The sequence below is a fragment of the Prunus dulcis genome, chromosome 8 (genome assembly GCF_902201215.1).
Source record: "Prunus dulcis chromosome 8, ALMONDv2, whole genome shotgun sequence".
In the NCBI taxonomy this organism is placed as follows: domain Eukaryota; kingdom Viridiplantae; phylum Streptophyta; class Magnoliopsida; order Rosales; family Rosaceae; genus Prunus; species Prunus dulcis.
The window spans coordinates 5044001-5116089 of NC_047657.1; the positions used below are offsets into that span (position 1 = coordinate 5044001).

The 72089-nt window shown below is 40.5% G+C and overlaps 4 protein-coding genes and 1 long non-coding RNA gene across 5 annotated transcripts; 3 read left to right on the forward strand and 2 right to left on the reverse strand.

The window, feature by feature from the left end:
* Positions 1-13210: 13210 nt before the first annotated feature.
* On the reverse strand, positions 13211-14056 carry LOC117638012. Its single transcript, XR_004587255.1, has 2 exons — positions 13544-14056; positions 13211-13382 (listed from the first exon to the last, which is right to left on the reverse strand). It is a non-coding gene; the product is annotated as an uncharacterized LOC117638012 (long non-coding RNA).
* A 4720-nt stretch (positions 14057-18776) lies between these two features.
* Positions 18777-25360, reverse strand: LOC117637992 (probable aspartyl protease At4g16563). Its single transcript, XM_034373074.1, has 3 exons — positions 25264-25360; positions 19501-20411; positions 18777-19302 (listed from the first exon to the last, which is right to left on the reverse strand). The coding sequence occupies exons 1-3, from the start codon at positions 25271-25273 to the stop codon at positions 19243-19245; spliced, it is 981 nt and encodes a 326-aa protein (XP_034228965.1). The 5' UTR covers positions 25274-25360; the 3' UTR covers positions 18777-19242.
* Positions 25361-37322: 11962 nt separating this feature from the next.
* On the forward strand, positions 37323-44568 carry LOC117636429 (leucine-rich repeat receptor protein kinase EMS1-like). The gene is made up of 2 exons (XM_034370913.1): positions 37323-38308; positions 43405-44568. The coding sequence occupies exons 1-2, from the start codon at positions 37346-37348 to the stop codon at positions 44500-44502; spliced, it is 2061 nt and encodes a 686-aa protein (XP_034226804.1). The 5' UTR covers positions 37323-37345; the 3' UTR covers positions 44503-44568.
* A 4284-nt stretch (positions 44569-48852) lies between these two features.
* Positions 48853-52329, forward strand: LOC117638195 (GDSL esterase/lipase At4g16230-like). The gene is made up of 5 exons (XM_034373325.1): positions 48853-49260; positions 49689-49922; positions 50635-50881; positions 51304-51354; positions 52131-52329. Exons 1-5 carry the CDS (start codon positions 48853-48855, stop codon positions 52310-52312), a joined length of 1122 nt encoding a protein of 373 aa, XP_034229216.1. The 3' UTR covers positions 52313-52329.
* A 5644-nt stretch (positions 52330-57973) lies between these two features.
* On the forward strand, positions 57974-60848 carry LOC117638115 (G-type lectin S-receptor-like serine/threonine-protein kinase At1g34300). The gene has a single exon (XM_034373211.1). The coding sequence runs from the start codon at positions 58126-58128 to the stop codon at positions 60652-60654; it is 2529 nt and encodes an 842-aa protein (XP_034229102.1). The 5' UTR covers positions 57974-58125; the 3' UTR covers positions 60655-60848.
* Positions 60849-72089: the final 11241 nt, after the last annotated feature.

Below are 72089 nucleotides of genomic sequence, written 5' to 3' on the forward strand. Positions count from 1 at the left end.
TACTGCCGTTGAACCATTTTGCATATGCCTAGGTGCCCTTATAGCCTCTTGGAAAGCACAAGGCGTGGTTCTTTCATCTGCACTTTCATGTTTGTCGGCTTGCATCACTTCTCCTCCGTACTCAAGGCTTTCCCGTAAAACATGGTTGGGCCCCTAAACCCTTCATAGGCAATACACCGTACGTCCGTCAGGTAAAGTAAACTTCAATCATTAGGGTTGGGCGTAGGCATGGTTGTTGACCTATGAGTGCCTCTTCCTTTCTCGATCAACAATTGTTATGAGTTCCGCATTGCTAAGGTCATGAATTTTGATCCAGGAAGGTAGATATGCTCCAAAGGTCTTAGATGGGTTACTTCCAGCACCTGTGCATTCGGTGTAGAGTTCTGCCTCCGAATAATGGGCCTCGTTTTGATTGAAAGACACTTGATTTCCTGGTATACGAATTGGCCTCAGCCCAATCCTTCCTTTCACTTATTGGTGGTAGGTGGAGACTACAAGCTTGTGCTTGTTAAGCATGGAAGGCTACGTCTACATCTACCACGTAGAATTTAGTAAGCGACCGGGTTGGCCCCACTTTCAAGTTTATCTGGATGTGGCCGACTGTAACCTTGCTCTTATTCTCGAAACCGCTTATGCTTGTTTGAGACTGCACTATCTTAGATAACGGGATGCTAGCTGCCGTGAGTACAGATAAAGGCAATATGTTGACAGAAGAGCCTATGTACACCAAAGCTCTCCTTTATTTTACCCTCCCAACAAAGTGACCTTCTGTGATCTGGATACGAAACTTCTATATCTTCGTCAGTGAAGACAATAACTTATCATTTTCCAACAACGACCTTTGTGGTTGAGCCGTGAAGCAATGAGGACCAGACTCTACTGAGATGTTCATAAGGGCTACAGTAGCTCATACTCTTGCTTGTGGTCCAAAGCCATGTTGATCAAAGAGTGACTTGAACTTTGGATTCCTTTGGAGGACCTGCGAGGCAGTAGGCCCTTGTTTCAAACCTAGGTAACGCTTCATCACAATCATTTCGTCTTCTAAGAGATTATGAAATGTTACAACAACTATTTCTTGCTGGCCAAACGAAGTCCCCAAGTGACGTTCTTCCAGCATGTCTAACGCGAATACTTCTTTGTTTGAACCATCCTCCCATCCATCGGCAAGTGGCCACGAGGTGTTATAGCTTGAAGATTTTGAATATTTACACCAGTAGGCCTTCTCCATGTTTTTGCAAAGTTCCCAAATAGCCTATGGCAGCTTCTGGTCATTCTTCCATAGGTGACACAATTCATCATCGTCAAGCAAGTTATCAGGGCATGTGATAACAGTGGCTATCTCTTTTCCCCTTCGCTTTGGAAAAGGGTCCTCATCAATAGCTTGCTTCCTGGAAGGCCGCTTAAGAATTCCTTCATGTATCTTGGCATGCAAGATTCTCCTCCAAGTTTAACAAGCAGTGGTTGGATGCCCCATAAACTGATGATAACAATAGTACCTAGAATCACCCTTTTGCTCTATGGTAGGGACTTTGAAAGGCCTAAGAGGTTTGATTGCGCCATCAGCAAACATTGTGTCAAGAATGGTGTGAAACTCTTCGTCTTTACACGATAGTAGAGGATACATTTCCCTGTCCTTCCGTTTGCGTGAATTATAATCACCAGATGGCTTGTCATCCACAATTAACTCTTGGTGTGCTTCCTTCTTCTCACTCCTCCATGTTCTCTGTCACGTTGGTTTGACTAACATGCTTGTCTTCCTTATTGCTTCTAGCAGCCGAAAAAATTGGTTAAGACCAATATTTTCCAGATGGACTCTGTAGTCTACCACAATGTTACTTATGCAGATCTCTACAAGCACTTCCTCATCTTTCTCATCTTAATAGTCTGGAGCCAGGTCTCGGAATCAGCGCACGAAGTCCACAGGTTCCTCCCCGTGCTTTTGGCAGGTGTTGTTGAGCTGAGTCGTAGTGACTCTTTCCTCATACTGGAAATACTTCTTAGGGCACTTCCACCCCAAAAGGCAAGAGCAAGGCAAAGACAAGGCAATGTTTGATACTATTCATGTGAATAGTGGCAGCCTTGCCTTTTTTGATTCCATCGGAAAGGGCAAGGGGAAGGGCAAACACTATTCACTTTACTTTATTATTATTATTTTTTTATACTTAACCATTAATTTTGATAATCTTTTCAGATAATATTTTCGGTTTCCACGTGTCACTATTTATTATAAAATTCTCACCTAAAATTTCAGATAAAATTCTAAATCCCTTTATAAAACTGCACCCTCAACTCTTACCTCTCACACCATATCTTCTCTATTCTTTCATTTCTCAGATTTTACAAAACATATTCTACTCTTAATGTCTCACCTGAGGAGGGTGTTGGAGAGGCAAGAGCAAGAAGAGGAAGAAATCAGGTGCAGATGTGCTGAAGAAGATCGTGAGGTCAATGAAGAGGAGGAAGAAATGGTTGTAGCAGTGTGTATTCCCAATGAATCAAGGAAACACCACCATCGTCGTGCCCTGAATGTGGATAGACATAGACAGCCTCGGGGTAAGAATCTCTTGGAAGATTACTTTATCCCAAATTCATTATATACTGTTTCTTATTTTCAAGAGAGATATAGAATGCAGTGTTAATTGTTCCAAAAAATTATGCATGATATTTGTAATTACGACACATACTTCATTCAGAAGTATGATGCTGTTGGGGTTTTGGGTCTTCTTCCGGAGCAAAAATTTACAATTGCTTTGCAAATGCTTGCTTATGGGGCATCTGCAAAGCAGATGGATGAGATATTGCGGATGAGAAAATCAACTTTATAGAGTGCTTGGTGAGATTCTGTGATGCAGTAGAAAATCTCTACAATATGGAGTACCTTCGCAAACCTACGGCTACGGACCTCCGAAGGCTTGTGCAAAAAGCTGAGGCTCAAGGTTTCCCAGGATTGATTGGAAGCATCGATTGCATGCACTAGCAGTGGAAGCATTGCCCAACTACTTGGCAATGAGATTATGGGAATCGAAAGGGCCAAGAAAATATAATTCTGGAGGCCGTTGCTTTATTCGACACTTGGGTTTGGCATGCCTTCTTCTGAGTTGCAGGATCTCAGAATGACCTCAATGTGCTTGGTCAATCCCTGATGTTCAACGATGTATTGCGAGGTCATTCCCGATAGATCACATACCGAATCAACAATACCGTATACTCGGGTGCGTACTACGTCACCGATGGAATTTATCTTAGGTGGACCACATTTGTGAAAACAATTCCGAATCCCCAATCTGAGAAGGAAAAAAGCTTTGTTGACTATCAAGAAGGTTATAGGAAAGACGTGGAAATGTGTTTCAGTATCTTACATGCTCATTGGGCAATTATTAGGGGTATTGCTCGGATGCTTGATGAGGAGGTACTGCAGAGGATTATGATGACTTGCATCATCCTTCATAACATGATTGTGGAGGATGAGTATGATTATGACGCTCTAGAGGTGTTCGAACCCGATCCCATGAACACAGCGTTGACAAGAATTTATGAAAGGCCGATGGGACCAAATGGACAACCAATGGAGCATGAACCGTTAATTCAAGATGGTCGATACAACAATCCCATGATTGATCGTTATTAGGAAATGCAATCTTCCTATGTTCACGAGAGACGTCAAGTTGACTTGATCGAGCACTTGTGGGAGATGAAAGGCAATCACATTGGATGAAGTCAAGATTAGTGTTTTGTTTGGAATTATGCTTTATTTTGTATGTGGTGTGTTTGGAAGTATATTTTGTTTTAAGTTATGCTTTGTTTTGTGTGTTGTTTGCAATAAATTAAGGATTATTTTTAATTAAACTTTGTTTTGATGTGCAAATGTTTTTAATAAATAGTCATATTATTTAATGCTTTCTTTATTGAATAAAAGGGAAACAATACAACAAATTAATACATATGGCACATCTTTCAATACAAGCTAATAGTTTTGATCATTTAACCAATCCGTATTGCTAGGTCCGTCGTTATGGAAAAGTTTTCTTCTCATCACTTCCCTTAGTTTTAGCTTCCAATAACACTTTGTTTCAGGACACTTATGGCTTGTATCCATGGCCATGATTTGCATCTCTCTATCCTCCATGTCTTGTTCTTGTGCCTGCTGCCTTTGAATTGCAAATGCTTCATGTCGTGCCTTGTCTGCTTCTTCTCTTTTCAAGTCTCTCTCAATTCTCAGTGCGCCGTTCTTAGCAATTTGATCCAAAAATTGTGCACATTAACTGTTCGAAGTGCTCCCTCTCTTAGCCTTCGCCACCTTTCTCCCAATAGGTCTTAGCACACGTGGAAGTGGTGAGTCTTGATCCATTGGGGAGTCCAATGGTGAATCGGTTGCTGGCGAATCGTGGAGCAGCGTCTCATTCAACACAACCGGCGGACCAGTGGAAATAATTTTGAATCTCGAACAATTCTTCACAACTTCCCAATATTGGTCACTCAGGAAACTTTTTTTGCCTTGCCCCGTGGCACCGAACCACATTTGTGCTTGTAGGATCTATTAAAAATAAATAATTGGAAATGCAAGGAAAAAAAAATTGAATATGCAAGAAAATATGAACAAATTGGAAATGCAAGGAAAAAAATGAATATGGAAGAAAATAAAAACAATTTAGAAATGCAAGAAAAAAAATGATTATACAAGAAAATAAAAACAAATTGGAAATGCAAGAAAAAAAATGAATATGGAAGAAAATATAAACAATTTGGAAATGTCGGAAAAAAAAAAAGATTATACAACAAAATATAAATAAATTGGAAATGCAAGAAAAAAAAATTGAATATGCAAGAAAAAAAAAAGTTACATTAAATTGAATAATAAATTATAAATATTTTACCACATCGACAAGATTTTGACCACTTCGAATAGTGTCCCTCACTTTTGCCAAGGCATCTCTCCATTTCCCTAACTCTTTATTCAAAATTTTCCACCGACTAGCCAAGGCCATTTCCGTCCGAGGAGAACCCGATCTTTCAGCAAATTCTCCATGAATTTTTCTACATATGACAGAACTTCATCTCATTCCCCCTTGACTGAGCAATGACTAAGGGCTCGTTTGGGAGTCCTTTTGGAGCAGCGAAAAGCGCTTCTAAATGGGTGAAAGCGCTTGTCTTTTAAAAATGGTGTTTGACAAAAATTGCAAAAGCACTTTGGGTGAGATCCAAAAGCACTTGGAGTGGTTTTGGAAGAAGCACTTGAGAGGTGCTTCTTCTTAAAAGCGCTGCAGGACAAAAACACGGGAAGCATTTGGCTCCCTTTAATGAAACTTTTAAAATGCCAAAAATACCCGTATTTAATTTTTTTGAAATGCCAAAATACCCTTTCTTTCTTTCTTTCTTTCTTTTTTTTTTTTTCATTTTTTTTTTTCAGATTTGGATGAGCATTGCTTGATCAGCTACCCGTCTTCCAAATTCCAATATATATTATCCCCTCCTCTTTTCTCAAACCTCCTCTTCCTTTAAATCCTTGCCCACCATCGGAGATTCAACTATGAACCCGATTAGCATTGAATGCCTTGTTATAAATGGGAAGAGGTACCAATTAGTTACAAGTGCTACTCGTGCGACCCACCTCTCTTACCTTGTCGACATCAACAACTTCAGGCTAAAGCCCAATCAAGAATTGCCCTTGGGCTTGCCAGGGCTAGTAGGCCCCAGGGCTTGCCCGGGCTTCAGGCTCCAAGCTGGAGGGGGGAACCTGAGCTTGAGGGGCCTACTGCAAGGGTTTGGGTCTAGCGGTGGAGGTGCTCTTACAAAACCTGCCTACCAAATCCTCCCAGGAGCAAATAGAGTCTGGTGTCAGTGTCGTGTACCACGTATAAGCACGATCAGTGAGGCTTTTCGAAAACTCCCATAGACAGAGGTTATGATAATTGGCATGTGGTCCTAAAGCGTCAATGAAGCAGTTGATATGCTCTTTCGGGGTTCCTTTCTTTTTGTCGAATAGGACAAAGCCTGGGGCCTAATATCCTTTAGGGCATGGTTGCTGAAGTAGGCTTGACGGATATGGTGGCTGAGGGACATACTTCCAATCTTCCTGGTTTCAGCTTAGTTCTTTTCCCAGCATGGCAATGACATCTTCATGAGTGACAAAAGATGACCCCTTTTGTTCAGAGCCCTTTCCGGCTGCAACAGACTCCTTTTAGGGAGGTCTTTCGTGTTCTTCGCTTGGCTTGGAGACCGAACTTTTCAATTCCTTGATTGTGTCCACTATCTCCCTCTGGGTTTCCCCTATAGCATAGATGGCTGCAATGAGGTATATGAGGGTGAAAGCTCCCACACTTGCTTGTTCTTCCTCTCTATGATAGGCATTTTGCCTTGATTCCGAGTCTCCATGGTCCGGCCCGTCTTGGGAAGCTATGGTATTGCTTCTGGTCTTTTTTCTTGGAGGCATTGGTGAAGATAGCAGCCTGGTCCCCAATGAAGTCGCCAATTTATATAGGGGTCTTTTTGTTCCAGCAGCTGACGAATGGGCTTGGGTCACCCGAGTTTGGGAACCATGCCCCAAAAGTGTTTTGAAAGGTTCATGGAGCTTTAGAAAACACTTTGGATTCCTTTCACCAATAAATCAAAAGATTGTGATAGATTAGCAATATGGCTTGGCTTGAGAAGCTTGTGGCATGAGAGCTAAGCTTTTATGAGTTTAGCAGTAGAGAGAAAGAGATTGAATTTCTTATGGAAACGAAGGTTCAGAGCAAGGGGAGAGAGAGATTTAGGGGGGATTTTGACCAAGGAAGAGAGGGAGAGATGGAAATAGGGAATAGGGTGTCTTGAGTAAATTTCCAATTGCTTGACAAAAGCTTGGTTGCACTCCTGTATCGTGTGTTTGCTTGGTTGAAGGTGCCTCCTTTTATAGGCACTGGAACCCTTAATTTTATCAAGTCTCCCTCTCCCCTTTTCCTTCATTTTCTTCCATTCGACCTTATTTGGTGAAACTTTCCTAGCCCGAGCTCATAGGCACGAAGCTTTTTGGAGTTCCAAGATCTTCACAAAGTTGGACTTCTTCATGCGGGTGAGGCGCCAACCACATTTCTTCCTAGTTTTCCTATTTGATCTTGCAAAAGAAATAAAAATGGGCAGGGTCGTCAATCTGATGGGTATTCCTCCTACGCATGTGAATTTCCTTTGGTTTTTGCAGTGGCTTACCATTTCACTTGGTTCTGAGACTTTTGACAATAATGCTAAATATGATACTAGATATCCTATAAGGTGTTGGGCTGGGCTTTTTCCTAAGGTATTGGGTCATGGGAATTTTATTTCCAGTGGCCTACGAGCTTGCTTTAGTTTCATCAAGCTGCTGGAAGTAGCTTATTTGCTTTGTTTTTTGATAAGGTGTTGGATGTCTTAGCTGATGTGGGACTTTTCTAAGTGTTGCATACCATTGGATATTCTCCTAAGGCATTGTGCCACTTTTCTCTCTCTCTTGCTTACCCATGTGTTTGGGCTTCAAGAAACGGGCTTGAGTTTTGGTGCTCCCAAGAAGCCCAAAACTTCCATCCCTTGAACCCTCAATAGGCCTCGTGAATACTCGTAACCATCCATACGACAACCTGCTCAGCAAGGCCCAGGCTTCCGGGTGGCTTGGGCCCACTTAAGTTTGTAGCATTGCTTGGTGTCAAAATAGCGGTGTTTCGCTTGGCGTTGCATGCTTATGCTTGAGTTCTACTGCGTTATAATAGGCTATGGTTGGGCCAGATGGCACTTAACAGGTCAATAAGTATGGGTTCACAAAGCCAGGACGTTTTACGGGCTCGTTTTGACCTTTTTGCGTGGCAAGTTGCGTGTGCACTTGGCCTGGCATGTAACGACCCGGTCCTAAATTAATAATTAAATACTAAATTATTAAAGAAAGACAATGTTACCCCGGAATATTTTAATAGGTTTACATGTTGACTTGTTAACCGGGGAGACTTTGGTGAAATTGTTTCATCGCGGCCCGAAAAAAAAGTGTTAAAATATTTAAAGTAAGAGAGAATAAATTTAGAAGAGGAAATAAATTGAAATAAACATTAAAATAAAATGATTTGAATTAATTAAGGTTTTTGAGAAATTAAACTATTTTTTAATATTATAAGGGGTAAAAAGGTCATTTTAAGTTTGGGAAGGAATTTGGAGATTCCGATTGTACCATTGCATAGAGCACGTCGAAACGAGTCCGTAGACATGTAGTGGACTCGAATCGGGATTGTAATGAAGAAATGACGATCAAAAAAGTTCAATGGCATAATCGTAAATAATTCGAAGTTCAGTTTTTTTAAAATCCAAATTTTCTGCAGTTTGGCAGCTCGACCTGCTGACTTCCAAAGGTGATATCTCTCAACTCCAGCCACCTATCGAAGGAAGACCAGTCCCGTTCGAACCACCATATTTCCCTGTTCCAGTCCCAGCCCATCTCAGTCTCGATCCGCCGTCGTGGTCATCGGAAATCGCCACGAAACAGGGCGGTTTGGACAATTTTTGACCAAATTTTGTGGAGCTCGTTTAGACACCTCTGGCCACCATTTTCTTCGAATTTGGTATGTTTTTCCATCCTTGCAATGTGTTCTAGCTGATGGTTGGGTAGGATTTGATCAATTTCTAGTGTAGGCAACTCGATTTGTAACCCAAAATTTGGCTGGATTTCGGGATGAGATTCCGGCAACTTTCGTTCATTTTTCGAGGTAGGTCCAAGAACAAAAGTGATTCCAAATAAGGTGTTATACCTAGGATAGGAGTTTGGGCTGGCGATTTGGAGTATTTCCGATCGTAGGAATTTGATCAAGCTACCCACGCGCTGCTGGTGCGTGGGAAGCCTGGTGAGGTCACTCTCAGTCCTAATATAATACTCGTGTTGTCACGAGCGTGTATGAATTCGCGGATCTCAATTCGGACAACGTTTGAGCCCCGATTGAATCTTGCATATTGTGCGATTTTCGGGTTTGATTCGTTTGAACCGTTGGATCGTAGTTGTTCTTGTATATGTCGATCTAGATAATTCCAGAATAGTGTAAAAATTGACGGATCATGAATCGGAGTCCCGGATACTCCGAAAAGGCCAACCCTAAGGCTAGGTTTGTAGAAACCCCGATTGTGCAATCGTGATTAATCCGACCGTCCGATCGAGACCAGACTTTCGAGACATGTGTCCAAGGTATACTAGAACCTTAAGGGACTTTTGGATTAGAATTTTGAGGTCGCAAACCCTACGGGGTCCCAGGTTGACTTTTTGGGACTTTATTACTTTTATGTTCCGAGGCACTATTAGACCGCTCTAAACTTTGGGAAAAGCTACTGTGAGCTTAGAAGTGATCTTAAAGCTAGTGCACGTACTTCCAGAAACCCAAGGCTAGGGTTTCGGATAAATCAATGTTGATGAGCTCTATTGTTTGTGTATAAATTTTTAGGAAGTTTATGTATGTGCAAGTATTCTTTTGGTTTATTTATTTATGGTATTAATTTCATGGTTTTTGTGATTTCGAGATGAATATTTAATTATCTGTTTATTTATCACCAGTTTATATATGTTCATATGGTTAATTGTGTGGTAAGAGTATAAATATAATATTGGAATGGTATGCTAAGCAGAGATCGAGATAGTTAACAAACTAGCCAAATATTTAGTGTATATATATATATATATATTTTAAGTTTAGTTGAGAACTAATTTATTGAAAGTTTATATAAATGACGAGTTATGGTTTTCAAACCGACCGCGAGGGTACCCCCCAGTTGCCTTGAGACAGTTTGTTATTTTGATGATGCCCCACGAGTTTCGGGGACGTCTGAACCGTGTGGTGCGAGAATTGCGGCTCAAATTGAAGTGTTATCTCTGAGACCTGCAAGGATTGCAGCTCAGATTAAAGTGTTATCTCTGAGACCTGCGAGGAATGAAGCTCAGTTAACTTTATGTTTCCGAGACCTGTAAGGATGGAATTGACGGATTAACATTGGAATTGACAGATATATGGAATTGATGGCATATATGGAACTGACGGTATTAAAGGAATTGACTGATCAGAAATGGGGGTATACTTAGGTAGAGAGAATTTAAGTTCTGAGATGCTTTTAAACTAAATTGAGGATTTTACACAGTTACTATTATTTTCTTAAGCATCACATTTGTTTTACAAGCGATAGATGGAAATATGTGTATATATATATATATATTCTAATCAAGTTATTGATATATTTATATATATATTTATGAACTTTACATGAGTTCAATACAAGGGTGTTCGGAACTTATAATCTTTAACTTATGTTATTTTATTTTATTTTATTATGTTCATTTATCTTTCTCTTGCATTATTTTATATAGTATTAAATATCTTGAGTTTTTAGCATATTTTGCCCTACGAGTCTTAGAGTTATGCGGACCGTGGGAGCGAGGATTGCGGACTAGGTTAACCAGATGTCTCCTGAGTCCAGCGAGGATTACAGGTCAGGACGTGTCACCATTGGTGTCACGAGGAATTGATGGTTATGGCTTTCCAAGCATGATTACTTGATATAAATACTTTTATTTCTTCATTTGATTATATATTTCTATGTGAGAAATGCCAGGAAGTTTGAAATAGAAAGCTGAGATGCAATATGAGAACTAGAGTGGTTTTGCAATTAGAGAACTACGTGTGGCTTGATCCCTCAGTAAGGGTACGTAGGCAGCCTATAGTTATAAGGTGCAGCTACGAGTTAGAATGCTTGAGATTACCAATGCAATAGTGTTGTTTTGAATGTGGAGATGAACTTTATTAGCAGATTGGTTCATTTGATTTATGGCAACCTGAGACCAGAATAGTTTGATGCTTAATTTGTTTAGTTATAATTGAATGCATGATGAACGATTGAGTTATATAAATGTTTGATGACAGGTGAAAATTTTGGGGAATGAGTAAACTACAGGGGAAACTCTGCTGAATTTTTCGGCAGAAGATAATATTATTTTAAAAGTGGATTTTTAGTTAGAAGGGCAGTTTGGTCTTTGTGCTTGGCATTAGCTAGGTGTCAGATACTCACAGGGTTCAGCTCGGATTCCAAAGTGGAATTTGGGTCAGGTTCTGTCATGGCATGTGGCCCACCACTTGTGCAAGTGCGTACGACAAGTTCTTGCATATCCCTGTTGGGCTTCTTCCCCGATTAAGTGTTGTGCTGAGCTAGAAATATGTTTATTCCCGCCTTGAATTTTTTAGGGCTCAATAATTATTAATAACTAAAGTATATGTCTAACCTAAACATATATCGAATATTTGAATAAAAGACATATATGAAATATTTACTATTTTTCTGCACATTTCTAAGGTTGGTAAATTAACTTCTCAAAATAAATATAAAACCAAGGAATCCGAGCGATGTAAGTATGTTTTTATCTCTCGAATCTGTTGTGGTTCATAACGCCCTTAGGTTTTAACAGCAAGAACAAAAGATTATCAATAAAATTTAAAATGATCGTATAGCAGGAACACCTAAAACTACTAAACCTAGGAGCTCTCTCATCACACCCCAATACCAGAACACGTGATAGTAGCACATACCTTGAGGATCCCGAAAATATAACTTCCATATCCCTGGAGTTATACTCCCAAGATTCCAACAATACATTAAGCCCTTTATTTAATTATAATGGATTGGATCATAGTCTTTTAATAGTAGAGGTAAATGAAAATATTAAACAAACTTTATTAAAGATGGAGGTGGTGAATAGTGCCAGAAACCTCAAAAGTTATTTTACAAATCAGAAATTAAGATACACGTCAACCTATCCTTTATTTATAGACAGAAAGGACATGAACCGCAAGCACAGTCTGCTCCAATGAGAGGAAATCAGGACCTGTCAAAAATGGACAAGGAACAAGAATAAACTGTTGACAGGTCCGGAAATAGCAACAAGGTGACGCTAAAGGATTTTGATCTATAAGTACAAGTAGGGGTGAGCATCACATACGTTCATCTGCTTCAGTAGGGAGTTCCCGGCCAGGTTTGAAAATAGATAGTGAAAATAATATAATACTGTTTAAGAAAAATAGTGAAAAGAATATACACAACACAAACCATTTCCATATAATTATAAGATCCAAAAACAGTTGGCATGCTCACACAACTTTTGCAAACGTTTTTCGGGTACCCATAATTTGCTTGTTTGAAGATCGATTCCTGTAAGCCAACTATCCCTGCCAGAAATAAAAATATAACCAACTTACCTGGTATGGGAGCGAGAGTGTCTTTCAAGTTCCATCCCCAGTCCAAAAATGGTTAGTTCACGATACGGCAAGGTTAACGAAGTGCCTGGTATTGTAGCGGGTACTGTACATAGATAAAAAGGCAATAAGAAATCGGCGTGCGCGTGATGAGCAAAAGAAGTGGCGGCAGCTGCGGGAATTAAAGAAAACCCACTTGAATCTGCAGCAACAAGGACTGAAAAGCAATGGACAATTGGTTTAAAGAATTAGGCGTGGGAATGCACACCAGAAGCCATGGGGTGTGAGGAATTAAGAGCTTCAGCAAAGGACTTCAGCCTTTATAAATAGAGAGCAACGCAAAGGGAGAAAGACTGCAATTCTTGGGCACCAAATAAAGTAGGTATAGACCAGTAGAGAAAAGACCCTGGGGAGCCGAGAGGCAAGGATCCAGGGGCACTTTCCATTTTAGTTTTTCTTCTTTTAGTTTTCATGTTGTCATTAGTTTTATCTAGTTTGTAGAGAGAGGAAAAATGGCAATATAATTGGAGAGAACCTTGGGAGCCGTGAGGCAAGGAACTAAGGGGTTGATGATGCAATTTTTCATTCTCCTCTTTATTTTTCGTTCTTATCTTTTATTTAGTTTGCTATTTTATTTATGTCTAGTTAAATTATGTTGAGGAGGAAACACCATTATGAAATAAAGTTCTAGTTTTTATCTTTCAATTCTCAACTATTATATTCTTCAATAGGGGTGGGCACGGTCCGGTTTGGACTGGTTTTCTCATAAAATTAGAACCTAAACTGGAAATGAAGACCGGTTCGGTCCGGTCCGGTTTTGACAAAAATCCACAAGTAAGCCCGAACCAATCCAAACCTACCCGGTTCTGGTTCGGTTCCCGGTTCTCACGGTTTTGGGCTTGTTGTAAAGCCCATTTAATTTTCTTGGGTATTTAAGCTTTAAGACCATCTGATTTTTAATATTTTTGGGCTTCAGCATCACAATTGGCCCAATTCCCATATTGAAACAACCACTATTCTTTGTCAAAAATAATAAAACAATCCAATATTCAATTTAAAATTACAACCCAACAAAAAAATACATAATAAAACAAAATAAATTACAATCAAATTTAAAATTACAACTCCATTCTTTTGCTCTTTTGTTGCTGCATCTCCGAACACAAAGTGAACCTACCAGATCCATGTATTGCCATCAATAATCTAAATTTGTGGAAAATAAAAACATAACTCCGGAAACCCAGAAGTGAAAATGGATCAAGAAATGCAACAGCAAAAGAAAATTATCAGAAAACTAGACCATTTTCATGATCAAAGACAGCCAAATGAGTTACCTGCTTGCCCATTTTGATAACAACATACACTGCTTCTCATGTCTCTAACATGTTCTCAGAATACCCAGAATACCCATCATGTTCTCTATTGGATCCAGATTTATGTTTGTTTTTTCTTCACAGATTGAGACAACCACATGCACATATTCAGACAACCACAACCCAATCCAATTTGATATATATTTGATATACTGGAACTTCAATTTGATATAGTTTCAATCTGCCTTATTTCAATTCATTTCTTCTTTTGACAGCATAATATCAAGATAGGCATATAAAATACTTTTCATATCACCAAGAAGTGCTAATCAATTTGATAAAATACAAGCAGTTGGCATTTGGAGGTTTTTTGGCGCATCACAGTGACATACCTGAGAGAGAGAGAGAGAGAGAGAGAGAGAGAGAGAGAGAGGATAAGATGAAGAGGTGGATTGCTGGATCTGCGAACTGCTGGTGCTGGATCTGCAAATTGTTGGAGGACAGAGGAAGCTGCGAATTGCAGACAGAGAGAGTTGGTCAGAGAATCGAAGGGGGAAAAGGAAAAAAAAGGAAAAAAATATAGAGAATCTAACCTGTATGACGACGGCGACTATGAAAGGTGGCGACAGAGAGGAGCAGCGGCTGAGAGAGGTGTGGTTGAGAGAGAGGTTTGGCTGAGAGTGAGGTTTGCCTGAGAGAGAGGAGGATGGCTGAGAGAGAGCTTCGGCGGCGCGACGGCTGAAGGATAAAGAGGATGGCTGAGAGAGAGGAAGGCTGAGAGAGAGGTTTGGGTGAGAGAGAGGTTTGGCGCAGACAGAGGTTTCGGCGGCTGAAGGAGAGAGGAAACGAAATGGGAGGATGAAGGAAGAAAGAAAACCCTAATCGCGTTATAATTTTTGTGATGAATGTGTGTGCGCGCGCCTACTGTAACATCATACACAACCAATAAAAAATGGCCACATGTTAAAAAAAAAAAATATAATATAAATATATATAATATAAAAATATATAAAATAATTATATTGGACCGGTTCGGATTGGACCGGTTCTGTGTGGTGGAAAATCGAAATCGGAACCGGTTTGAACCGGTTCGGTTTGGATTTGTCTCGGTTTTTGACTTTTTTGGTCAATACGGTTTTTTTTGGCTTTTTTCGGTTCGATTTGGTTCGGTTTTGCGGTTTTGCGGTTCCAATGCCCACCCCTATTCTTCAATATATATAATTTCCACTTCACATGATTAATAGGTTAATTTTATTTTCACCACTTCTATAATGTATTTGTGGTAGTTAAGAATTTAAGTTAATCTATTAATGCATTCTTCGTTTTGTATTACTAGTATACAAATTTCTTTGATCCTTTGTAGTTAAATAATCTTTTTCACGTATGATGCTTAGAATTTGTACGTAGGAAGGGAAGGGGAATTTACATAAGATTCATTAAAATGCATGCTTAATTTATATATCTTGAAAAAGCAGTGGATGTATTTCTATATTGCTACTCATTGATTATATGTTAATCAATGAGCATTAAGCTCGTTAATATTTTATGGAAATGTTATCAATTTGAATCAGCAACTCTGAGACTTTGAGGAGGTGACATTACCAGAGCTAGAAGCTAAGCTCGGGTGCAAAAGCTTTCAATCACTTCTAAGCTACTTTTGTGTTGTTGGAGTTGGTGGGAATGATTGAAATCCTACCTCCAATTTGGCCTTAATGGCGGAACCACTTGACGGATGTTTAGACAATCCCGTGTGCTCTGTCGCTCTCCCAGTTTTGAGAGTCGGTGGCAATTTTCCACCCATAGTGGGTGTTTCTCTGAGCTCTATCTCAATAGTGCAGGGCTTTATGCCATTTTATTTATGTTGTTTTTGTTTTCTCCTTCCTCTCCAACCTCTTTTAGCCCTGGATTTCACAGAAATCTCCAACCTTTAGGCCCCGTTTGGTTCACGGAATGGATTTGAGGGGAAATCAATTCCCATGTCATTTCCTAAGAAATGGGAATGAAAGATTCCTTTCCTACGTTTGATAATGTCGGGAAAGTAACCGGGAGATTTCATTTTGTTTTTTTTCCCATGTTTGTTTTGAGTAGGAATGGAAAACAAATTTTGTATAATTTTCCAATTATACCCATATTAAATCAAATAAAAAAAGAATGCATTTAATGATACATTGTAATTCTAAATTGTTGATGGGGACAAAATAGTCATGAAAATTGTGCATTGAATGTTGGCTCATTTTCCCAAACTTTCCCATGAGGAGGAAAAACAAAACTCAAGTTGAGAGGAGGGTTTCACTGTAACACCCCGACCCCAAATTTCCCCAAATTTAACCCTTATTTAATTATTTAATTATTTAAGGGTATTTTAGTCATATTTTTAACCGGAGAGAGTTTGGGACCGTGACTGGTATTTTTGGATAGGTCGTACTGAGACGAGTTCATAGACACGTAGTGGGCTCGAATCGGAGTTGTAACGGGAGAGTTATGGTCAAAAGAAACCCAGTGGCACAATCGTAAATATTTCGAAATGGAATTTTTTATAAAAATCTGGTCTCTCTCTCTCTCTCTCTCTCTCTCTCTCTCCCGCGATCTCTCTCCCTCTCCCGTCGGCTCTCTCTCTCTCTCTCCTCGTATCTCCGGCCACCGGCCGCGGCTGCGGTCTGGACCGGTGCCAAAAGAACCGGCTCGGCCTCGGCGTCACGACCCAGCCCTCCCCCGACATCGGCCGCCGCTCCAGCCGCCGGAAAATGGCGATTTTCGCCCGGAACTTCGCCGGCTCCGATCTCCCTCCTCCGGCCGCCATTTCTGGCGATCAAGGTATGGAAATTCATCCCTTCTGCATGCTTTAGCTGATGGTTGGGTAGGATTAGATCGATTCTTAGCGTAACCAATTCGATTTTCGAATTGAAAATCGGTCGAACTTCGGCCGCCGTGATCGGCCACTTTTTGGGGTAGGTCCAAGAACAAAAGTGGCTCCAAATAGGGTGTTTTACCTAGGGTAGGAGTTTGGAGTCTCAGTTCTAAGATTTTTCGACGGACCGTAATCGCTTTGGACACCCGGTCTGCCCGCGCGTGTGGCGGAGCGTGGGCGAGGGTGGCGGCGTGTCTCTAGGCAGTTTTGAGGTCCTCGTGCCGTCACGAGCTCGTAGGATTTCGCGGATCTCAATTCGGACGTCGTTTGACTATCGAACGGATATCGCCTATCGGGCGTTCTCCGGGTTCGATAGGTTAGGACCTTCGGATGGTCCCAAATTTAATATATGTTAATTTGGGTAATTCTAGGATCGTGTAGGAATTCACGGATCGTGAATCGGAGCCCCGGCTGTTCCGATTCAATAATTTAAAGTTTATATTTTATATTAATTGTCAGATCGTGCGATCGTGAGCAATCCGACCGTCCGATCTGAACCACACTTGCAGGACAAGTGTCCTATACCTAGTAAAGCCCATAGGGACTTTCGGATCGGAAATTGGAGGTCGTGGGCTCTGCAGGTCCGTTTGACCAGGGTTAGAGTAGTTTGACCCTTGGTTGACCGTGAGGCTCCCAGAGTAATCTTACCTTTCCAGGGGAGATTATCGGGTGCTAGACTCTTGTGAAGGGTTACACAATATTAGAATTAATATTTATTATTATAATTATAATAAGTTTGTACAAGAGTACAAAAGAGTCTAGAATGTCAGTTCGGAGTGCTATACGCACTACCTTAGGTACCTCCCCAGATTTTGGATTCACTACAAGCACCACCAAGTGAAAGTCAGGTCTCACGTGGCGTAGGTTATCCGGCGTTGAGACAGGCCCCATACGTGGCGTTGGTTGTACCGGCGTATGGGGAGATATTGTAGTATTGTGTTGAGGTCGCACGTGGCGTAGGTTATCCGGCGTGTCGACAGGCCCCATACGTGGCGTTGGTTGTACCGGCGTATGGGGAGATTTGTGATATGATGTTGAGGTCCCGCGTGGCGTAGGTTATCCGGCGTTGGGACAGGCCCCATACGTGGCGTTGGTTGTACCGGCGTATGCCTTGAGGGTACGTAGGCAGCCTGAGGTTATTAGGTGCAGCCGCAGACTAAATGTTAGTCTTAATTAGTATTTGAATCGTTTGGTAGTTGGTTGAGAATTTTTGGAAGGCCGAAGGCCATGTATGTAAATTGCATGAATTTATATTGTGCATGCTGCCAGTTGGGAATATAAATTGTGTTTTTATGCAGGTATAAATTTTGGGAAATGTCCCATTTATAGGGGAGACTCTGCCGAAATTTCGGCAGAAAGTCTCGGTCTTTAGTAAGTGGGCCCGGCATCGGGGTGATGTCAGGAATTCCAAAGGATTTGTCTCGGATTTTAGAAAAATTCAGAGCGGGTCCTTTCATTCACTTTCCCCTCTACTTTCCCATGTGCCAGGCTACCATTTCTCATGCCTGTACTTACCAAACATGGGAAAGCAATTGAATTCCCATTCTCAAGCCTCATTTCTCAAAAACCAAACGGGGCCTTATATTGGTTTTTCATCCTCTTTCACCTCCATGGTCGTCATACCCCAAATCCCCACCACTCTCGCCCATATCACTTGCTTTACTCCTCTCTTCTCCTTCCTCAATAATTCCAACCTCAATCCAAGCTTGCAGCTATTCATCCTCAACACGCGTGTTCGCATCTTAATTCTACTCAGAAGATTGGTAGAGTTTCAAATCGGTGCTTTGCCAAGTCGGGTTTTTGTTTCATTTAAAGTACCTCTATTTCGCACATCAGACAGATCGAAAGACCTTTTTATATGTCAGATTTAGCCGTGAAATCAGTCTCATTTTACCCACATTCGGTTTCGTCTGATGTGTGGTTGTTGTTCCCTTAGATGCGAGTTTGGGTTCGATGAGTGCGAAGTGCGAGCAGTGGAGTTCGTTATTGGGGATTTTCTGATTTTATATTTTACCAATTTTAAGGCTTTGTTCCAGTGGATTTGGGGTTCTTGTTTGTTGTGATACAGAAAAGTAGCAATAAGAAGCAAAGTCCTCTCAGATACTAGCCGACCTATTTGGGTTACAAATTTTCCAAGTCGTTTCCACTTACGTGTTTTTTCAACAAATTGGTCAACACCCACTCAGACTTGGATAACCACATATTTAATTAGATTTATTGGGAGTGCGGTAATGTAAACAGATTTAATTAGATGTAATTCTTGATGCATTTAATTTAGCTCCGTTCATCTTTCATATTCATATACAAACAAGTAGTACTTCTACTATGTAACCAATAACATATAAGTTATAGAAGGAGCAACATTTCCGTTAGCATTTATTATATCAACTATAGTAAATTCCCCAAATGACGGGGTTATTACAAACTTTTATTCAATCTTTAAAGACCCGTTCGATTGGTACCCAAATTTATAGAAACTCTACAAATGAGACTCTCCGTTGCTCAAATCGTTAATAAATCTGTTAATTCTTACTTAGCAAATGTGGGTCTCAATTTTTTTTAGCTCTTGCAAGAAATTAAGAGCCATGTTTATTGGTTGTGTATGTAAAAAACTAAACGTAATTACGGCTATATTGGTGCCAACATATGCAAATATTTAGAGCTAAATTTGTGAAAGGTATGGTAGAGAGAGATGAGCATACCAAAGTCAAACCACATGGAGTTTGACAACTTTTATCTTGACATGAATGGAATATCCCTCCAAGCTTTCACCCAGATGTTGATGATATCATACGGCAACAGCAGTGATATTCTATCTTTCCTCCATGCTTTCAACCAGAGGTTTGATTCTCTCATTTTGCACAGATTTATTCTTTGATAGAAAAAAAGGAAAAAAAAAAAAAAAGAAAGAAGAAAAGACATCAGTTGCATTCCTGTTGCTTGAAACCAAACCTCTCATTCTGCAAATCATACTCCACATGATAATTCTGCATTTGGAAACTCCTAGAATAATAGAAGGCCCAGACGAGATTATAGGGCCATTATCACTCAGAATCGTGAAGCACAGCACCTTCCCACCGGCCGGGGCCACGTAATTCTCCAACGGCAGCGCCATCTCAGCCCCTCCCTTGAAGTGAAACGTCACGCTTGGAAACTCCGGCGTTTCGATCCCGGAAAAATTATAGCACGGCCTCAATGTAGTCAAAGTCTCCGCTTCCTCCGCCCTCTTATAGCCCTTCATCTGCTTCTCCAACTCTCCCGTCATGCGCTCGAACACTTCATGCGCCATCAGCGTGAAGGTGGTCCCGGAATCGACCATGGTCCCGCCGGAGCCGTTCTTGTCAGGCCCCAGGTATCTGTACGGAATCTTCACGCGCCGCCCTCCCACATTGATGCGGCGGAGGCCGACGTAGTAATAGGTGGAGAAAGGCTTCTTGGGGACTTCTGGGTTTTTCACAAACGGCGTGTAGCTGACGCCTTTAGTTTTCTTGACGGAGTCTTTGCCGCCGACGAGGACGAGTGAGCTGCTTTTGTTAGTGTCGTCGAAGAGGCGAGAGAGAAGGCAGTAGGAGAATTTTTTGACGGCCAATTGGGAAGAGAGAGAAGCTGGGCCGCGACCCAACCCGGCAATGCCAGCGGCGGGTTGGTGGGTAGAGCGAACGGAGCAGCCCACAAGGAAATCGGGTACGCGTCGGGTCGGGAGGTGCAGCGTTTCAGAGAGTGGAATTCCAATTGTTGTGCCAGAGCCGTAGACGATTTTGTACAAAGGGCAGCCCCGGGTACAGTTTTTCGAACCGAGTTTGCAATCTGGGCACTGAATTTTTTGGTGAAGCAGAGCGCATTTGGGGTTCAAGCAGGCAAGGAGTTTGGAAGATGAGGACAAGTTGGGAATAAAAGATTTGATTTTGGCGGTGTTGTGGTAAGTGGAGCAATTGATGCACTGGTAGTTTTTGCTGCAAGGGAACCAAATTAAATCACTGCCAGTGTTGAGATATCACCGAAATCCCTATAGTTTAGGTTGATTGATTTACAATTGATTCTGTATATTTGTTGCCTTAGTAGTACAGCTGACTTCTTGTATTTGCTCCTTGATGATTTCCTTAATTCTAGGATCACCACTGTATAAATATGATTGATGTTGTAATGAGAAAGTATTCTGCTTGAATCAAAACATTAGCCTATTCCTTATTTTACATGGTATCAGAGCAGGGATCCCAACCCTAGCCCTCCTTTTGCATAGCCGTCCCTCTTTCTCTATCATGGCTGACGACTCAACCAAAAAACATTCTTCCAAGGATGGAAGCACTAACGATACTTCCAGTCCCTTTTTTATTCATCATTCAGACCATCCAGGAATGGTCATCGTTTCCAAGCTTTTGAATGGAGATAACTATGGGACATGATGGAGATAACTATGGGACATGGTGTCGTTCCATCAAGATCTCTCTGAGTGCCAAGAATAAACTTGGTTTTGTCGATGGATCTGTCAAAAGACCATCAGTGAAGACTGATCCAGAAGGTTTTTCCCTATGGCGGCGCTGCAATGACATGGTCCTATCTTGGATCCTGAACTCACTCGAACAAGATATAGCCGATAGCGTGATTTATTCAGACACAGCCCATGATATCTGGCAGGACCTTGAGGAACGTTTCTCCCAAAGCAACGCACCCAGGATTTTCCAAATCCAGCGTGACATAGCTTCACTTACTCAAGATCAGATGACCGTCGCTGCGTACTACACAAAGTTGAAAGGTCTCTGGGATGAATTAGCATCATACAACAATGTCTCTCCTTGTAGCTGTGGGGCAATGAAGACTCATGCTGAACAAGAAGAACGAAACAAAATTATGCAGTTTCTCATGGGACTCAAAGAGTCCTATGCTGCGGCTCGTGGACAAATATTGCTCATGCAACCCTTGCCTGCATTTCGCAAGACATATTCCCTAATTTCCCAAGAAGAGAAACAACGGGAATTGGGATCCTCCCGACCCGCTGTAGAGACTGCGGCCATGGCGGTTTGACAGAGTCAAAGAACTTCCAATCCCAATCGTAGGCCTCTCCATTGCTCACACTGTGACGTTGACCATCACACTGTTGAGACATGCTGGAAAATGAATGGTTACCCTCCAGGACACCGCCTCCACAAATCCAAGAAAGCTAATTGGAATGGCAATCGTGACAAGCATGGGGCTGCATCCTTCTCGGCTAACCATGTGACTTCTAGTCCCACCTTGCAAGAATTACAAGCTGCTGTACCTAATCTTTCTGAGACACAATACCAACAAATGCTTTCCATGATGAATGAGAAGATGAATGACCAGGGATCGTCCCAGGCAAACGCTGCTGCTCTGTCATCAGGTTTGTTAAGATCGAGTTTGCCCTTACATCAATGGATAATCGATAGTGGGGCAACCGATCACATCACTTCATCTTCGCATTCACTTACTTCTAAATGCTCAAATTCTTCAATGGCACCTGTTGTCTTGCCTAGTGGTGAAAAGGCTCCTATCTCTTCTACTGGGACTTTATCTTTAAATTCACAAGTTCATTTACGAGATGTTTTACATATCCCTTCTTTCAAGGTTAATCTTATGTCTGTAAGTAAACTTACAAAAGGATTGAATTGTTCAGTAACCTTTTTTCCTACTGGGTGCATTTTGCAGGACTTGGCTACGAAGACGACGATTGGTTTGGGTAAACAAAGTGGGGGTCTCTATCACCTTGTGGCGTTGGGTTCTGCAACCTCAGATTCCAAACCTTATTCTCCCATACCTCAATCTTCCTGCAGTCTTGTCACCACCTCTACCCATTTATGGCATCAGCGTTTGGGCCATTTATCTTCATCTCGTTTACAATTCATGGCTAAAACTCTGTTACATTTTCCCTTCCATTCAAATAATATTTGTGATGTTTGTCCATTGGCCAAACAAACTCGTTTACCTTTCAATACTAGTTCTATTTCAACTATGAAGCCTTTTTCTCTTATTCATTGTGACATTTGGGGGCCTTATAAAATTGCCTCACTTTCTGGGGCACGTTACTTTTTAACAGTGGTTGATGATTATTCACGGTTCACTTGGATTTTTCTCATGCACCATAAAAGTGAAACACAGAGTCTACTTAAATCCTTTTTTTCTTTTATTCAAACCCAATTTCATTCTCAAGTAAAAAAAATCCGTGCGGATAATGGGGGAGAGTTTATTTCTATGCGTGCTTTTTTCAAGGATAATGGGATAATTTTTCAACACTCTTGTGTTTCCACACCACAACAAAATGGTGTCGTGGAACGCAAGCATCGGCATATTCTTGAGACGGCTAGGGCATTACGTTTTCAAGCTCATCTCCCACTCCATTTTTGGGGTGAATGTGTGCTAACAGCCACTTATTTAATCAATAGGTTCCCTACACCTATTCTTTCACACAAAACCCCATATGAGATGCTATATGCTAAGCCTCCTTCTTATTCACACATGAGAGTTTTCGGTTGTCTCGCTTATGCAACTTCTATCAACCCATCTCATAAATTTGCTTCCCGTGCCAAGAGATGTGTTTTCATTGGCTACCCAATTGGACAAAAGGCTTATAAATTATATGACCTTGCTACTCACAAACTCTTCACTAGTAGAGATGTCATCTTCCATGAGGATTCTTTCCCACATCAATCACTGGCGCCCCAATCTTCTACCACAACAACATCTGTCTTACTTATTCCTATTTATGATGCGCCACTTAGCCCATCACCCAGCCAAGATATCAACAACCAAGATACCACCACTCCAAATACACCAACACCACCTCTTCCACATCATGACCCGCATATCACCTCAGAGCCACCATTGCCAATTTCTTCTCCACCATCAGTTTCCGCACCACCTTTGAGACAATCCCATCGCCATAAGACACCTTCGGTTCTTCTCAACGATTATGTTTGTTCACAGGTGACGATGCCCCCACATGACCCTATGTCGTCTTCCTCGCCAAGTCCTCTTAAAGGTACTCGTTATCCTCTTTGTAATTATTTGTCTTACCGGCGCTATTCACCGTCACATCTCTCTTTTATTGCCAACATTAGTAGAAGCATGGAACCCCATTCTTTTGCAGAGGCAGCACTTGATCCTCATTGGAAAGAAGCCATGGATTCGGAACTACATGCTTTAGAGTCCAATCACACCTGGACCATCACCACTCTTCCTCCTGGCAAAGAACCCATTGGTTGCAAATGGGTCTATAAAATCAAGCATCGCTCAGACGGATCCATTGAGCGTTATAAGGCTCGTTTGGTGGCTAAAGGGTACACCCAGACAGAGGGCATTGACTATCACGACACTTTCTCTCCCACAGCAAAAATGGTCATTGTTCGGTGCATTCTTTCTCTTGCCGCTGCCCACAATTGGTCACTTCACCAACTTGATGTGCACAATGCTTTTCTTCATGGGGATCTCCATGAGGAAATCTATATGTCTCTGCCTCCTGGTTGTCGGCGACAGGGGGAGAATTTGGTATGTCTCCTTAACAAGTCTCTATATGGTTTAAAACAGGCATCTCGACAGTGGTTTGCAAAGTTTTCAGAAGCCATACAAGCTGCAGGCTACACCCAATCCAAAGCTGATTATTCACTCTTCACTTGCAAAAATGGGAAGTCATTTATAGCTCTCTTAATTTATGTCGATGACATTCTGATTACAGGAAATAATGTAGCTGCGATTAATTCTCTCAAACAATTTTTGCACACTCGATTCGGAATCAAAGGCCTTGGTGATTTGAAGTATTTTTTAGGGATTGAAGTGTCCCGTTCCAAGCAAGGTATATGCATCTCCCAGAGGAAATACACCTTGGAGATTCTCAAAGATGCAGGTATTTTGGGAGCACGACCAGTAAGTTTTCCCATGGAACAAAACATGAAGCTCTCAAATGATGGGGAGGTACTCAAGGATCCGGCCAAGTATAGAAGGCTTGTGGGACGTTTAATCTACTTGACGATCACACGGCCCGATATCACATATGTTGTACATGTGCTCAGCAGGTTCATGCATGAGCCACGCATCCCACATATGGATGCAGCGGTTCGAATCTTGAGATACCTTAAATACACTCCAGGCCAAGGAATACTCTTTCCAACACAGGATGACTTAAAGTTGAATGCGTTTTGTGATTCTGATTGGGCGGGGTGTCCGACGACTCGCAGGTCGACCACAGGTTACTGTGTATTTCTAGGAAACTCGTTGATCTCTTGGAGGACAAAGAGACAGAAGACTGTATCTCTCTCTTCAGCAGAAGCTGAATATAGAGCCATGGCTAGCACATGTTGTGAGCTCTCTTGGTTGCGGTGTCTATTACAAGACTTGCAACTAACACATTCAGAACCAGTCACACTACATTGCGACAACCAAGCTGCATTACATATAGCTGCTAATCCTGTTTTTCATGAAAGAACAAGGCATATTGAGATGGATTGCCATTTCATCAGAGACAAGATCCAAGATGGTTCAATAGTTACAAAACATGTTTCTTCCTCACAACAGGTGGCGGACATCCTGACAAAGCCTTTAGGAAAAGAAGGATTTTCAACAATGCTGTGCAAGTTGGGAGTTCTTGACATCCACTCTCCAACTTGAGGGGGAGTGTTGAGATATCACCGAAATCCCTATAGTTTAGGTTGATTGATTTACAATTGATTCTGTATATTTGTTGCCTTAGTAGTACAGCTGACTTCTTGTATTTGCTCCTTGATGATTTCCTTAATTCTAGGATCACCACTGTATAAATATGATTGATGTTGTAATGAGAAAGTATTCTGCTTGAATCAAAACATTAGCCTATTCCTTATTTTACCAGTGTCCATGATGAAGGGGAGGGTTTGGGGAGGGGTGCCAAAGCTCAGGGGTATGGAGTAGCCTCCATAGATGTTGGAGAAGAATGGGGTTTTGGTGTTGGCATGGGGAGGGGTAGTTTGGGGATTTTTGAGGTGGTGGGCTCTTTTTAAAGAGGAATTTGCTAAGTAGCTGAGGTGCTGGTGAGGATCTGGATGTGGGTTTTTTGGGTAAATGTGAGATGGGTATGGTGATAATATTGGAAGAAGTTATATAAGGTAGATGGAGAAGTAGAGAGAGAAAGAGCAGCAAAGAAGATGAAGATGATGATGAAGAAGAAGCCATGGTTTGATAGATTGGATAGAGGAAGCTTAATTTTTATTGTGGTTCTTAAGGATAGAAAATGTCAGTGCTAGTTAGGTTGGATGATGAATTTTGCAAGGTTCAATCTTTGATACCAAACAGGTGTCTTTGTGCATGTGTTTGAGCATAGAAGGAAAGGCTTACATGTCCAAACCAAAAGAATGGATGAGTTTTGGTTTCTACTTGACCTCTGCAAAACAACAATTTTGTTTGGCAGCTTGTAAATCCTCTTTTTGGGTTGAGGTGTTCAAATTCCAATTCCATCCGTGCTTAATTACAAAGAGAAATGAATTCAAAGCAAAAAATAGAAACAGATACATGTCACTCCTTGAACGTTTCGTATACTTATTGAAGATATTTAAAAGTCACTTTAAAATTTTAAATCATCCTCCTTATGTCATGCATGTTGGGAAACAAATCAAGTGGCAGATATTCAGGCGAAATATGGGCATGCTTGCATTGTAATTCATAACATGTAGAAAAGTTCATGCCAAAGCAAGACTGTTCTATGTGGTTCGAATGACAGTGGTATAATACAATATATATATATATTGGAAATAAACGATCTATGACCACCAAACACGTGGACGGGATCAATATTTATCACAATGGCCCTTCGGCAAGATGCCTGCCGAAGCTGTACATCTTGACTCTTATCTTGCAGGACACGTGTCATGCTCACAATCCGCTTCTACAGTCCCACATCGGAAATATGAGCATAGTGCACGCCTCCCAAAGCCTATATAAGGAAACTCCTATCCCCAAAAGGAAAGGAAAAAAAACCAACGGTACGCTACCGCTTGATCTGTAATCTGATATTTACTAAAACCGTAAGCATCGGAGAACCTTCGGCCGGTACCACACCGGTATCCCAAGGCCTTACCGAACATGTCCTTTTGCAGGAGCTTACATCTTCCGAAGGCAAACTCCCTTCCGAAGACACAATATCACTAAGTTAAGCGAGCCACGTGTCAAACCACTTTTTCACACCAACAGTAATTCATAACATGTAGAAAAGTTCATGCCAAAGCAAGACTGTTCTATGTGGTTCGAATGACAGTGGTATAATACAATATATATATATATATATATATATATGTTTACACCATAATGAACCGAGCAGACCCAGCATCAAAGCGACTAGCACCAAGGCAACCACGCCTTCTCCCATGCCGAAGGAAGACACACTTCCGAGGTGCCAGACACCTGCCGAAGCTCCCAAATGCCAAACCTAATCTCCAGGACATGTGTCGCCACCACAACGGCTTGCACAAAGTCCCACATTGGAACTTTGTGCAAAGCTCCCACTTTCACTTCCCTATAAATAGGGAACAGTACCCAGGTAAAACCAAGAACCATTCCCCTATTTTTACTGTTACTCTGCCAGAATTACTACCCGTAACTGACTTAGGCATCGGAGAGCCTTCGGCCGGCACCACACCGGTGTCCGAAGCTTAACGTTGCTTCTCCTCTTTTTACCTTCTGCAGGTCTCTCACCAATCCATTTCACCAAGGGCCTCAGCCCTCTTCCCTGCTGAAGACCTAGCACCTCTAATCACTAAGTTGGACTCAATAGTGGCCGGGCCATTTTGAGCATCAACAGTTTGGCGCCGTCTGTGGGAATTCGACACTTGAATCCCTTCTTTCTCTATCAGCCCAGCTGGCTCCTTCACCCCTCAGGCCCCGTCGCCTCTTCTTCACCCCACATTCTGCTATGCCGACCGAGGATAGCCGCGATACCCAGCACCAGACCCCCCGCGAGGGTACTTCCCGAAGGAAATCTCCGGGAGACGCCTCTCTCCAGGCAGAAGTGGAGCGCCTCCGTGATAGTATGACTAAGATGTCGGAGAAGTACGAGCATCTTCATAGCCGGAATGTTGAGCTAGAGCATGACTTTCGTGCTCTAAAGCGGAACCAAGAGAGGGCTCACGCCCAGGATGCCCAACAAAACCTGACCCAGAACGTTGGGAATCCTCAGCCGAACCAGCCAGCACATTCCAGCCACAGCTCCCCGGCCCAATCTAGGCTCCGCAAGGGAAAAGACCACCTTCATCCGGAGCAACCCCCGTCACGACCCCTTTGCGTTCCCCCACCGAAGGACCGGCCCCATGAGCCAGTCAGGATCTACCAAGATTGCCGGGATCGCATCTCGGACCGTCAGCCAAGGCCGATCCCTATCCCTGTCAACCTCGAGGACCCAAGGGTGGCACACCTGGGCCCATCGCCAGCCCCCGTCCGCGTACCTAACGGAGAAGGTGTCGGGGACTCAGATAGTTGGGAATTCTATAATTCAGAGAACTGGCCAACTCGCCACACTGAGACGCTGGAAGATTGGGAACATTCCCCAGCCCCTGTCTATCCCACCCCCGGGCCTTTGGCACTTGAAACTCTTCCTCATGCCGACCCGGCTATGAGGCTTCTCTTCGAAAAGGTCCGGCGCCTGGAAGCGAGCAACATCGCAGCCATCAACCCCTCTGGGCGAAACCACGGCCAGGGCCCTTTACCGAGCGTATCCTCCACTACCACCAGGAGAAAGATATCCAGCCACTCCGCATCGCTTTCTACACTGGCACGGAGGATCCTCTCACCCACATCCACTCCTTCCAGTCTGCCCTTGGGTGCAAAGGCCTCACTGATGAAGGCATGTGCCTCCTCTTCCCTTCCACCCTCAGCGGCGCGGCCCTGAATTGGTTCTATAGGCTCCACCCCCGCACCATCAACTCCTTTGATAGTCTCAAGCAGACGTTCCTGGATCATTTTATGATCCAGACTGATCGCCTATACTCTGCCGACGACTTGTATATGCTTCGGCAGGCTGAGGACGAACCCCTTCGGGAGTATGCAGCTCGGTTCAGCCATGAATACTCCCGCTGCCCAGACACTGACGATCGCGCTGCCTTCGGCGCTTTCAAGAGCGGCCTCCGCGAGTCCAACTTCCGCTACCTGGTTCATAGCAATAGTTGGAACACATATACCGAGCTGATGAAGCAGGCGGCGATCCACGCTAAGGCTGAATACTTCAATTCCAAGCGTGGCCCAGCCAACCTGGCGCGCAACACTTTCGCCGATCCTCCACCTGCTTCAGCACCCACCCCAGCCCCACCTCAGCATTCTACCCCTGCCCCGGTGCCCAGGACAACCAACAACATAAGCGGAAGGATAGCTACCAGCATTCCTTCGGCAATAACAAGCGTGGCAGACATGGCAACCACCACCACTCTAGCGGAGGCAACCCTCCTAAGACCAATGATCGGGCCCCTCTTCCCTTCACACCCAGGCCCAGGTTCGAGGTTTTCACGACCCTCAACACCACTTATGAGAACGTCCTGGTGCGTGAAGCCCCCATCATCCCCAAGCCACCCCCTCGGAGACCATCCAACAAGCCTATGCCAAACACGGGGGTCTTCTGCCGCTTTCACCAATTCAGCGGCCATGACACCGAGTCTTGTGTTGCCTTGCGCAACATAATTGAAGGGCTCATCCGGGAGGGAAAGCTAGACAACTATGTCCACAACATACCAGCCCCGCCTAACCCTCACCAAAGACAAATCAACATGATCTCCACGATCAGCGGAGGCCCTACCCTGGCTGGCACCTCCAACAACTCCATCAAACACTATGTCCGCTCCACCTATGCGCACCAGGTCTTCAGCACCGAGCATGGACGCTTGCCGAAGACACACAGATCTGGCTGGGCCCCCATTACCTTCAGCGAGGAGGAGGAGCGTGGTGTTATCCTCCCCCATGACGACCCACTCATTATCCGGGCTGACATTTCTAACTTTGACGTTGGGCGTATCCTGGTGGACACTGGCAGCTCGGTCAGTGTGATGTTTGCCGAGGCCTTCAATGAACTCCAGGTCCCGCCTCACCTACTCGACCGAAGCATCACACCCCTAGTGAGCTTCTCGGGCGATGTGGTCCAGCCCATTGGCAGCATCCATCTCCCTATATCAATCGGGGTCGCACCCCAGCGGACGACGATCACTACCCCCTTCCTTATCGTCGATTGCCCCACAGCCTACAACGTCATCCTTGGCCGCCCGGCCTTGGCCCAAATGAAGGCTTTTATTTCAACACATATGCTGCTGTTGAAGTTTCCCACTCCTAATGGCCCAGGCACGGTGCGCGGCGACCAACTCGGGGCCCGAAGCTGCTACGCTTCAGCAGTCAAATCCACCAATCGCCAACATAGGAGTGAAGCCCTTGCGGTAACCCAGGCTCCCACCCCTCCCCAAGCTGGCACAGAACCACCTGAGGACCCAAGGGAGGAGTCCATAACACCACAGGCCGAACCTATGGAGGACCTGGAGCTGGTTACCCTTCATGACGACATCCCGGATCGGCAGGTCCGGATCGGCACCTCCATTTCGCCAGAACTTCGCTCTGACCTGGTCGCCTTCCTCCGCCTCAACTCCGAAGTCTTTGCATGGTCCTACAACGACATGCCTGGCATCTCACCAGACATCATATCCCATAGGCTTAGCGTCAATCCTGCTGTCCGACCAGTTCGACAGAAGCGCCGAGCTTATGACCCCGAGCGCTATGAGGCCATGAAGGCGGAGGTGGATCGATTGAGTAGTATCCGATTCATCAGGGAGGTTGACTATCCCACATGGCTGGCCAATGTCGTGATGGTTCGTAAACCAAGGAAGGGCTGGCGCATGTGCGTCGATTACACCAACCTCAACCGGGCCTGCCCGAAGGACAGCTTCCCCCTACCCCGCATTGACCAGCTAGTCGATGCCACGGCGGGCCACGCCCTCCTCAGCTTCATGGATGCTTATTCAGGTTACAACCAGATCTTCATGCATCCCGAAGACCAGGCCCACACCTCTTTCATCACGGACCGAGGCCTCTACTGCTATAAGGTGATGCCCTTTGGCCTCAAGAACGCCGGGGCTACATACCAGCGTCTGGTGAACCACCTTTTCGCCCCATTGATTGGCAATACCATGGAGGTTTATGTCGACGACATGCTAGTCAAGAGTCGCACAGCTGACCAGCACATCCCCAACCTCTCTGCCATGTTCACCATCCTGAAGCAATACAAGATGAGGCTGAACCCCACCAAATGTGCATTCGGGGTGGCTTCAGGCAAATTTCTTGGCTTCATGATTAGCCAAAGGGGTATTGAGGCCAACCCAGAAAAGATCCAGGCCATCTTAGATATGACAATACCTAAGACGGTCAAGGATATCAAAAGCCTTACAGGGCGTGTTGCTGCCCTGACTAGATTTATCTCCAAGGCCACTGACCGCTGCGCCCCATTCTTCAAGGCCCTTAAGGGCACTAAGCGAAACATCACTTGGACTGCCGAGTGTGAAACGGCTTTCAGCGAGCTCAAGGAGTATATGGGCCGAGCTCCTTTGTTGTCAACCCCTGAGCACGGAGACATCCTCGTGGTTTATCTCTCCGTCTCAGCTTCAGCTGTTAGCTCCGTGCTCATTCGATCGAAGGACAACGCCGAGCACCCAGTGCATTATGTCAGCAAGGCATTGCAAGATGCAGAAGTTCGATACCCAGACATCGAAAAACTGGCGTTCTCCCTGGTCGTCTCGGCTAGACGCCTCCGACCATATTTCCAAGCTCACACCATCCATGTCTTAACCAACCAACCGCTCAGACATGTGTTGCAGAAGCCAGAAACTTCTGGGCGACTGGTTAAATGGGCCATTGAACTTGGCGAGTTTGATATTCATTACAAACCCCGCCCGGCTATGAGGGGGCAGGCCGTGGCCGACTTCTTATCTGAATTCACGGAGCCCCAAGCTTCTGCAACTACCCAGCTCATAACCGAACCCAATCCCTCTCCGAGCCATGACCAAACCCCCACCAAAAACACTCTCGACCTAACCCAGCCCCTGTGGACCTTATTTGTGGATGGCTCTTCTAATGCCCAGGGGTGTGGGGCCGGCCTCGTTCTCGTCTCCCCAGACAAGGTTGCCCTCGAGTACGCCCTCCGCTTCAATTTCCAAGCCTCCAACAATGAGGCCGAATATGAAGCACTCTTAGCTGGCCTTCGCCTAGCCAAAGAGATGGACGCCAAGCAAATTCAGATCTTCAGCGATTCACAACTCGTGGTCCACCAGATCAACCAGGACTTCACGGCTAAGGATGCCTCTATGACGGCCTACCTCCAGCACGCTCGGCACTTGCTGGCAACCTTCCACGCCCACTCTATCAGGCAAGTGCCGCGCTCAGAGAATAGCCATGCCGATGCACTAGCCAGGATGTCTAAACCCTCTGAAACCGAAGCCGCAGCTATACCCACAGACCCTGACGGTGATGCCTAGTTGCTCGAACCCTTTTGCATTTGCGGCAAGGCTAGAACCCGGTTTGCTATGGCCTCTAGCTCTATATAATTCCTCTGCATCTCCCTATATGCAGCTGACCCAGAATCTTCGGATGGCTCAACCCTCTCACCCCTAGGGACTATCATCCTACTTTCTATGGTGCCTTCTACCGGACCCTCTGTCCCTGAACTCTCTTCTTCAGAACATACATACTGGCTGGGCTCTTCACTCTCAGTTTCATCCCCACCAAAGGCAGGGGGGTCAAGACTTTCCCTATCAGAACTCTCAGACATCTACAAGTATGCAAGAAACAAAAAGAAACTAATGCACATGCTGAGAAGATCAAACCACAACAACAGAAATTTGACAAATCTTCATGCCAGGCAAGAATTCTACATGTTCATACATATTCAAAGTGTTCATCATGTTCATACTCATGTTCATCATGTTCTTCCTAACATTCAACATGTTCATACAAAACAAGACATTTCAATTCAAAAATTCTAGCGAAATAGGGTCTAACCTTGTTTGTAGCACCACGAGTGTTCGCCGGAAATCACCTCAGCCTCTATCACCACCACAAACTCCTCGCCGGAAATCGCCTCCTCTCCTTCAAAATTCTCACAATTTTTCTCAAACTCAACCCAAGTGTGATGCCTTCACCACCCCAAGTTCCTTTTTATAGCCAACTAAGGGTACGACGTCTCGATTCACGAGCAAACCCTAGCACCCTTTCATTTTCCCTCCTAAATGCCTTGTACCTACACCATTTGAAATTCAAATTTCAACACAAACAAAAATTGAGTGAAATTGGGGCCTTGCCGAACGGCAAGGCCCGTGCAAACACAAATTGAGGCCTCCAAAATTTCAAGGTTGCTAGCCTACTTCATGAGCCCAATATTATTACAAGGCTAGGGCCCAAAATTGTCTAAAGCCAAGGCAAAAATTTTATCAAGGCACCCAAATACATTTTACAACACATATCATGTATGGGCTTGCCGAACGGCAAGGCCCGAGCCCCAACAAATTGGGGGCTCATCTCACGGACACCACATCCACGGATCAAGCCCAATTGCCGAAGACAACAAATACGGAAATAACAAAATTTCAACGGCCTCGCCGAACGGCAAGACCCACAAAAATACAATGAAGGAACTCGAAAAATACTCACCTTGAGCTGCCGAAGCAAACAATGAAGGAACTCCCTTGCCGAAGCACCAGCCCCCTGCTCAGCCCCTGCGAATGAATCACCCTTGCGAACGGCAAGGGTCTCCAAAAATAAAAATGGGCCGCTGCCTTAGCTTGCCGAAGCAAACACTAGAAGCCGAAGCACCAGCTGCCCTGCCGAAGCCTGTCCACGCCAGCCCGTGCTCACTACAAGACAGCACCCACTCCACGCAAGTGTTCAGCCAACCCTACTCGGACAGCACTTCAACACCCCCAGCTGCCTTTTTAAAGGCCCTAACCCCTTGCCTTCAAAACCAAGACCTGCCGAAGACAACAAACAATTTCCAATCCAAATCGGTGCTGCCGCTGCTTGCCGAAGACAAAATCCAGCTGCTGAAGCACCAACCCCAATACCTTACCCAAGCTTAGATCAACCAGAAAAGAGCCGTGGCCAAGACCTGCCGAACGGCAAGGTCTAGCCACTCAGATTTTTGGCACATTCAACTCTTGCTCGAGCCGCCAAGACTTCCTAGCCGCCGAGGAACTGCCCCTGCCGAAGCACAGCTGCACCACCCAGCTCCTCCAAGAACCCCAGCTGCCGAAACCGTTGCTCAAAGACAGAGAATCCCAGAACTTGCCGAACGGCAAGATTGCACTTCAAGATTTTGCTCTGCCTCAACTTGCCGAATGAATCCCTGCCGAACGGCATGCTACATAATCCAAATTTTATACCCCAAACCCTAGCCTCTTGCCGAAGGCCCAACTCAAAGCCTTCAAGCTCTCTCAATATGGCCCGGCCATTCAAAACAAAAAAAATATACATGTATACAGCTGGGCCCTTGCCGAACCGGTCTTACATTCCCAAGGGCCATGGAAAAACCTTGTGGAGTCTTACATTCCCAAAATGGCCCGGACATTTTAAAAAAAAAAAAAAAAAAAAAAGCAAGACCCTTGCCGAACGGCAAGGGCCATGAAGAAGTTTTGGAGAGTCGAAAATTTTTCAAATGTCCCGGCTCCTTCGGAGGCCTAGCTCCCTCTCAAACAAAGGGAGAGGGGTATTTGGCTAGACCCTTGCCGAACGGCAAGGGCCATGAACAAATCGTGGAAGAATTCGTTCCTCTCCAACATTTCAACGGACCCGGCTCCTTTGAAGGCCTGGCTCCCCTACGGACCCCAGCTCCCATCTTATCTGCAACATGCCCAGATACCTAGGTACCCAGCTACCATGTGTTGCAACTCCTAGCTTGCCAACTTGGGGGACTAGGGAGTGCCCTACGACTCCCAACGAAGCTGGAATGCTCGGTTACAATTACAAAACTCACAAGTTCCCAACCCAGAAGTTACTTCTCGACCGCGAACTTGGGGGACTACTGTTTACACCATAATGAACCGAGCAGTCCCAGCATCAAAGCGACTAGCACCAAGGCAACCACGCCTTCTCCCATGCCGAAGGAAGACACACTTCCAAGGTGCCGGACACCTGCCGAAGCTCCCAAATGCCAAACCTAATCTCCAGGACACGTGTCGCCACCACAACGGCTTGCACAAAGTCCCACATTGGAACTTTGTGCAAAGCTCCCACTTTCACTTCCCTATAAATAGGGAACAGTACCCAGGTAAAACCAAGAACCATTCCCCTATTTTTACTGTTACTCTGCCAGAATTACTACCCGTAACTGACTTAGGCATCGGAGAGCCTTCGGCCGGCACCACACCGGTGTCCGAAGCTTAACGACTGCTTCTCCTCTTTTTACCTTCTGCAGGTCTCTCACCAATCCATTTCACCAAGGGCCTCAGCCCTCTTCCCTGCTGAAGACCTAGCACCTCTAATCACTAAGTTGGACTCAATAGTGGCCGGGCCATTTTGAGCATCAACAATATATATATATATGATACATATGAATAATAAAATCTTTCTGCCTAAAGGTGAAAGTTTTTTATAAAGCTAATTCATATGGTAATCATGTGTTGGTGTTATAATAAAGAAAACATCATATACTCTGTCTACAGGTGAGAATACGATACAGATTTGGGATAAAGATTTTCACATTTGCATATTCAGTGAATGACAGTTTTGAATGCCATTTCCATGAACCTCGGCTCCATAAGAACTACTTACAGGAATTAACTACAGGACGTGGAAACTGGATTTGGTTATTGTTCTTGGAATTATGGAGTTGGACCTTGCATTGAAGACTAAAGAACCAATGCTGCCAGCAGAGGAAACACAACTACACAGACTTAGGCTCATGAGAAATGACATAAGGGTAACAAAATTGCAGGTTTAGGCTCATGAGCAATGACTGAAGACTAAAGAAAGATTTTGTATTGGTTGAATTGCCAAAGCACTTCTTCGAATACAACATCTTAAATATTCAAGGCTAAATGATCCAAATATAATGAAGTTTTCGTCTCAAATGATGATTAGTACGGTTCAATTCATAATGACACAAGACAAGACATGTTGTGGTTTAGTCTTGTGATCAAAAGTGAGAATATGGCATACATACAGTTGTGGGAATAAAGATGTTTTAAATTATATATTTTAGAAAAGTTTTGTGCCGGCAGGTTTTATAAAGTGAAGTTTGTAGGTCATTTTAGACCATTAAATAGACTCTAAATTTCTGTTATGTGAAGCTTTATGTCTCTAGTTTGATTCTAAGTAATTTGAGGTTAATGATATTATGTCAATGTATACTAATTAGTAACTACATGTTTTGAGGTTAACGATATTCGGTTCAAGAGTAACCAAGTCGTGAGTGTTTTGCCCAAATGGGAGAAATGATGTACAGTTTTTGGACTTCACACTCACTGCCCTATTTTATAAGCTCATTCAGTTTCATTCACCAAAAGTTTTTCAAATTGAGCCAGTGCCCTAGTTTGTAAGATCGTAAAGTTTTACTCACCAAAAGGTTCAGCTATAGCCTAAAGTTAATTACAGCTCATTTTGCATGCTAATGAAGTTTTATTCACAAAAGTTTTCCACTGATTTGATTTTGGTTTTCTAGCTATTTTACAGTATTAATATGGTTAAGATTATGTTTTTGTATGAACATATAGAACAAGTATGTCTAGTTAACATGTTCATATAGAACAAGTATGTCTAGTTATGTTTTTGTAAGAAAAGTAGCAATAAGAAGCAAGTCCTCTCAGATACTAGTAGACCTGTTTGGGTTACAAATTTTCCAAGTCGTTTTCACTTACGCGTTTTTTGAACAAGCTGGTCAACGCCCGTGTTGAGGGGGAAAAATGGAGAAGACGACGACCCACTCAATACTAGAGACCTGTTTGGCGGCATTTTCTTGTTCTGTTTTAGTTGCTAGGGTTTAGTTTGTTTTGGCCCTTTTGGAGCTTTGTTATATTGGGCTTTATTTGTAACCCTTTCTTATGAATGAAAGTCCAGTTTGACTAACAAAAATTAAAAGCACATGGACTGGCATGTCTTTATGTTACAAATACAGAGTAATAAACTGAAATTAACCCTTAGACAATTCATTGAATATATATGAGTTTATGAGTACAACTAAGAAAATTTCCGGTCCAAATTAGAAACTAATTTGCAGTTAACGGCATTGGAAAAACGTTTTACCAAATAATGATGAAATAAAATAAGAGATTATATAAGATTCTCTTAAACTTTGTTTTGGCCAAGTTTTGACACTCAATTTTTAATCATAATCCGCTTTATTGTTGCAGAAATTATATAGTTTCGGAGGTCCAAAAAAATATACGCATATACATAAAAAGTTTGGAGTCCTTTTGATCAAGGTCCAGGCGGCGGTTGTGCCCTAGATTGAAAGAAAAGTAGCAATAAGAAGCAAGTCCTCTCAGATTCTAGCAGACTTGTTTGGGTTACAAATTTTCCAAATCATTTCCACTTACGCGTTTTTTAAACAAGCTAGTCAACACTTTGTTTTTTTCCAAATCATTTCCTTCGGTTTTCCACTTACGTGTTGATGGGGGAAAAATGGAGAAGACGATCCAGTCAGACTTTTGTTTACTCTCAGCTCTTTGTTTTTTTTTTTTTTTTGGTCATGAGTCTCAGCAGTCAGCTCTCAGTCCTAGTCTCCTCGCTGAACTGACCCAATGGGTGTGGGTCCCACAAATTTTGAGTTTCCTCTCTTTTTCTCCCACAAATTTCCATTCCCCAAAATGGCCATAAACCCCCAGCAATAAGTTGGTTTCCTTAAACCCTCTCTGTGTTTATAAAACTCTGCTTTCAATTGCGTTCAAATTCATAACAGAGAAATTTAGTCCAAGGTCTGACGCACGGCTGAAATGGCCAGGTACTTGTCCTTCTTCTTCTTTTCCTTCTCTTTCTCTTTTTATCCTATGGTTTTGTCTCAACTATCCTCAAACCAAAGAACCACTATGATCAATCTCTCCAAGAGTCTAAATGTCACTAGCATTTCATGGGATATCAACGAAGAGCCAAACCCATGTTTGTGGAAAGGAGTTAGCTGCAATCCCCCTTCCAATTCATCTGTTATCAAAATTTCATTATCTGGGGTTTTTCTATCTTCCTCAGATTTTCTGCCCCTTGTTTGCCAGATTGAGTCCTTGCAGATTCTTGATGTTTCAGAAAACCATCTGATCAAAATCCCATCTGGGTTTCTCTCAGATTGTGGAGAACTTGATGGGCTGAAGCTACTCAATTTTAGCTATAACAATTTGGAGGGTTCTTTGCCTGTATTTGTTGGTTTTGCTGGGTTGGAGTTCTTAGACTTGTCTCATAATAAGTTGAATGGAACCATTGATTTAGAGTTAGATGGGTTAGTTGGGCTCAGAAGCTTGAACCTTAGCGTGAACTATTTCGCTGGCTCTGTTCCTAACCGTCTTGGAAAATCCAAGGTCTTGAAGGAGCTTCAGCTTTCTATGAATATGTTTCAGGGCAAAATCCCCGTTGATATTGTGAGCTACCGCAATTTGACTCTGATTGATTTTAGTGTAAATTATATTTCTGAGTCTGTTCCTGACAGAATTGGAGAGCTCTCCAAACTTGAGGTTTTGATTCTGTCGTCCAATAGTTTATCTGGCGAAATCCCACAAAGCCTTTCGAATATCACAAGCCTTACCCGTTTTGCTGCAAATTCTAACAAATTCAACGGTCCAATTCCTGAGGGGATTACAAAACATCTGAGAAATTTGGACCTAAGCTATAATACCTTAAGTGGGTCGATTCCATCGGAACTTTTGTCTCCATTGAATCTGCAGACTCTGGATTTGTCTAATAATAGATTACACGGATCGATACCTACAGATCTTTCTCCGAGCTTGGTCAGATTGAGATTGGGAAGCAATTCACTTGATGATGTAATTCCAACTGTGGCCGTTGCAACACTCCAACACTTAACTTACTTGGATCTGGAAAACAATACATTGACCGGATTGATTTCTCCTGAATTGTGTTCTTGCCAGTCATTGGAGCTGTTGAATTTGGCTCAGAATCAGCTGTCTGGGGCTTTGCCCGTGGAGTTGGGTAACCTTAGCCACCTTCAAGTCTTGAAACTTCAATTTAACAAGTTGGCTGGTGAAATCCCAATTCAAATTACTCAATTGTCGAATTTGTCGATTCTAAATATCAGCTGGAATTCTCTGAATGGTTCAATACCACCTTCGGTTGCAAGCTTGACGAATCTCATTAACATGAATTTACAAGGCAACAATCTCAGTGGTTCGATACCGGAAAATATTGGCTCCATGACTTCTCTGATGGAACTCCAACTTGGAGAAAATCACCTGAGTGGTGACATCCCAAGCATGCCATCTACTTTGCGGATTGCTTTGAATCTCAGCAGCAATCTTTTTGAAGGACATATTCCGGTAACTCTTGCCAGGCTCACGGGATTAGAAATTCTGGATCTCTCAAATAACAAATTCTCAGGTGAGATACCCACATGTTTGGGACAGTTGGGAGCCTTGACGCAGTTGATACTTTCCAACAATCAGCTATCTGGAGAAATTCCAAAATTTGGTTCTTGGGTCTTCGTCAACACAAGTGGAAATGAGGGTTTAACTAACTCTACGACACCAAGCACAGCACATGTGAAAAAGAAGGGAAAACCAATTGCACTGCCAATTGTTCTTGCAATTTTTTCCTTTTTTTTTTGTAGCAGATGTTTTTGCTGGTGGATGGATCACCATCATTGGTAAAAAAAAAGAAAAAAAAAGAAAAAGAAATTGTGTTCTTTAAGGGAAAATAGTAATTTTTCATACTTTTTAAATTCAAATAGTATGACTTCATATCAGATATTTGAATAACGAAGTATTACATGGTTCCTATAGCATTAAACATTTAGTGCTGCTCACAAAATTTGTTATCAAAAAAAGGTGCCAGTGTTTTGTTTATTCAAATGGTTTTCTCACTTCCCTTTTATCCACCTACGCTCATTTTTGTTTAAAAAACGAAATGCAAGTGGATAAGAAGAAAATGAGAAAATCAGTACCTATTCAAATTTGGAATTACAGACAACAAACGAGAAGTGCTAGTTCCCATCATTTAGGGAAGAAATGGACCCACTCAGACTTTTGTTTAGTCTCAGCTCTCAGTCCTCATCTTCTTACAGTCCAGTAACTGAGCTAACCAAATGGGCCCCACAAATTTTGAGTTTCCTCTCTTTTTCTCCCACAAATTTCCATTCCCCAAAACGGCTATAAAACCCAGCGGTATGTTGTTTTCCTTAAACCCTCTCTGTGTTTCTAAAACTCTGTCTAACCCTCTCCCGGTCTGACGCACGGCTGAAATGGCCAGGTTTTGTCTGAACTATCCTCAAAACCATGCTTGTGGAAAGGAGTCTAAATATCACTAGTATTTCATGGGATATCAACAAAGAGCCAAAACCATGCTTGTGGAAGTTAGCTGCAAGCCCCCCTCCCATTCATCCGTTATCCAAATTTCCTTATCTGGTGTTTCTCTATCTTCCTCAGATTTTCTGCCCCTTGTTTGTCAGATTGAGTCATTGCAGATTAAGAGCCATGTTTATTGGTTGTGTATGTGTAAAATTAAACGTAATTACGGCTATATTGGTGCCAACATATGGAAATATCATGAATTTGTGAGAGGTATGGTAGAGAGAGATGAGCATACCAAAGTCAAACCACATGGAGTTTGATAACTTTTATCTTGACATGAATGGAATATCCCTCCAAGCTTTCACCCAGATGTTGATGATATCATACCGCAACACTGATATTCTCTCTTCACAAGCGCATCATTATTTTTATTTTCATGTACACATGAACTAGGGGGGTTTGATTCTCTCATTTTGCACAGATTTATTCTTTGATAGAAAATAAAGAAAAAACAAAAAAGAAAGAAGAAAGGACATCAGTTGCATTCCTGTTGCTTGAACCCAAACCTCTCATTTTGCAAATCATACTCCATGTAACGACCCGGTCCTAAATAAATTAGTAAATACTAATTTATTCAGAGAAAATACCAATGCTGCCAGCAGAGGAAGCACAACTACACTGTCTTAGGCTCATGAGAAATGACATAAGGCTAACAAAATTGCAGGTTTAGGTTCATGAGCAATGACTGAAGACTAAACAAAGATTTTGTATTGGTTGAATTGCCAAAGCACTTCTTCGAATATAACATCTTAAATATTCAAGGCTAAATGATCCAAATATAATGAAGTTTTCGTCTCAAATGAGGACTAGTATGGTTCAATTCATAATGACACAAGACAAGACATGTTGTGGTTTAGTCTTGTGATCAAAAGTGAGAATATGGCATACATACAGTTGTGGGAATAAAGATGTTTTAAATTATATATTTTAGAAAAGTTTTGTGCCGGCAGGTTTTATAAAGTGAAGTTTGTAGGTCATTTTAGACCATTAAATAGACTCTAAATTTCTTTTATGTGAAGCTTTATGTCTCTAGTTTGATTCTAAGTAATTTGAGGTTAATGATATTATGTCAATGTATACTAATTAGTAACTACATGTTTTGAGGTTAACGATATTCGGTTCAAGAGTAACCAAGTCGTGAGTGTTTTGCCCAAATGGGAGAAATGATGTACAGTTTTTGGACTTCACACTCACTGCCCTATTTTATAAGCTCATTCAGTTTCATTCACCAAAAGTTTTTCAAATTGAGCCAGTGCCCTAGTTTGTAAGATCGTAAAGTTTTACTCACCAAAAGGTTCAGCTATAGCCTAAAGTTAATTACAGCTCATTTTGCATGCTAATGAAGTTTTATTCACAAAAGTTTTCCACTGATTTGATTTTGGTTTTCTAGCTATTTTACAGTATTAATATGGTTAAGATTATGTTTTTGTATGAACATATAGAACAAGTATGTCTAGTTAACATGTTCATATAGAACAAGTATGTCTAGTTATGTTTTTGTAAGAAAAGTAGCAATAAGAAGCAAGTCCTCTCAGATACTAGTAGACCTGTTTGGGTTACAAATTTTCCAAGTCGTTTTCACTTACGCGTTTTTTGAACAAGCTGGTCAACGCCCGTGTTGAGGGGGAAAAATGGAGAAGACGACGACCCACTCAATACTAGAGACCTGTTTGGCGGCATTTTCTTGTTCTGTTTTAGTTGCTAGGGTTTAGTTTGTTTTGGCCCTTTTGGAGCTTTGTTATATTGGGCTTTATTTGTAACCCTTTCTTATGAATGAAAGTCCAGTTTGACTAACAAAAATTAAAAGCACATGGACTGGCATGTCTTTATGTTACAAATACAGAGTAATAAACTGAAATTAACCCTTAGACAATTCATTGAATATATATGAGTTTATGAGTACAACTAAGAAAATTTCCGGTCCAAATTAGAAACTAATTTGCAGTTAACGGCATTGGAAAAACGTTTTACCAAATAATGATGAAATAAAATAAGAGATTATATAAGATTCTCTTAAACTTTGTTTTGGCCAAGTTTTGACACACAATTTTTAATCATAATCCGCTTTATTGTTGCAGAAATTATATAGTTTCGGAGGTCCAAAAAAATATACGCATATACATAAAAAGTTTGGAGTCCTTTTGATCAAGGTCCAGGCGGCGGTGGTGCCCTAGATTGAAAGAAAAGTAGCAATAAGAAGCAAGTCCTCTCAGATTCTAGCAGACTTGTTTGGGTTACAAATTTTCCAAATCATTTCCACTTACGCGTTTTTTAAACAAGCTAGTCAACACTTTGTTTTTTTCCAAATCATTTCCTTCGGTTTTCCACTTACGTGTTGATGGGGGAAAAATGGAGAAGACGATCCAGTCAGACTTTTGTTTACTCTCAGCTCTTTGTTTTTTTTTTTTTTTTGGTCATGAGTCTCAGCAGTCAGCTCTCAGTCCTAGTCTCCTCGCTGAACTGACCCAATGGGTGTGGGTCCCACAAATTTTGAGTTTCCTCTCTTTTTCTCCCACAAATTTCCATTCCCCAAAATGGCCATAAACCCCCAGCAATAAGTTGGTTTCCTTAAACCCTCTCTGTGTTTATAAAACTCTGTTTTCAATTGCGTTCAAATTCATAACAGAGAAATTTAGTCCAAGGTCTGACGCACAGCTGAAATGGCCAGGTACTTGTTCTTCTTCTTCTTTTCCTTCTCTTTCTCTTTTTATCCTATGGTTTTGTCTCAACTATCCTCAAACCAAAGAACCACTATGATCAATCTCTCCAAGAGTCTAAATGTCCCTAGTATTTCATGGGATGTCAGCCAAGAGTCGAACCCATGTTTGTGGAAAGGAGTTAGCTGCAAGGCCCCCTCCAATTCATCTGTTATCCAAATTTCCTTATCTTGGGTTTCTCTATCTTCCTCAGATTTTTTGCCCCTTGTTTGCCAGATTGAGTCCTTGCAGATTCTTGATGTTTCAGGCAATCGTCTGAGCAAAATCCCATCTAGGTTTCTCTCAGATTGTGGAAAACTTGATGAGCTAAAGCTACTCAATTTTAGCTATAACAATTTGGAGGGTTCTTTGCCTGTATTTGTTGGTTTTGCTGAGTTGGAGTTCTTAGACTTGTCTCATAATAAGTTGAATGGAACCATTGATTTAGAGTTAGATGGGTTAGTTGGGCTCAAAAGCTTGAACCTTAGCTTGAACCATTTCACTGGCTCTGTTCCTACCCGTCTTGGAAAATCCAAGGTTTTGAAGGAGCTTAAGCTTTCTATGAATATGTTTCATGGTATAATCCCTGTTGAAGTTGTGGGCTACCGCAATTTGACTCTGATTGATTTTAGTGTAAATAATATTTCTGGGTCTGTTCCTAGTGTAATTGGAGAGCTCTCCAAGTTGGAGGTTTTGATTCTGTCGTCCAATAATTTATCTGGCGAAATCCCACAAAGCCTTTCCAATATCACAAGCCTTACCCGTTTTGCTGCAAATTCTAACAAATTCAATGGTTCAATTCCTGCGGGAATTACAAAACATCTGAGAAATTTGGACCTAAGCTACAATAGCTTAAGTGGTTCGATTTCATCGGATCTTCTGTCCCCATTGAATCTGCAGACTGTGGACTTGTCTAACAATGGATTAAGCGGATCGATACCTACAGCTCTTTCTCCGAGCTTGGTCAGATTGAGATTGGGAAGCAATTCACTTGATTATGTAATTCCAACTGCGGCCATTGCCACACTCCAAAACTTAACTTACTTGGAGCTGGAAAACAATGCATTGACCGGATTGATTTCTCCTGAATTGGGTTTTTGCCAGAATTTGATGCTGTTGAATTTGGCTGGGAATCAGCTCTCCGGGTCTCTGCCAATGGAGTTGGGTAAGCTTAGCCATCTTCAAGTCTTGAAACTTGAACTTAACCTTTTCACTGGACAAATCCCAATTCAAATTGCTCAAATGTCGAAGTTGTCGATTCTGAATATCAGCTGGAATTCTCTGAATGGTTCAATACCACCTTCGGTTGCGAGCCTGAAGAATCTCATTAACATGAATTTACAAGGCAACAATCTCAGTGGTTCGATACCGGAAAATATTGGCTCCATGACTTCTCTGATGGAACTCCAACTTGGAGAAAATCACTTGAGCGGTGACATTCCAAGCATGCCAACTACTCTGCAGATTGCTTTGAATCTCAGCAGCAATCGTTTTAAAGGAGATATTCCGGTAACTCTTGCCAAGCTCACGGGATTAGAAATTCTGGATCTCTCAAATAACAAATTCTCAGGTGAGATACCCACATTTTTTGGGCAGTTGGGAGCCTTGACGCAGTTGATACTTTCCAACAATAAGCTTTCTGGAGAAATTCCAAAATTTGGTTCTTGGGTCTTCGTCAACACAAGTGGAAATGAGGGTTTGACAAATACCAGTCACACAGAACCACCAAGAACTTCACCCAAATCGGAGAAGGCGAAAATGTCATGTGCTGAGATAATTTTTCTTGCAGTTGTAGCAGCTGTTTTTGCTGTCGGAGGATTCACCATCCTTGCTATATCACTATTAGGATACAAATTGGTAAAAAAAAAGAAACTGATTGCTCTTTAGGCGATGATGTGAATTCTTTTACCTTTGCTTTTTACAAGAAAATGTTTTGTTATTATTTTTCACACATGTGGCGTACATTTAAGCAAAATAATGAATCTCATTCATGTCATGTCAGCTTTTTAAATAAATTTTTTTAACGAACTTAATGATAAGGATAAATGAGACACAAAATATCAGTAAATGGGCAAAGTTAATTTACACCTTGAAGAGGAGGGTGCATGGATATCAACATAGCTGTATCTAAAACCTGTGGCTGAGGAGCTCGTGACAAGGACCTTAGTTAACTACTTGTGTAATTATGTTATTGTGCAATGTTAGGTAAATTAGTTGCTTATCGTACAAAGTTAGTTGAGTACCTTTCCACATCAATGTGCCCAAACAACCTACAAAAGTTAGGCTTAACTTACATACATTGTTAGACTAATTTACCAACAATGTGATGCTAAACCTTGTACCTATAATTAGAGCACTTCCACCGCAAGGGGAGAGGGCATGCAAAAGGGGGCTACAGCCCAAAAAATCCCTTCAGCGCGAAAGGTCCAACCCCTACAAGGGGAGGGACCTACCAACCCGGACAAGCCCACGGCTGTGGCGCGAAGGCTGCTAATGTCAACTGTGATATCATGCTGACATCAGTGTGACGTCAGTGCTAACAGAAACTAACGGGAAGAAGCCGCGTGACCTACCAAATCTTCATACAAATTCTTCATACAAATTCTTCTCCTTCAAATATTTTTCACTTTCCACACCAAATTTTCTACTACTAAATTCTATTTGTGTAAAAATACAAATGGCCTCTTCCATCGAAGCCAGAGGCGTGTGGGCAACCATGGAAGATATTTTGTTGTGTGAGCATTGGGTCAAAGTTGGTCATCAATCACAGGCAATGAGATGAAGTCCTCTCATATGTGGAGAAAAATTCATGGAGAATTTTGTGAAAGATCGGGTTTGGCTTGTACGGAAATGGCATTGGCTAGTATGTGAAAAATTTTGAATAAACAGTTAGAGAAATGGAGAGATGTGTTGGCAAAGTGAGGGACAATATTCGAAGCGGTCAAAATCTTGCAGACGAGGTAAAATATTTATAAATGCCGTTTTATTCAATTTAATGTCACAATTTTTTTATTTATATTTTCTTGCATTTTCATTTTTTATATATATTTTCTTGCATTTTCAAGTATTATTTTTAATAGATTATTCAAGCACAAATGTGGTTCGGTGCCATTAGCCAAGACAAAAAAAGTTTCATCAATCACCAATGTTGGAACGTTGTGAAGTATTGTTCGAGATTCAAAATTATTTTCACTGGTCCGACGGTTGTATTGAATGAGACGCCGTTGCACGATTCACTGGCAACCGATTCGCTTTTGGACTCCCCAATGGATCAAGACTCATCAATCCAATGTGAGCCGAGGCATATTGGGAGGAAGGCAGCAAAGGCCAAGAGAGAGAGCATTTTGAACACTGAATGTGCAAAATTTTTAGAGCAAATTTTTAAGAGCGGGGCACTGAGAATTGATAGAGACTTGAAAAGAGAAGAAGCTAACAAGGCACGATATGAAGCATATGCAATTGAAAGACATTAGGCACAAGAATAAGGCATGGAGGACAGAGAGATGAAAATCATGGCAATGGATACGAGTCATATGTCTCCTGAAACAAAGCCCTATTGGAAGCTAAAACGAATGGATGTTATAACAAGAAAGCTTTTCCATGACGATGTACCTAGCAACACGGATTGGTTAAATGATCAAAACCATAAGGTTATATTGAAAGAGTTGCCATATGTATTAATTTGTTGTATTGTTTCTCTTTTATTGAATAAAGAAAGCATTAAATAATATAGCTATTTATTAAAAACATTTTATACATCAAAACAAACCTGAATTCATTACAAACCACACACAAAACAAAGCATAATTCCAAACAAAGCATTAAACTTGACTTCATCCACCATTATTGCCTTTCATCTCCCATAAGTGCTCAATCAAGTCAACTTGACGTCTCTCATGAACATCAGAAGATTGCATTTCCTAATAAGGGTCAATCATAGGGTTGTTGTATCAACCGTCCCTAATCAACGGTTCGTGCTCCAGTGGTTGTCCATTTGCTCCCACGTGTTGTTCATAAATTCTTGTCAATGTCGTGTTCATAAGATTGGGTTCGAACTTCTCTGGGGCATCATAATCATACTCATCCTCCATAAGTCATCATAATGCTCCGAAGCACCTTCTCATCAAACATACAAGTAGAACCTTTAATAATTGCCCAACGAGCTTGCAGGATACCAAACACCTTTCCACGTATTTCCTATAACCCTCTTGAAAGGTAGCAAAGTTTTTTTCCTTCTCCAATTGGGAATTCGAAATTGTTTTGACGAATGTCATCCACCTCGGATAAATTCTGTCGGCTAGGTAATATGCACCTGAGTGTACGGTATTGTTGATTTGATACGTGATCTGGGGGGAATGACCTCTCAAGACATCGTTGAATACTGAGGATTGACCATGCACATTAAGGTCGTTTAGAGATCCGGCAGCTGCAAAAAAGGCATGTCAAACCCAAGTATCGAATGATGCAACGGCCTCCAAAATTATACTTTTTTGGCCATTCATATTTCCATAATCTCCTTGTCAAGTTGTTGGGCAATTCTTCCACTGCCAGTGCATGCAGTCGATGCTTCCAATCATGCCTGGGAAACTTCGAGCCTCAACTTTTCATAGAAGCCTTCGGAGGTCCCTAGGCTTAGGTTTGCGGAGGTAATCCCTCGTGTAGAGATTTTCTATTGCATTACAGAATCTGACCAAGCACTCTAAGATAGTTGATTTTCTCATCCTAGCAATGTCATCCACCTGGTCTATAGATGCCCCATACGCAAGCATCAGCAAAGCAGTTGTAAGTTTTTGCTCCGGAAAAATACCCAAAACCCCAAGAGCATCGTACTTCTGAACGAAGTATATGTCGTAATTGCAAACCTTGTGCATGATTTTTTGGAATAAATGGGGCTGCATTCTATATCTCCCTCAAAAATAAGAAAAATGATATAACAAATTTGGGATAAATAATCTTCCAAGAGATTCTTACCCCGAGAGTGCCTATGTCTGCCTACTTCGGGGCATGACGATGGTGGCGTTGCCTTGATTGATTGAGCATACCCATAAAACAACTTCTTCCTCCTCTTCATCCAAGTCATGATCTTCTTCAGCACGTCTGCGCCTGATTTCTTCATCTTCTCGTTGTTGCCTCTCCAACACCCTCCTCAGGTTAGATATTGAGAGTAGAATGTGTTTTGTAAAATCTAAGAAATGAAAGGATACAGAAGATATGGTGTGAGAGGTCTGAGTTGATGGTGTAGTTTTATAAAGGGATTTTAGAAGACAGATATGACACGTGGCACAATTTTAGATGGTGAAAATCTTATCTGAAATTTGATATTAGAATTTTATAATAAATATCGACACGTGGCAACTGAAAATCTTATCTGAAATTTGAGATATGAATGTCATAACAAAATATGGACACGTGGCAACCGAAAATCTTATCCGAAAATTTAATTTGAAAATTTTATCCGAAAATGTTATCTAAAATTTAGGTGAGAATTTTATAATAAATAGTGACACATGGCAATCGAAAAGCTTATCAAAATTAATGGTAAGTATAAAAAATAGAAAATAAATTAAAGTTAATAGGAATTGCCCTTTCCCTTGCCCTTCGGGGTGAAACAAAAAAGGCTTGCTACTATTCATGTGAATAGTGACAAACATTATCTTGCCCTTGCCTTTTTGGGGTGAAAGTGCTCTTAGAAAGCATATATATGGCGTGAGAACAAACCAATAATGTTAGGCTAGTTGGTTTATAGTAGTTTTAGAATATTGCAATATCAAAAAGAAAAAAAACTTGAGATTTGATAAATAAATAACAAAAAAAATTTGGATCTAGCAAATCTCAAAATATATGGCCGGTTCAAGAGAAAAATAATTAGCTCCTTGTATGTATTCCTAAACAATATACAATTTGACATGTGTACATAAATTTTTCTTTTTGTAAGTTTTAATAAGTTAATTTTGCATATATGTCGAACTGTGATTTGTTTGTAAGAAGCCAAAGAGTGTCCTTTCTATTAAAACAACTTTGATATTAAAACAAAACTTGGGAAACAAAATAATTTGCATCAAATTTCACAAAACTGTCGCACATAAAGTCTAAACAATAATGAAAGGGCTGCAAGTGGGAGGAAAAGAAAAGGTGTGTTAAAGGTGAAAGCCTTTACTACTCATATAAATACCAGTTCATACATCCCCTGTTTCTTTCCCTCCAACAGAAGAAAAAAAACAACAGAAACCACCCACCATGCGATACCACTCTCTAAAACAACCTTCCAAACAAGTTGTGTTTTTATATCTCTCTTTGTTTGTTTGTCTGCCTCTATCCATTTCCATTTGTAACTTCGCAGAAGATGGAGCTGCGACCAGAGGCATGTTTGTGTTTGGAAGCTCTCTGGTCGACAATGGCAACAATAACTTCTTTGAAAGCAGGGCTAAAGCCGATTATTTGCCATATGGTATTGATTTCCCGAACGGACCTTCTGGGAGATTCACAAATGGCAAAAATGTAGTTGACCTTCTTGGTGACCAACTCAAGCTTCCTTCCTTCATCCCACCTTCTAAAGACCCTTCAACTAAGGGAAGTAAAATTGTTCATGGAGTCAACCATGCCTCTGGCTCTTCCGGTATATTAGATGATACCGGGTCAGTTGCGGTAAGTCGAACTATACTGATCTTCGTTATATAGTAAACACTTTAATTAATGGGAATGTGTTGGAGTGATTCGTGCTCGCTTTGATTCGTGTTCACTCCGATTCATGTTTCACTCCGATTTATGTTCACTTTGATTCCAAGTTAGTAAACATGCCCTTAAATCTAGACTGAATATATTCAATTTTCGTACTAGAGATAGAATAGATATTTGTCAACCGTAAGATCGCATGTCATATGAATTTGTACCAACTAATCTTTCTTCATTCATGCAAAAGGGGTTAATTTCATACATAACTTGTGAACCAGTGGCAACCATAGACAAATAACTCACGTGTTTCACACGCATGACCTGTATGACAATATTAATGATCCCTATTCATACAAAAAATAATATTAATTTCAAATTTTATTTCGTCTGCAAAATATCAGGGCAATGTTATCAGTTTGAGCCAGCAAATCCGGGACTTTGAGGAGGAGACATTGCCAGAGCTAGAAGCTGAGCTGGGGTGCAAAAGCTCTGAATCACTTCCAAGCTACTTGTTTGTTGTCGGAGTTGGTGGGAACGATTACATGTTCAACTACTTCGTCAGGAGATCCTACCTCCAATTTGGCCTTGAAGCCTTCACTAGAACCCTCATAGCCTCTCTGGCTCAAAAACTCCAGGTGCATTTTGATATATAATATATAACAAGAATTCTCCAACTTGCTACAAATGGTTGGATTTTTATGTTTTTATTTTTATTTTTATTAAGATGCAAATCTAATTATTTATTATTAAGTAATTATTGTGAAAAGTTATGTTGGTTTTTCTTTTGTTTTGTTTTTTTTTTTTTTCCAAAGGTAGGAAGGGGAAATGGGTTAGTTCTTATAGGTTTTGAATCTGAAACCACCAATCTTAGGCCAAATATACTTTTTCATTATGATATGACCCATGAGTTTAAAGTGAATATTCATAGTCTCTTACTAAAAGGTCAAGTAAAAGTCGCGTCTTTTGTACATATTTCTCAGAAAAAATGGAGTATACGTTCGATTAAGTTCCCTTACCCTCATGTCCAATCATCTTTCATCCATATTCCTACTATCTCCTCTCTTCCTCTCTTCAATTAATGGGTAATCTAATACACACTTATAAGTATATCGTATGTCGTGATCGTGCTTAAGGAATCATACATCTTATGAGTTTCAAAAGTTGTACATTGAAGTTGTAGACAATAGTTATAACATACACATAAGGAGGCGTCTACAACTCCTTTAAGACAACGTCACAAAGATTACTATTCCTCTCTCGATCATATTCGACTAAGCCTTTTTTTATATTTCTGGTCCAACTTTTGACACACAATATTTTAAATCCTGATCCGCTTTATTGTTGCAGAAATTGTATAGTTTGGGAGGTCGAAAATTTGTGGTAATGTCAATAAATCCACTAGGCTACAGTCCCGTGCTTAACAGACCAAATTTTATAGGCAGCCCTCGAGCTCTGAGCCAAGCAGCTCAGATCTACAACGTTCAGTTGAAGATACTGCTAGATGCTCTCAAAAGAAGCATGCCTGACTTCAATTTTGCTTTGGTCAACACATATAATATTATGACTAATATCATCCAGAATCCGGCTTCCACAGGTAATTATGAAAATAATCTTTTATTCATGTGTTCTTTAAGGGAAAATAATAATTTTTCATACTTTTTAAATGCAAAATAGTATGATTTAATATCAGATATTTGAATAACAAAGTATTACATTGTTCCTATAGCATTAAACATTTAGTGCTGCTCACAAAATTTGTTACAAAAAAAGGTGCCATTGTTTCGTTTATTCAAATTTGGAATTATAGATAACAAACGAGAAGTGCTAGTTATCTTCCATTTTTGCTTTTCTCCTTTTACCTTTCCCGTTCATTTTGTGCCATATGGACGACCTAACATGTGTGCTAGAACATCATTTGGGGAAGAAATTTTCTGACTTGGAATTGCCTGTGTCCAACTCATTTCGTTTCTTTATTTCTTACCAAGTAGTGACTTATTTTCGTTGCATTTATTACAGGCTTTGAAGACACAAGAAACCCTTGTTGCAAAGTGACCTCCCAGATTCAAGGTTCTTTCCTTTCATCTTTTGATAGCCTGCTATCATGCCGTTCTTACGGATATTTGTATTATTTGTGTACAGTTGTAATTGTACGCATAAATTTGGTGTTTGCCTCTGCATTCCATCAAAACCTTCAGTGGAAGTGGCCGTGCGACCAACTTTAAAGTCGTAATTTTTGTCAAAATACAACCAATTCACTATGACAAAATAAAGCTCACTTTCTTTTCTCAACAAGATCATTTGCTCTACTTGATGAAACCCTAATGTGAACTCGTAAGTAGAAAGTAGATGACCTTTTTAAGGAAAAGATAGGAGATTTTTTATTGTTTATTGGGCGGATGGGCTATATTTTGACTACCAATTTGAAGCTTTTTAGGTGATGATACGCAATCAATTTTAATGAAAATTATGATGGAATGCAATGACAATATGACCAAATTGATGTATATATATGAACCAAAATTATAAGGACCACATTTATTAATTTGAAAGTACGAGCACTAAAATAATGAGCACTTTTTAAAAAGTTTAGGAACCTTTTACTATTTGCCGTAATTTTGTGCAATTAATTTTTAAAAAAACTAAATAAATAAAAAAAAGCCTTCAAACGATCTTTAATTGATAACCCTCTACTAGATGAAAACTTCTGGTTGAAGTACTACGCCACATAAAAATTACCAAAAAAGTGGGTTTATGTAAAATTGAGCTTTACTTATGGAGTATTATGGAGTCTGAATTCATGAAACACTTTCTTTTTTTTTTCTTTTTTCTTTTTTTGTGTGCAGGTGGAAATGGAGTATTATGCGAAAGAGGTGGGGAAACAAGTGCGAACAGGGCGAGAAATGTGTTCTTTGATGGGTTGCATCCAACAGAAGCTTTAAATTTTCAAATAGCAAGCAAGGCCTATGCTTCCACTCTTGAATTTGATGTTTATCCAATTAATGTCAGACAACTAGCTCAACTTTGATTAGGTTTTCATTTCCATATTTGTCCACTACTTAGATTGACATATTTGAAGCAAGACCTTCAAATTTGACATATTTTTCTTTTATTTATGCTATTTACTAATTGCATTTGTGTTTTGTTGATATCAAAATATCCATAGAGCCTGCCAAAAAGAGAATAAAGGCCTCAAAGTACATGAGGAGGTAGTGATACCTATGTTAATCCATGTACCCATTGAAAAACATCATCTATAATTTTTCTAGGGCTGGGAATTGAGAACACGAAACCGCTCAATCTATAGAATTAGACCGAACTGCTATAAATCGGTCTAGTACCGAACCGACTTGTGCAATCGCCAAAGATTGCAAAAAATTGTGCCCCAAGAGGGAGTCAAACCCCCTATCTCCTGGTTTGCAATGAAGTCCTCATACAACTAGAGTATAATTAGATTTCTTTGTAAAATATAGGTATATAATGAGGTTATTAAAGAAGAACTAAAAGACATTATAAATATGTTACGGTTTCAACCCTAACACTCTCTTTTTTCTCTCCAGTCACCACGTCTTTTTTTTTTTTTTTCCCTCTTTTTTCTGAAAGAGGAATTCATTAATAACAATAAAGAGGATACAACGATATCATTTTGTATAATTGGCTCCAACAAAAGCGGAACCTCTTCAATCCAAGTTGCAATAAAATTACAATTAAGTGCATACTTTGCTAGTAGATGAGCTACTTGATTGCACCCCCTTTGGACTGAACGAAACAATAGCATCATCAAACGGTTGCATACTCATCTTAACATGATCAATGAGATACCCATCTCATGCCAATGACTCTTCCTAACCAAAGTCACCACATCTCTTATTCCCTTCTCTCTTTTTTTTTTCTCTAGCCATGTTTAGACTTAGATTTTTGCCCATGAGCCTGAAAAGAATGGGCCTTCAAAAATGGTGGAAGCTGGAGAGAGAGGATTTCTTTGGGCCTAAGGAAGGGCCTTTAGGCTCACGTAAGTGCCCTGGGTGAATAGAAGAGGAGGAATGCTAGCAACCTTCTCTCTAACCTTCTTCTTTGGACCTTCTCTCTTTTTTACTTGAGATGTGTCATTCTCCTTACACTTAAAACAATGTCATCTATCTATATATATATATATATATATATATAAAGCAAAAGGCAGAGAATGGTGAAACATTCAAAATACCAGAAAATGTCCTTGGTTAATGCAAGCATTAAGAATTGAAATTATTAATTAAATTAGGATAATACGGTAAATTCACACTTTTTCATATTAAAAAAATTTTAAATTAAAAGAAAAATTAGATAATGTATCCTATTTTTATGGAACACAATCACCCATTATTATTTTTTAATTCTAAAATTAAAAAGTCTCTCACAGGCGCAGAAGCGCATGCGGAGAGACTAGTTAATATATTATACAAGCTACCTTTTGCTTTCCAAGTTTACCTTTATTAAATGTATTCAATTTATCCAAAAAAATTTCACAACTTTCTTGCCATCTTATTAATTTTTTTCTAACGTAAAATATATTTTTTAAAGAAAATATATGCTTTTAAAAGGAAATGTTCCCTTTTTTTTTTTTTTTTTTTTTAAAAAAAAAAACAAAAAGGGTTTAGATAGAAAAAAAAAAAAAAAAAAAGAAGTCCTTTGTGTTTTAAAAAAATGGACATTTCCTCTTTTTTGAAAAAAGCAGACATTTTCTTTAAAAAAATAATTGACGTTTAAAAAAAAAAAATAAGATGGTAAAAAACTTGTGAAATTTTGTTGGATAAATTGAATACATTTAATAAGGGTAAACTTAGAAAACAAAAGTTAACTTGTATAATATATTAATGACATTGTTTTAAGTGTAAGGAGAATGACACATATCAAGCAAAAAAGGAAGAAGATCCAAATAAGAAAGTTAAAAAGAAGGTTGCTAGCATTCCCCGTAGAAGAGACCGAACTCCTCAAGACACAAAAGGTCTACCTCACAGAGACAGTAAACCGGGAGAAGATTGCTTACTCAGTGCTTGCATTTTAAAAGGGTTTAGGTCAAAGGCTTACTTGCCTCACCGAGAGAGCAAGAGGCCGACCAAGATTCACCTTTTTCACCTCCCAAGTTGTCAGAATGAGGTCGATATTCGCCTTTTCCACCGCCCATCTTGACCATATTCACAAGCGAAAGCATATGGAGGAAGCCATATAGCCGATTGATGCATGTTAGAGCCATGACTAGGATTATCGACTTGTCCAGAGAAAAATACGAAGTCTATAAATAGAAGAAAAACTAAAGGAATAAGGGTCGAGCACCAATCAATCAAACAAACCAAGCCCAACGACTGCTCAAATGCACCATTTTATCTTTTTTAGCATGTATTTTTACAGTTTTCAATGCTTTCCATTAGAATTTAGGGTAACTCTTGTTAGAAAGAACTCATAAACCGTTCTGAGTTCGTGGGCAATCCCCACTTCAATCGTTCATTTCATATATCAAGAAGGTTTTCTTTGGCCGCAATTGTTCCTATCTCAGCCACAATCGTTTAGTAAAAAGTCAATGTCAACATCACATCTATCATCCATCTCTCTCCCTTTCTCTCCCTCCCAGTCAAACCCAACCACAGAGGATGGCACAAATTGAAAAGATCCAAGAGTGAGAGATGAGACACACATATCAAGAGTGAGGAGATATGAGATAATGAGAGCACATATCGACATGATCAATTCAAATGATAGTCGATAAATCAACAATAGTACGGTACCGTTTCCGATTTGTTCCCTTCCGACAGTCGTCGGTTAGTAGGCGGTATTGTCCATTTAGTTTGGTTACTGAACCGAGCCCAGTCCCACATTAAGTAATTATTATTGAAGTTTAACTTTTCAATATAAAAAATATATATTAAAAAAATAAAAATTCAACATGTAACTCTTTTTTTTCCAATATTAGGAGCCTCCTTTTGTGCAAATAGGTTTCAGTCATAAAATGTTTCAGTTGGGCTGTTGTATCCTAGAGGGACAAGTCAAAATATATTGATGCATTGGTTCGTGAGAATTTGCCAAATAATAATGGGCTTGAATCTCCTGAAAAAACCAAAAAAAAGTGATATTCATGTCTCTGTCTGATTGGCTACATGCTTCTGGGAAGACAAAATATTTTTATTTTCTTAATTCTAATTTTTCCGACCACGTGATAGTTAGATCAACTTAAGTAGGGGAGTTTTGTTAAAGAAGGTGAAATCCTGACTCAATAATTGAGACACAAGTACTCTTTCACAACATGGTAAATTGAAACGAATTAAGGGAGATGTCGAAGTTAAGATAGACTTCACGCCTCGTTGCCACGCAACCTCACCGACTTCTTCTCTCTTTGTTGTTAAGGTTTCAGAAGAACGGATCTTTGGCCCACTAGTAGCAACAATTTAACCATATGTTTAGCATGTGTGAGGTTTTATACAAAAGGTCTCGATGTTATTAAGAATTGAACCATTTATTATATGAGGCTTTTTATTTTGTTCAATTTCCGTTGTGAGACTTTATGTATTCTTCAACACTGCTCTTAAGGTGGAACCACTTTTTAGTGGGCCACACGTACAACCAATTCCACATTTGTCACCTTTTGATTTTGGTTCAATTTGGAGTTTTTGTTTGATTTGGGTTTAATGGGGCCCAGTCAACCGGCCCGCTCTGATACCATATTAAGATTTCAAAGGGACAGACTCTTTGCCCACTACTAGTAACATCGATATTGTCATCAACTTAATCACCTATTTAGCAGGTGTGGGAATTTGTACAAAAGGTCTCGGTGTTATTAGGAGTGGAACCATTTATTATATAGGACTTTCTATTTTATTATGTTTCCGATGTGAGACTCTGTGTATTCTTCAACATTTGTTTCTCGCAGCGACTCATTAGATCTCACTCAGAGAGAGAGAGAGAGAGAGAGAGAGAGAGAGAGAGGGAGACTTCACGATTTGAGGGGGACACTAAAATATTTGTGGGGAAGTGAAAATAGTGTGACATTGACCTAAGTAAAATGCAATGAAAGGCATCACTGCTTAAAATCTCTAAAAAGAAAAAGAAAAAAAACAATTTAGTTTTTTGTTGTTAAGACTGCGATGGATCGCCAAGTATTGCTGATGATGTATTTTTTTATCATTTAGGTTCTCTTATTTATAGAAGTGATGTGTAGCATACTAAGTGGTGTTGCCTAAAGCAAAATTTAACATAGTTGGTTTCAATAAGATGTATTGATGAGTTTATCCTCAAGGTAATTTATTATTATAATTATACTATTAATTGGCTAAACTTGGTTCTTATACCAAATTTGAGTGGGGGCTTTATCATATAGTCAAATGGTCACTATAGAGACCAGATATCAAGCCTTGAACATGGAGCTTGAACATAATTTTGCATAAAGACCAACTCACAGAGTCACGTGTAAAGAACTGAGAAGCATTTAACCGTAACAAAGTGTTTAAATAAAATATGATCGTTAGTTTAACAAATAATAATAAAATCATATAATTGTGTTTTCCTGTTTTGAACTACAAGTCCACTTGAGAAAATTAAAAATTGAAAAGAAGAAGAAAAAAAGTGAGAGAAAGCTTACTTAAAATATGTTTCGTATTGCTTGGAACCTAGAAAGTAAGATGAAATTGAAAACTAATAAGAGGTGGAGAGTTTTGAAAGCAAAATAGTGTTTTATTGAAAGCTAGAGAGCACTGAAAGTTTTATCTTCTTTGACTTTGCTTACAAATTTTATGGAGACTATTTATTTACCCAAAACCCGTACGACACGCACGTTGATAAAATGACACCAGTTGTATTGAACAGGTCAACTCCAAAATTTTCGACCAAAAAAAATATCAACTCTATGACTTGAACTTTCTAGAAGTCAAAAATATTACTCAACGATAAATGTCCAAGAAACATAAATGTACAGAAGAAATGTCCGGTCCACTGTTCAACAGTTCAGTTATGATCCTCTGTCTCCTAATTTTCCTATTCCATCCCTGTTCCCTACTTATGTTTGTGACATCTGTCTTTCGATTTAATCAATCCGAACGCCATTAACCCATCCAAATATTTTTGTAGGAGAAAATTTTAGCAATGTTGCCTCACCTATAGACCTTGTTCCACTTTGCTCTTTGAACTTTCTTTGGTTTTGAGACCTTCTAGTCTTTCGAAACGTGTCATATGCCCCATTTCGTTAAGTTTGTTAATTTTTCTGTTAAATGCAGGATAATTTATATAAATTCAAGTTAGAATTTGGTTTGACAAACTTAAATTCTAATTGTCTCGACCGCTTGTTCGTTTCAATCATATTTTAAATGGATTAAAAAATGAAGAAGTGAAAATGGGGCCTTCATTGGTTAAATTTGGGTTTAAAGGGAAAAATGGGTTGATTCAATTAGGGTTTAAGTTGGTCAAATTAAGTACGAACTTGAAGTGACAAAAACGTCTATGAATTTTATGAAATAATTAATAAATTTGACGAAATGGAGTATATTGACATGTTGTGAAAGATTATGGGGCTCAAAACCAAATTGAAAGTTCAGAAAGTAAAGAAAAATAATGTCTATAATTTAGGGTGATTGCTAAAAAAAAAAATTAAAATACAATCAGGAACCTTTAGCAGCGTTTATATTCCGTCATGTGTAGAGACTAGTTCGGAGGCAACACAGCAGATCTGAGCCCCAGTCCTACCCCCCGTCCCATTTGACAGTCAAAGTCTTCCTTCCATCCATTTTCCAAACCACACCAATCTCCTCAGTCTCTCCTTCCTCCTTAAAACTCAGAAACCCAGCCATCAAATCTGACACGGCAACCCGAATAACCAATATGACCCCATTCTCTTTTCTTCTCTTGATCCCCTGTCTCTTCTCTGCCGCCGCCATCACCACCATCTCAGCCGCCAACACAATTTCACCAGGCTCTACTCTCTCCGCCTCCAACCCAAACCAGTTCTGGTCCTCCCCAAATGCCACCTTCTCCTTCGGCTTCCTTCTCTCTGACCCCCCCACTTCGCCCCCTTCCTTCATCGCCGCCATTTTCTACTCCGGCGGCGTCCCCGTATGGTCCGCCGGCGATGGAGCTGCCGTTGACTCCGGCGGCACCCTTCAATTCCTCTCCTCCGGCACCCTCCGCCTCGTCAACGGCTCCGGCACTACTCTCTGGGACTCCAATACCGCCAGCCGCGGCGTCTCCTCCGCCCAGCTTGAAGATTCGGGCGACTTGGTGCTCCGCAACGGCACCGTTTCGGTCTGGTCCAGCTTCGACAACCCGACCGATTCGATGGTGCCGTCGCAGAACTTCACTGTGGGTAAGGTTTTGCGATCTGGGTTGTATTCTTTTAAGCTTGTTAAGAATGGGAACCTTACTCTTGTTTGGAACAATAGTATTACGTATTGGAACGAAGGATTGAATTCTTCTGTTAATACCAATCTGACTTCACCTAGTTTAGGATTGCAGTCAATTGGTATTTTGTCAATCTCTGATCTACGCTTGGCCACTGCGGTCATTGTTGCTTATAGTAGTGATTATGCTGAAGCTGGTGATATTTTGAGGTTCTTGAAGCTAGGGAGTGATGGGAATTTGAGAATTTATAGCTCCACTAGAGGTAGTGGGACTATAATTGAGAGATGGGCAGCTGTTACTGATCAGTGTGAGGTTTTCGGGTACTGCGGGGACATGGGAGTTTGTAGTTATAATAATTCCAATCCGGTGTGTGGTTGTATGTCGCAGAATTTTGAGCTAGTTGATTCGAAGGATAGCAGGAAAGGATGTAAAAGGAAGATGGAGATTGAGGATTGTCCTCAGAGTGTGACTATGTTGGACCTTGTTCATACTCGGTTCTTGACGTACCCTCCCGAGACGGAATCACAGATTTTCTTTGTGGGTATATCAGCTTGCAGGTTGAATTGTCTTGTAAATAGTGCTTGTGATGCTTCGACATCTTTGTCTGATGGCACAGGGCTATGTTACTACAAGACACCTGGTTTTCTTAGTGGCTATCATAGTCCAGCTATGTCCAGCAGTTCATATATCAAGGTTTGTGGGCCGGTGATTCCAAATCCTTCGTCTTCATTGGAGAGTGCTGGCAAGAAAAAGGATTGGAAGTTGCGCGCTTGGATTGTGGTTGTTGCGGTTGTTGCCACCCTTTTGGGTTTGATGGCATTGGAGGGCGGTTTGTGGTGGTGGTTTTGCAGGAACAGTCCCAACTTTGGTGGATTGTCCGCTCAATATGCACTTCTTGAGTATGCTTCTGGTGCACCGGTTCAGTTCATGTATAAGGAGCTTCAGCGCTCAACTAAGGGATTCAAGGAGAAGCTTGGGGAAGGAGGATTTGGAGCTGTTTATAAGGGCATTCTTGCTAATAGAACTGTTGTTGCAGTTAAGCAACTTGAGGGGATTGAGCAAGGGGAGAAACAATTTAGGATGGAGGTTGCAACCATTAGTAGCACCCACCATTTGAATCTGGTGAGGCTGATTGGTTTTTGCTCTGAGGGACGCCATAGGCTTTTGGTATATGAGTTCATGAAAAATGGGTCCCTTGATAATTTCCTGTTTGCAACAGCAGAGCAGTCAGGAAAGTTGTTGAATTGGGAGTCTCGGTTCAACATTGCCCTAGGGACTGCAAGGGGGATCACATACCTTCATGAGGAGTGCCGAGACTGCATTGTGCATTGTGATATAAAGCCAGAAAACATTCTCATAGATGAGAATTTCAATGCCAAAGTGTCAGATTTTGGCCTCGCAAAGCTCGTTAATCCAAAGGACCATAGGTATCGAACCTTGACGAGTGTTAGAGGGACTAGAGGGTATTTGGCACCTGAATGGCTAGCAAATCTTCCAATAACTTCCAAATCTGATATTTACAGTTATGGTATGGTTTTGCTAGAGATAGTGAGTGGGAGAAGGAATTTTGAAGTTTCTGAGGAGACGAATAGGAAGAAGTTCTCCTTATGGGCTTTTGAGGAATTTGAGAAGGGTAACATCAAGGGAATTGTCGATAAAAGGCTAGTCGACCAAGATGTTGATATGGATCAAGTGACGAGAGCAATTCAGGTGACCTTCTGGTGCATACATGAACAACCATCTCATAGGCCAATGATGGGAAAAGTTGTACAGATGCTGGAAGGAATTACAGATATTGAGAAACCCCCTGCCCCGAGGGCTGCCATTGACGTGCCTACTAGTGGAACAGACATGAATGTGAGCAGTAATGTCAGTGCTCTGTCCACTGCTGCAGCCTCAGCCCCAGCTCCTTCCTCATTTTCCTCATTTCAAATTTCTGGAGAATCCTCCTTAACATCAGGGAGGAACATCGAGAAGGCAACTGCATCCCTTATACACTCAGACCCAAATTGAATCTTATTTCCTTACACGTGTTTTGTATAAGAGAACCAGTTTTAGATTCTAGTTCTTTTAAGCTGATTCCTCCATTCAAATTAAGACAAGACTTTTGATATGTTATTTTGTAACAATTGTTTATAATGATAGTATATGATACTTTAAAGCAGAATGTAATAGCATAATATCATATTGAGTTCGTTCAAGAAACATATTATTAGCACAATTGAGCTTTTTATTTTATTTTATTTTTAATATCTATGAACTGCATCCCGTACTGTTCCTGCATCATAGATTGATGGTTTATTTAGACAAGGACATCGGGTGCAGGGATAACTGTTCTTGATCACTTGAAATGCAAGCTCGTTGCAATTGAAAAGCTAGGGGTAGTTGATAACTATTTTTTAGTTTTAGGGGGACTGCCGTTGACATAGGCTGTTAGCATGTTAACGCATGCAAGCAGGGAAACGACAGAGGCAGAGAGTTCTTCTCTACTCTCAATTCCAGTTGGAATAGGGAAAATCAATACAAAGCAATTCCAAATTGAGGCAAAGCTACATCATAGACGACCAATAAATTTCAAGTTCTCAGCAATAGTTTCTCAATTGGCAAACCAATTAGCATTTGTTGGGAAAATTGTAATTATGAAAATAAAAAAATTATAATTATTTTCTCATCCAAAAAGCACATAGACAATTAGGCTGAGGCGCGGATATCTCTTGACTTGTTTCCTCCGTATACAATCACCCAACTGAATCGTTGTATGACTCAAACCTATATGCACAAGAAGGATGAGTCCAAGGCTCCACAATAAGAACACATTTCTTTGGCTAGCGAAAAACTCATGAGATTTTCTTGAGATTGTGTGAGGAATAAGAGAATATGAGATAAGTGATGAAGGATGATAATAATGATGAGAAGAGAGGTTTAATTAATATTAAAATGAACCAACAACATTGGTGCAAGAAATTAACTCAAATTCAGCCAAAAAACTTAATTTCTAAATTCCCACAAATTAAATCAATTTCCATTCATAATCACCCAAACTCGAAGTACATATGGTTTAATCCCTCCAAGAGTGTGTAGGCAATCTAGATGCAACTCACAAACCCAATCAAATTCCCTAGTTTACCTTGACCAAATTTGCCTCAAACACTTTTTCATATCCAAACTATTCCAAGAACCACAAATTCCATCTAAATTTATATCACCGAAAATTCCTAAATAAATTCCAATGAAGTACGAGTTGGCTTGATTCCATCAAAATGATATGTAGGCAATCTAGAGCTCTTTCCAAGTGCAGCTACAAAAATAAAACCAAACCAAACCAAGTAACTAATAGTGAAGGTATAAATATATCCATACACCAATTAGAAAACAAACTCTACATATTATATCTAATTTCTCTATTGAAAGGCACAAAGAAAAGAAAGGGAATAATGAGAGGGTGGGGCGGGGGTAGCAGTTGCAATGAAAGATAAAAGAGTAGAGAACTTATACTTGGGAATTCAGGGCTAAATTTGAAGAAGATAATTTATCATGAATTCTTTTTCCTATTAAAAAAGAGTTGGTCTTTTCTTAATATTTTTTTAGTAACACTCACAAAATAACATCAAAGTCACTTAAAAAATCAATTGCCCAAGCCCAACTGCAGCCCAAGTTTCAGCCCCCGCCCCCTTGTCCTGCCTTGGCCTTCTTTGAGATTTTTTGTCAAGTACGGTGCCCCCATTCAATACATAGTTTCATGAAAACTCGGCACCTTTGTAAGTGTAGAGCAAGACTGAGTAGAGGTAAGTGCCTTCATTTGCTCTTAATATATATGCCCGTGGTAACATCATATTGGATATAATTCCTAGGAATGGAATATAATGGTGGGGTAGATTAAACCATTATGTATAGAGTGCTGTTAAACGAACCTTAAAATTAATTGAGTACATTCTATGATTTAAGTACACCCTAATATTTTAATCAAAATATAAAATTAACTAAGTATACCTTACTTTACTACCAAAATACTCTTGGTACACCCTAATAAACTCTATCATACAACACCCTATTTGTTATTCATGTTTTAGTTCAACAGTTTAATTAGCCAAGTGGTGTTTTCTTTCACACACGACACTGCAATAGAGATGCACATGAGGTGGCATCCTATGTTTCTAGGATGGGTGGTAATTAGGTCTGGGATCAAGCAGGTCCAGCATGGGTAGTGATGTAAACAATCTTATTCATCTTTAATAAATTTTCCTGATGTTTTGACCCAAAAAAAGGATATGCTAGTAATCGTCAGGAAGCTCACAATCATCCCTCCTAGAGGAAAGCCCTATCGACCACCCCTCATTCACCCAAACTTCCTTGGGTCTGCTCTGCTTTTTCTGGGGTTAGAAGCTTATTTCATTCTCCATAGGTTTCCCAACATGGTTCTTTCGCTTCCTCAGTACCCTAAATTTTGTTGAACAACAAGTCTCATAATGATTGGAATCATGGAAGCATTTTTCTTGCTTAGGCCTTTCATTAGGGTTGAATATGGTGAGTTGGGTTTACTTATTAAAATTATATTTGTTTTGCAATTCAATATATCTTTTTTGGTCATTTTATATTAGGGTCAATTAGTAATTCAATAAATATTTTGGTAGTAGGGTGTACTCAGTTAATTTTAGGGTTCGTTTAGCAGCACTAGCCCCTTAGCACATGCGTGATTGGTTTTCTTTTTTCTTTTTTATTTTATTTTTAGAATTAAGAAAATATAACATGGGTAGTTATGTTCCATAAAAGTAGGAGCTATTATCTGATTTTGTTTTTAATTTTAATTTTTTTAATATGAAAAAAGTGAATTTACCATATTATCCTCATTTAATTAATAATTTCAATTCTTAATGTTTGAATTAACCAAAGGCATTTTCTGGTATTTTGAATGTTTCACCATTCTCTGCCTTTTGCTTTATATATATAGATATAGATTTAAGAGAAAAATTGGCGAAGAAAAAAGTCTAGAGAGTAAATTAACAATACTTCCAATTTAGTAAGGCTTTTTTAGCCATTTTAAAACATTGCCTAACAGACTCTTAAAGAATTTACTTTAGTTATTGGGGTATAGCTCAGTTGGTTGAGCTCTTCCACCTTTACCCATCTGGACAAAGATTTGAAACCCCCAAACATCTAATGAATATTTATGTAGACCCTCTTTCCCCAATCTCTCATACTCAAAAAAAGAATTTTACTTTGTACACTTTCACCTAAACGATTTAATACTTGCAATTCTGTATATACTAGCCAACTAATCGTATGCATGAGAAAAGGACTCAATTTATTGCACAATCTCCAAAATCATATCCAAGTATATTAACACAAAATCCAAAGGCAACCATTATAATTAATACCTTAATTTATTCACCACTCTAATGAACCTTCCAATGATAATCAAAACTTCTGAGTCTGTTGTTAGACATATAGATGTCTATCTCAATAAAGTGTGTTCTTATAATCATCAAAGAATTCTAACTTGACGTCAAGTAGGAGTTCAAATACAACTAAACCTACAACTCTATTAAAGTTATTGTTTTAAGGCTAATATAAGAGCTAGAAGGATTCCTATCTTAATTGTGGATTAGAAGTTATGAACCTAATGCAATAAGAATTTCCTAAGAGTTTCTTGATGGGCAAGACTCTTAGGAAGATGCATATAAATACAAGTGCCCCTGCTCAACCAATCAAGCCAACCCACACAAAAGAATTGACGCCATCTAAAATGAGCGTATGAAGGGATCATATTGAGGAGATGTACTCTTATATATTCTTGACATGTGTTCTATCATGTGTAGTCATTATAGTTTACATGTGGTATCAGAGCCTAGGCTGCATGTTTTAGAACCAAAAAGAAATCGCCCACCTTATCTGATGTTGCTGGCCGTGTACAACTTTGGCGTGATCGATGTGTGATTTTGGGTTGCAAAGGTTGATCGCATAAAGTTCCGGCTGCCCTCTTAAATTGGGTTGCAAAGGTTGATCGCTTATTTGAGAAAATCTGATTATGCTATAAAGGACTTTTGATCAATGATTTGGAATCTATTATGCAAACTGAGTGAGCCACAGCTGCTCAGTTTGTATGAGAAGGTTTTAAACTCGACAATTTGGTCAATAATTGCATCTATATTAGTAACCTTCTGTATTATTCTCCATCCACATATGGGAATTGTACAGATTGATAACAATATGATGGAACAATCTAGATAGCAGACTGCATAGACTAGCAAGTCTTCTCTACATCCACAGATGTGAGTTTTCTTGTATAAGAAGTTTATGCAGTTTATTGTATGGGATTTTGGAATATGGTAATTTACACCCACAGGTATAAATTAACGTATTTAAGTAAAGATTTTGGGGATAGTTTATCCATGTATATTCACGGTGGAGTGATGCAAAAGACAACATATGTGAATTAATAGGAATTTCTCTTTATCCACAGATGTGGGGATTTAACTTATGAAAGGATTTCATATATGAACTCTTTTGGTGATCACTAAAAACATGTTTGATTTTCAACCCACAGGTGTGAATCAATAATATACATATATTTTAACATTATGAGACAACTTATTCAAGTATGTTTGTGCTTAAATTTTTTTCGGAATGTCACAATGAACCTTAACTCCATTAGGTGCATATACGGTTTTGTTTTTGTTATATGGATTGTAACATGTGTTGAAATATAATCCTGCAGCAGATTTCTTAGAGCTGAAGCTATCCTTTATATTGTTCTGTTTTTTGGTTTCTATTTAAATGATGTAATGAGAACCATTAGATCATAGTCTAGGTGGATTCTCTAGCTTAGATTTGCTATGATAAGTGTAAGCTTCTAATAGGATGATAGCTGTAATTCTGTTAGAAGAGAATCACAATTCTCTCCTAGCAGTCACACTATGTAAGCTGCAGTTTTTGCAGAAATCAATAGAACAGTGCATTTTTCATATTCTCCTCTTCATTCTCTCTAGCTAAATGCTCTACAAGAGCACCTCTTCCTAATCTGAGAAAGAGATAAAACACTCAGAATGATAACATGGCCTCAGAGCCAGGTTTGATTGTTTATTGGGCGTGAATCTGTGAAGAAAGTGCTGGTATTTGGCTGAGCTGACGATTGAGCTCACTCAAAACTTCACGAAGCTTGTCTAGCTGCGTCTGATGTCTAATATGGCAGGATCAAGCTCTTCTGAGCTTCGTACACCAGTATTCAATGGAGAAAACTATGAGTTTTGGAGCATTCGATTGAAGACCATTCTGAAATCTCATGGACTGTGGGATTTGGTTGAAAATGGCTTTGATGCTTCAGATCCAACGAAGGCAAAAGGAAAGGAAGAAGGATCTAAAGCTGCTGAAGAAGAGAAATCTGTAACGGCTGAGACTTTGATGAAAGATGCTCGTGCACTTGGACTGATCCAAGGTGCAGTCTCAAACCAAATTTTTCCCAGAATAGTGAATGAAGAAACCTCAAAAGGTGCATGGGATATCTTGAAGCAAGAGTTTAGAGGTGATAAACAGGTAAGAAGTGTGAAACTACAAGGCCTACGTAGAGAGTTTGAATACACTCGTATGAAGGATAGTGAATCATTTTCTGTTTATGCTGCTAAACTGTTTGATCTGATTAATCAAATGAAGAATTATGGTGAAGAGTTACCTAGAGAAAGAGTTGTGCAGAAATTGCTTATTAGCTTGCCTAGATCTTATGATTCTATATGTTCTGTGATTGAGCATTCAAAGGATCTTGACACTCTTGAAATTCAAGAAGTGGTTGCATCTCTCAAGAACTTTGAGCTCAGATTAGATAGGCACAATGAAAATTCCACAGAAAAGGCTTTCACTAGTCTGAACATTGAGAGTAAAAGCTCTAAGAATGGAAGTTCTTCTGGAGGTAACAAGTCTCAGAAGAACTGGAAGGAAAATGGGAAGAATTGGAATAACAAGTCCAATTCAAATACCAAACCAAATGCATCAAATGATGGAACTAAAACACCCTGCAAGCACTGTGAAAAACTGCACTATGGCAAGTGCTGGTTTGAAGGAAAACCAAAATGCAGAGGATGTGGAAAGTTTGGTCACATGGTTAGAAATTGCCATGACAATCAATCTGTGCAGAAGGTGAACTATGCCAATCAGGTTGAAGAAACTGGAACATTGTTTTATGCATGCAATGCTGTGACAGATGTGAAAATGAGCAACTCTTGGTATGTGGACAGTGGCTGTAGCAACCATATGACTGGAGATGAAAGGCTACTGATAGACATTCAAAGGGATGTAACTTCCAAGGTGAAAATGGGGACTGGAGAGACAGTTCAAGTTGCAGGAAAAGGTACTCTTGTGATAGAAACCAAAACAGGCAGAAAACACATTCAAGAAGTGATGTTGGTGCCTGGTTTGGAAGAGAACTTGCTAAGTGTTGGTCAGATGATGGAACATGGGTATTGTTTAGTATTTGGAAAGGGAATGGTGACAATTTTTGATGATTGGTCACTGCAAAATCCTATAGCTAAGGTTCCAATGACTAGCAATAGGTGTTTCTCTCTCACAATGGTACCTGCTACTCAGTTGGTGTTGAGAGCAAGTGTGACTCACAGTTTGCAGACTTGGCATAAAAGGCTGGGTCATCTTAATGATCAAAGCATCAAGATGCTAGCAAATCAAGACATGGTTCATGGACTGCCTAGTCTGGAGAAGGATTTAGCAGTGTGTGAAGGCTGCAAGCTGGGAAACAGCATAGAGACTCATTTCCTGCAGAATCTACTTGGAGAGCTCAGTTTCCACTTGAATTAGTTCATACTGACATCTTGGTCCAATGCAGATAGCATCAATGTCAGAGAATAGGTACTTTCTGCTATTCATTGATGACTATACAAGAATGGCTTGGGTTTATTTTCTCAGAAATAAATCCAATGCTTTTGAATGTTTCAAGAAATTCAAAGCAATGACAGAATTGCAGAGTGGACACAAAGTGAAATCACTTAGAAGTGATAGAGGTGGAGAATTCATGTCAAATGAATTCCTTACATACTGCAGTGAGGCTGGAATACAAAGACAAGCTGACAGTGGCATATTCTCCTCAGCAAAATGGTGTTGCTGAGAGGAAGAACAGGACAGTGATTGAGATGGCAAAGTCTATGCTACATGAAAAGAGTCTTCCTTATGAGTTTTGGGCAGAAGCTGTTCATACAGCAGTCTACCTTCTCAACAGGGTCCTTCTAAATCTCTTGAGAAAATGACACCATTTGAGGCCTACACAGGAAGAAAGCCAGGTATTGCACACTTGAAAGTGTTTGGATGCCTATGTCATGTGCTTATTCCTTCTGTTTTGAGACACAAGTTGGAAGAAAACAGTCACAAATGCATTTTTATGGGCTATGGATTGTGTGAAAAAGGCTATAGACTGTATGATCCTAAGACAAGAAAGATTATCTTGTCTAGGGATGTCTATTTTGATGAAGAAGCCTCATGGAAATGGGAGAATCCTAGCAATGCAGATGTGGGAGTACCTATGCCAGATGGAAATCAAGATACTGCAGAAACTGAACAGAGGGTATTAGATGATCACTCTCAGTTCTTGGATACTCAAATGCAGATGGAAGAAGAAATTGCACCTCAAGGGGAAGAAATGCTTGAAGAGACTCAAAGGCTTGATCACACACCTCACAAGTGGAGGAGTATTAATGACATCATGGCACAATGCAACATGTGCATTGTAGAACCTGACAGCTTTGAAGAAGCAGATTTGGATGAATCATGGAGATGTGCAATGGAGGCTGAATTGGAGATGATTGAGAAGAACAATACTTGGAAATTAGTTGACAGGCCATCTAACAAACCAGTAATTGGTGTTAAGTGGGTCTACAAGGTCAAACTGAACCTAGATGGCACTGTGCAGAAGAATAAAGCTAGGCTTGTGGCTAAAGGCTATTCACAGAAGCCTGGAATCGACTATAATGAGACATTTGCCCCTGTGGCAAGACTTGACACCATCAGAACTTTGATAGCCCTTGCAGCACAAAAGGAATGGAACCTATTTCAATTGGATGTGAAGTCTGCCTTTCTCAATGGCATTCTAAAGGAGGAAGTTTATGTTGAACAACCTCAAGGATATGTTCAAGAGAGCAAGGAAACCAAGGTGTTCAAGTTGAACAAGGCTCTATATGGACTGAAGCAAGCCCCAAGGGCCTGGTATGATGAAATAGATGCCTATTTCAACACTGCAGGTTTCAAGAAAAGCTTAAGTGAAGCTACTCTCTATATCAAAACTAGTGACACCTCAGGTATTATCATTGTCTCCCTCTATGTAGATGACATTATATATACTGGAAGCTATCCTAAAATGCTTGAAGAATTTAAACAAGATATGATGCAACACTATGAGATGACAGACTTGGGTCTGTTGCATCATTTTCTTGGCATGGGAGTGGAACAAACTGACAAGCATATTTTCATTCATCAAAAGAAATATGCCATGAAAATTCTTGAGAAGTTTGGAATGAGAGACTGCAAGTCAGTGGCAATTCCATTAGTGGTGAATGAGAAATTGTGTAGAGAAGATGGGAGTGAAGCAGCAGATGAAAGTGAATTCAGACAGATTGTAGGAAGTCTCCTTTATCTGACTGCCACAAGACCAGATGTCATGTTTGCATCTAGCTTGCTTGCTAGGTTTATGCACAATCCCTCAAAGAAACACATGGGAACTGCTAAAAGGGAGCTGAGATACATTCAAGGCACATTGGATTTTGGAATTGAGTTTGCAAAGGGGAAGACAGCTACTCTAATTGGGTACTGTGACAGTGACTGGGCTGGGAGTGAGGATGATATGAGGAGCACCTCAGGATATGCCTTCACACTAGGCTCAGGCATGTTCTCTTGGGCTTCCATCAAGCAAAACACAGTTGCTCTATCTACAGCCGAAGCTGAGTATGTGAGTGCTGCAGAAGCAACTTCACAAGCTAAGTGGCTGAGATTTGTACTTGAAGATTTTGGTGAAGAACAGATAGAAGGGACTCAGATTCTATGTGATAACACCTCAGCAATTGCAATGGCAAGGAATCCAGTCCATCACCAAAAGACAAGACACATCTGCAGGAAATTTCATTTTATCAGAGAAGCCATTCAAACAAAAGAAATTGAACTGATATACTGCAAAACAGAAGATCAGATAGCAGACATTTTGACTAAAGCTCTACCCAAGGATCGGTTTGTGAGGCTGAGAAAGCTTGCAAATATAATCCTGATTTCTTAGAGCTGAAGCTATCCTTTATATTGTTCTGTTTTTTGGTTTCTATTTAAATGATGTAATGAGAACCATTAGATCATAGTCTAGGTGGATTCTCTAGCTTAGATTTGTTATGACAAGTGTAAGCTTCGAATAGGATGACAGCTGTAATTCTGTTAGAAGAGAATCACAATTCTCTCCTAGCAGTCACACTATGTAAGCTGCAGTTTTTGCATAAATCAATAGAACAGTGCATTTTTCATATTCTCCTCTTCATTCTCTCTAGCTAAATGCTCTACAAGAGCACCTCTTCCTAATCTGAGAAAGAGATAAAAACTCATAATGATAACAACATGATACGTGTCCTATTTATCGGTTTTGATAAATCTCACGTGTTTGAGTTCTTGGTGATAATTTATTCATAGTGATCTTAAATAGTCATAAAAGTTGTTTTCATGACTCAAGGAAAGATAATTTTGGTTGATCACATAAAGGGAAATGTAAGCTACTTTGGAACTTTCTTACTTGGCTATATTGTTTGTTTACATATGGACATGTTTGAGACTTGATTGCCTTTTGTAAGCATTTAAGTGAACGTTTTGTACCATCACAACTTCACATGTAAAAGGACTGAATCATGTAAAGTTGGATTAATCCATAAGGTTGTGTTCATCATAAAATAAATTGGCTGTTTTGGAAGGTCTGTAATAATTTTGGTGTGTTGCTGCATGTGTTTGGGGCATGATTACTATTATAGTTGAGACTTTTAGTTTTGAATCTCAAGTATAAAAAGAAATTTGTTTTGTGAATATAAGTTTACATGCATTACAAGTATTGCAGACGTATTGCATTTAAGGAGCATCTCAATTTATTGCCATGGATATTGCATCACAGTTTTTTAATTCTCAGTTTTATCGACGTCTAATTATATGTCATGTTATATAGAATTCATGCTCATTATTAAGAAAGATGATCTAAATACCCAAGGAAGGATAATATTTTGAATGATCACCTATATAAAACTTGGGCTTTTGCATAGCAAATTTTGGATAAATTTTTATTATAATTTGAAGAAAACGTCATGCAATATGAAGCTTAGATCATGTTTAAGGATATTGTATTACTGTTATTTCTTAATTGAATGGGTTGCATGGATCAAATTGCACTTTGGATTAAGGCTCACTAATTTTGTTTTGAATCAAAAGTGGCACATTGCAATATATAAAATACTCAAGACACAAACGATCTTTTGATTGCTCAAAGTGTTTAAACTTGATAAAGAGATATTTTATATTTTACCTTTGTGATATGGTATTAATTTTTCTGCACCTACATGGAACTTAATGTTGTATGTTAAATTCTCAAGTAATCACATATCATTGCTGGAAATTTCTTGACAGTTTTATGCATTTAGGCGTATACTGTGAAGTAAATTAAGAGCAAGCCTTGAAAGTTCTTTTACACCAATTTCTCATAGTGTTTTTAATCATAAGGTTATTGGTGCACTATATTGAAGTAGCAAAGTAATGAGTGTTTGCCCAAGTGGGAGAAGTGATGTAAAGTTTTGGGATTTACACTAAATACCTTATTCGCCTGTATTTTGATAAAGCTCATAAAGGTTTTGGAGCACACTTGGAAATGTTTTCTAGTTGTTGACACTATAACATCCTAGACCATATTTTTAATTATTTAATTCAAATTTTTTTTTTGGGTGAAATTCCAATTTTGCCCCTGGAAGTAGGGTCTTTTTCGTGACTTTTTAATCCGAAAGGAATTTGGGGAAAAGGAATGCACCATTGCGACGAGCTCGTCGAAACGAGTCCTCAGACGGGCAGCACACTCGAACCCGAGTTGTGGAACTCAAAAAGGACTTTTCGGTCACTTAAAATTTTGTTCAAAACCCTAAAACTACTCAGTCAGATGCGCACACGCATCAAAAACACCCCAGCCGCGTCTTCTCTCTCCTCCCCTTGACGTCTCTCTCTCTTTTCGTTTTGAAGTCTTCAAACGGTGATTGCGTCGCCGTCCGGCCACCAAATCCGACGCCACGACTTGCAAAACGCTCCTCTCCACCTCCTCTACACGACCCACTGATTTTCCAAACCCGATTTTTCCGTCGTCATTTTCGGCTATTCTGACAACAAAATCCGTCGAGTAAGGTGTGCTTTTTCATCATCTTAGTGTGTTCTTAATGTTTTGGTAGTTGGTTTGGGTCGAT

What these genes read in the sequence shown, in the direction of transcription:
- LOC117638115 (XM_034373211.1), top strand. Translation starts at nt 58,126, where the DNA reads ATGACCCCATTCTCTTTTCTTCTCTTGATCCCCTGTCTCTTCTCTGCC.
- LOC117636429 (XM_034370913.1), top strand. Translation starts at nt 37,346, where the DNA reads ATGGCCAGGTACTTGTCCTTCTTCTTCTTTTCCTTCTCTTTCTCTTTT. An exon ending in ATTTGTCTAATAATAGATTA is followed by an intron (nt 38,309 to 43,404) that starts CACGGATCGATA and finishes TCTAACAAATTC; the next exon opens with AATGGTTCAATTCCTGCGGG.
- LOC117638195 (XM_034373325.1), top strand. Translation starts at nt 48,853, where the DNA reads ATGCGATACCACTCTCTAAAACAACCTTCCAAACAAGTTGTGTTTTTA. An exon ending in CTCTGGCTCAAAAACTCCAG is followed by an intron (nt 49,923 to 50,634) that starts GTGCATTTTGAT and finishes TTATTGTTGCAG; the next exon opens with AAATTGTATAGTTTGGGAGG. An exon ending in CCAGAATCCGGCTTCCACAG is followed by an intron (nt 50,882 to 51,303) that starts GTAATTATGAAA and finishes CATTTATTACAG; the next exon opens with GCTTTGAAGACACAAGAAAC.
- LOC117637992 (XM_034373074.1), bottom strand. An exon ending in TGGCCCCGGCCGGTGGGAAG is followed by an intron (nt 19,303 to 19,500) that starts GTGCTGTGCTTC and finishes TTTCTATCAAAG; the next exon opens with AATAAATCTGTGCAAAATGA.